The sequence below is a fragment of the Brachyhypopomus gauderio genome, chromosome 9 (genome assembly GCF_052324685.1).
Source record: "Brachyhypopomus gauderio isolate BG-103 chromosome 9, BGAUD_0.2, whole genome shotgun sequence".
NCBI lineage: Eukaryota > Metazoa > Chordata > Actinopteri > Gymnotiformes > Hypopomidae > Brachyhypopomus > Brachyhypopomus gauderio.
This window is the reverse complement of record NC_135219.1, coordinates 24,304,238-24,376,326: the sequence shown is the minus strand read 5'-3', so window position 1 is coordinate 24,376,326 and position 72,089 is coordinate 24,304,238. Positions and strand designations below refer to the sequence as shown.

At 42.4% G+C, this 72,089-nt stretch overlaps 3 protein-coding genes across 4 annotated transcripts; all 3 read left to right on the top strand.

Annotated features, from left to right (window-relative positions):
* The first annotated feature begins 20,676 nt into the window (after positions 1-20,676).
* Positions 20,677-39,148, top strand: kcnk13b (potassium channel, subfamily K, member 13b). The gene is made up of 2 exons (XM_077018085.1): positions 20,677-21,128; positions 37,370-39,148. The coding sequence occupies exons 1-2, from the start codon at positions 20,792-20,794 to the stop codon at positions 38,269-38,271; spliced, it is 1,239 nt and encodes a 412-aa protein (XP_076874200.1). The 5' UTR covers positions 20,677-20,791; the 3' UTR covers positions 38,272-39,148.
* A 2,413-nt stretch (positions 39,149-41,561) lies between these two features.
* On the top strand, positions 41,562-47,252 carry LOC143523554 (26S proteasome regulatory subunit 4). Of its 2 annotated transcripts, XM_077018083.1 has the most exons (11): positions 41,562-41,630; positions 42,329-42,382; positions 42,566-42,662; positions 42,883-43,007; positions 43,133-43,318; positions 44,117-44,245; positions 44,382-44,478; positions 44,683-44,872; positions 45,174-45,325; positions 46,338-46,492; positions 46,631-47,252. In XM_077018083.1, the coding sequence occupies exons 1-11, from the start codon at positions 41,628-41,630 to the stop codon at positions 46,763-46,765; spliced, it is 1,323 nt and encodes a 440-aa protein (XP_076874198.1). In that variant the 5' UTR covers positions 41,562-41,627; the 3' UTR covers positions 46,766-47,252. The 2 variants fall into 2 exon arrangements, with proteins under 2 accessions (XP_076874198.1, XP_076874199.1); XM_077018084.1 differs by lacking the exon at positions 46,631-47,252 and having other exon boundaries at positions 46,228-46,348.
* Positions 47,253-52,152: 4,900 nt separating this feature from the next.
* Positions 52,153-62,339, top strand: LOC143523553 (calmodulin-1). The gene is made up of 6 exons (XM_077018082.1): positions 52,153-52,290; positions 56,394-56,424; positions 58,578-58,721; positions 60,386-60,492; positions 61,673-61,808; positions 62,107-62,339. Exons 1-6 carry the CDS (start codon positions 52,288-52,290, stop codon positions 62,133-62,135), a joined length of 450 nt encoding a protein of 149 aa, XP_076874197.1. The 5' UTR covers positions 52,153-52,287; the 3' UTR covers positions 62,136-62,339.
* Positions 62,340-72,089: the final 9,750 nt, after the last annotated feature.

Below are 72,089 nucleotides of genomic sequence, written 5' to 3'. Positions count from 1 at the left end.
CAATATAGACACTTTGAAAGTGTTGAATTTAACACCCTAGGAGTTGAATTAACACTTCCAAATTTGCTGTGCATTTGCATAATGCTGTTGGAACTTCATTGGTAAGAATGTTTCTTCTTTCTAAATGCCAGACTTACATGAACTTGAGTCTGAATCCCATCTCTACTGTTTATTATACCACAGTTAGTTCCGACCCTACAATGTGATTGGCTGAGAGGCGATCTAGGAGTGCCAATATTACACGTTATAGCACTGTAACCGAAGCTCTCCATGTATTACTCCACCACATACAGGTAACCTAGCAACGAAGCAGCGTTTACAAGCCAAACAGCCCAACTACAAACAAGCAGCAACATTATCAAAATGAATTACAGGGAGTTTGTTAAATCTAGAGGATATAATGTGCTGGTCTACGACACTCGGCCTGCGGCCTCGTGCCTACGACCGCAGCACAGCAGTGCCAATATTACACATTATAGCACGAACCTCGAGTGTATTATTGCTTAAATAATCATCAACATCCAGTACTCCACAGGATTGTATTGAACCTAGAGCACTTTATATCCTCTACATCTAGTAGTCAGACAGCATCACAGCAACTTTTCAAAAAGAGCAACTCACCCCAATATTCCCCAACTCACCCCAATATTCCCTAACTCACCCCAATATTCCCCAACTCACCCTAATATTGCCCAACTCACCCCAATATTGCCCAACTCACCCCAATATTCCCCAACTCACCCCAATATTCCCCAACTCACCCCAATATTCCCTAACTCACCCCAATATTCCCCAACTCACCCCAATATTCTTCTGTGGTTTAAATGTGATTTTTCTTTTCACTTTTTGTTGTTTTATATTCTTTCTGAGCAGTCAGCCCAGCCTGCTTGAATTCTAAACACATCCATCTTCCTCTGTCAGTTTACATAAAAGAAGGCATCTCTTTCTTCTTCACTGTAAGGCAAGGCTAATATCAGGGCAATACAGAATATATCACGTTCTGTTTAATCATGACAAATTGGTGTCTTTCTCTTCAACGGTCAATAACTGGTGCCAGAATTACTGGTGTCTGTCTCCTCATTATCACTGAAGCCATTACAGTGAAGAAGTGCAGGCGGGATAGTTCTAGAGGCTGTCAGACTGAACTGTGTATCTCACTTCTAGAGCTGAGATTTTGTTGACGTTCTGTCATCCAGTCTGACAGGGGTGGGCATTTGTATAAGCTACGATAGAGATGAGAACTACCCAACTTTCTAAATATAATTTCTAGTGCATGAAGGTGGGTGATGGCCCTCTGACCCCTGACCTGATACAGCCCAACACAGCGGCTGTTTCTGTGTGATGATCATCATCTTTGCATTAATGTGAACAAACATATCACAGTGGAGCCCCCGAGTTCATCAAAGGACACACACTGCTTTGCCATGGTCAGAACCTATGACCCGCCTCAGACCCACCTCAGACCTGGCCCGTTCAGACCCACCTCAGACCTGGCCCGTTCAGACCCGCCTCAGACCTGGCCCGCCTCAGACCTGGCCCGCCTCAGACCCACCTCAGACCTGGCCCGTTCAAACCTGGCCCGTTCAAACCTGGCCCGTTCAGACCTGGCCTGTTCCTCAGACCCGCCTCGTTCCTCAGACCTGGCCCGTTCAGACCTGGCCTGTTCCTCAGACCCGCCTCGTTCCTCAGACCTGGCCCGTTCAGACATGGCCTGTTCCGGTTCTGGTGGGATATAATTAGACTGAATTTTTTTTTTAAGTTACTTAGAGCTAAATCCCCTTGTGGATTTCATTGCTATAAATGTCTCACAAAATGCCAGTGGATGTGTCACCATAGCAACAACCTTCTCCTGCACTGTTTCCAGGCACGTGGGAAGAGAAGAGTAACAAAAAAAGGAGAAAAAATGCAAACACAGCCATTTTAGTGCTGAAGAGATCCATAATTCAAACAGTGAGAAAGACCTGCTGAAGAGGAGGGGCAGGGTGGGGGGGGTGGGGGGTGTGGCCCGCCTGTGTGGGGGGGTGGGGGGTGTGGGCCGCCTGTATGGGGGGGTGGGGGGTGTGGCCCGCCTGTGTGGGGGGATGGGGGGTGTGGCCCGCCTGTATGGGGGGGTGGGGGGTGTGGCCCGCCTGTATGGGGGGGTGGGGGGTGTGGCCCCGCCTGTATGGGGGGGTGGGGGGTGTGGCCCGCCTGTGTGGGGGGGGTGGGGGGTGTGGCCCCGCCTGTATGGGGGGGTGGGGGGTGTGGCCCGCCTGTGTGGGGGGGTGGGGGGTGTGGTGGCCTGTGCCCCGCCTGTATGGGGGGGGTGGGGGGTGTGGCGGCGTGTGCCTCGCCTGTGTGTGTGTGTGTGTGTGGGGGGGGGGGGCTGTCCACCCTGCTGCAGGCTCTGTGAGGCACCATTTCTCTTCCTGCTGTCAAAGGTCACATTAGCATCAGCGGTCCTTCTTGGCGCTATAAGAACATGAGAGGAAAGTGCTGCAGTGAAGACAGAGAGGGGATCTCTGCAGGACACGGATCCACTGATTCATTCTTCTGACAAAACCTGTCTGCTGTATTCATGTTGTAACCCTCTGGATCTAATCAAAATGACTCACAAACGCCTACTATTACTTAGGTTAGTGACAACATAAAAATAATTATTTTCTTTTTAATTTTTTAAAGTTTCTTTTTAAAGTCTTTTATCCTTTGTTAGCAGTTCTAAGCAACGTCTAATGATCCATTTGTATGACATGACATCTTGTCATGTCACGTGTTACTACATATCGCAAAGTCACAAGCACTATTCTCAAAATATTCAGAAGTTTGTTATTCTTTCTTTATCAACCAAAAAAGGTGAAGTGGAATATATCTACAAGGGAGGGATGATTAAATGGGATCTTCTCATCCAGTCTCATATCTTCTAGCCAGTTTTGCTAAGTGGCTAAATGTAATCATGTTAAGTGGATGTACATGTGCAGTGTAAACATAACATGAGAAAATATTGTTTTCCATGAGAATGCTTTATTAAACCACAGCATATCAGGTAGACAGACTGCTCAACACAAATTAGTGCTCATAAACAGTAGTGGTAAAAATATTAGCACATACGTAGCTTACACTGTATACACTTTGAGTTTTGTATCTCACATGTCTTCTGAATATATAGCTGCGTGCTAGCCTCCCACTGCTGTGTGCTAGCCTCCCACTGCTGTGTGGCACTTTGCGTGGCACAAGGTGTGAAATGAGAATAAAGCACTCTGCCTGGTTCTGAATATAACATGCAGCGCTACAGCTCAAGATGGAGGGACAGTGTTTGTGTGAGCACAAAAACAGGCCCCATAAACTACGGTTTCTATCATAACAGCTGCTTCCAAAGGAGCTCTGAAGAAACACTTAAAAAAAATAATACTTCAAATATTCAATATATGTTAAATATCCCAAATATACAAATTCTCAGAGTGTGAACAACAAACATGATGCACAACAAATGGCTTCACTGCACTTTAATTACACTTTATAACAATACGCTACTTTAAGAATAGCTCTCGTCACTCACTAGCAAAAAGTAAAAATAAGTAAATTAAAAAAGTAAAAATAAGAGATGTATGTCAAGCATATAATAATACTCATTTAGCTACAGTGTACTGTGAGGAGACAGTTATGTACTGACAGTAACTGTCAGTAAATAACAATGTGCTTCCCAGCTAGATTATGATGCCCACTGTTACGTCCACTGTTATCAACATCAGCCATGTGTTCTGCTTCATAAAAGATTCAACGTTTTCTTTTATCTGTTAGTTACATCTCTTTTGGCAAACTACCTTATTTCAGCCATGATTCTAGCTTGAAGCTTAGTTAATACATTAAAGTGTGGTTACTGTAAAAACTGCTTTTCAACTAAATAGCAACCATTTTGCAGTGTAAGAAAATTAATGATCACTCACACTTTTCTAACAATCTTATAATGATTTCACATTGAAACACAATAAAAATTATATTAGTTTAGACCCATCTTTTTTTGTTTTGGTTGTCCACAAAACAAAATTTTCTCATATATGATGAAATCCATAATAAATGTTTAATTGAATTAGATAAAGTAGTGAGCACTATAGCCTGTAATAAACCATAAATCAAACCTTGATAATTTGATTTATATTGATCAATCAAAACTTGATAAGCTTGGTAATTAACTTGACAAATCCACTTTGGTTTTTTTAAAGTCAAAGTCAAATTTATTATTTATATATTATTATTATATAGCGCTTTTCACAACACATGTTGTCACAAAGCAGCTTTACAATCATAAGGGTCCAGATCCCTAATGAGCAAGCCAAAGGCGACAGTGGCGAGGAAAAACTCCCTAGACACAATAGCAACAATTCCCATCACAAATCACCAGTGAAGACAGTGAAGAGACGTGAGTGGAAGGAAGCAATAGATAGATAGATAGATAGATAGATAGATAGATAGATAGATAGATAGATAGATAGATAGATAGATAGATAGATAGATAGATAGATAGATAGATAGATAGATAGATAGATAGATAGATAAAAGTGGGTTAGCTGATTGTAATGCAATTGTTGTTGCTCTGAAGTAGATCCTTATTGCCCTCTGAAGCTCAAGGCTACAGAACAGATGTAGGATCTTCAAGCCCTCAACACAACAGTGATGTGCTGGTCCATTTGCACCTCGAAATTCCAGTTATACTAACGAAGTACATAAAAAACACAGTCAGACTCCAATTACTGGAATTACCATTTCCTACAGAGTAGGCAATAGAGTTCGATTGCTGCACTGAAAACAGTAATTGGTGAAATGGGCAGTCAAGGAGTCACACAGGGAAAGAACCCCATGCAGCCACTCTGGGTTACAGCACCACTCCACAGTCCCAGACCAGGGCACATCATCCACTAGAGGGTGATGTCTTCTCTCCTACGCCTGACCTCTCAGTACATCACATCAGTTACCTGATTACCTGAGGCCTGGCTGAGTTTGGGGGTACAAGCTGCTGTTAAATGTTTGTGAAGTCTAGAGATTTTAGGGCTCTGTGCTGCTCTGTGCTGCAGTCACACGTGTGTAACAGGGTAGTTATCTACCTGTTAATAGTTACATGTATATGTACACATTAATACATGTTTTCTTAATCTTAATTCTTATTTGTGTGCATTCTAGTGCAAATGATGTTGCAGTTATGTTCATGGTTATGAACATAGTATACATAGTAGTATTGAGTAGCTTCAGTTGGTTCCTTCAGTTTGATCCTGTTTACTTCAAGAGTTGTTTCTCTTGAAGAGATCTAAAGAGATCTTACAACTGAAGACCCTTGATTTTCCATGCAAGGCATATGTCAGATCTCTCTCCTGTTCACACACTTGACCTGACCCATGAAAACCTTGATAATTAAATCAGGAAAAGCACACAAAATTGCAGGACATGGGGTCACAAAATTTGGGTTTGGGATACAGTAGCTCAGAGACCACTAAGAACAGTTATACGTAGGCTGGCTTGTCCACTGCAGCTGAGTGAAAAGTACTTTCTGTGAACAAAGTGAAGAGTGTGGACAGCAGAGTGAGTTTCTCCACCTGACCTGCCACGCGAGCACCTGGCCAGCTGGTAGACGCCAGTGAAGATAGCAGTGTTTCTCAGAGAAGACATTGATGGATCTGCAGCACGTCTGGTGTCTCACTGTTTCTCAGTGAGGAGTGAAGGTTAAAAGGAAAAATATATGCATGCTGTTTTATCAGTGGCTGGAGATCATGACGTGTGCTGAGATTGGTTGCCCTGGATGTATGTAGTTTGTGTCCTACCTCAGTCTGTCCATGGGTCGGCACATAATAAACACATCTTTGACTCCATCAATCAAATCGAATTCGTTTTACCAGAAACATGACACCAAGGTACCATGGCAACACAGTGACAGCTACAGTTCTGGACATACTAGACAAGTCAGTGTAGATGAGTTTGGAGGCTGTTTATACAATTAACATGACAATGTGATACAAAATCAAATGATGAATAGTTTATTCCTTTCTTCAAGTATTATACTGTATATAAACATCATAATTCTGATGTTACAGACCACCATTCTCCAACAACCTTCACTCCAACTCACTTCAAACCACACCAATTCCTTAGACATAACTGCTGGCAAAAGGAAAATGTTTATCATTCATGGATGATGAATGATGCCTTTCCCCATTCACATAATACAGTAATCGTATCGGTCTTCCAAAGACACACAGAGATGTGTGTGTTCTCAGTTAATTTCACATCAGTTCAACTGCAATCAACACATACTCCAAATTCATTTTCTTGTATATTTTTGTCTTGCTTAATTAAACTTGTAATTAATTCATGAATCAGTCATGATTCATGAGTCATTCTCGTCAGCGGATCTAAACAGAAATAAAAATGTACACCAACCCTGCTTTTTCTAAAAAAGGGGTTTTTTTCTATTACAACGTGTCTATTTTTATCTAATACTACAAACTTTAGAATGGACCTTGTATTACAAAAACAGAGGGAGAGCTTGACAGCCAGTCATAAAACATGACATCACCTCTGACTGGTCAGTAAAACAAGCTGCTGGCTACTGGTCCCTGCTCCCTGATATTTCCCACCATGCCCTTTGTAACTTTGATGTAACTCTGTATCCCCATGACTCTAAACTTCTATAGAACTTTCTTCGCTTCACAAATCAGATTGAAACACCAAGATCTTTATACTTCCCACGTGCATGTAAATAGCTTGTGCAATATCCAACATATCATGTAAGCATTCCACTGAACCAGTTGTATATTTGGATCGTTCTATGTCATTGAGTGTATTTATTGTCTGTATTGTGTGTATTTATTGTCTGTATTGAGTGTATTTATTGTCCCAACAAGCACCTTGGAGTAGAAGCAAATTTCATTGTAATGCAAATTACAACGACAATAAAGGCGATTCTGATTCTGATTCTAAACTGTTCAAGGAAAATAATGACTTTGAATTATTTGCTAACTGAATTAATGACAGAGCTTACGATCCAAGACAATAGCTGGTTAAACATTTCCACTGTGAAACCTTAAGGATATAGCTCAATGCAAATTGTATTTTCATTGACACATTGTAGATTTTCGTCTATTGTGAGTAATGTTATAGTCAGTATGTTGTTACATTCTGGAGACAAGTGGCCAAAGGAATGAATTTATCTCACACCTGTGATGCTCAAAGCAGAAGGCACGACGAACGAAGAAGTAGTGAAACATACACACTTTAATGCACACGAAACGAAAAGTTCAGCACGTATAGCGCAAGCACGCAAAACACCGTCACTCACACTGGCATGAACTTTAGACAAAGACGAGCACGAGACATTGCGCGAACGCACATTAAATAGGTGAATCACCCTCGTGATCACGAGACAAGGCACAGGTGAGACTACGAACATGCTCACAGACGACCCACACCCACGGAACTACAAACATGGACATAACACGCAGACAACGTAACGACACGCCCACAAGGAGGGGTCCGGATCTGTCACCGTGACAACACCAATGACTCTAGACTCCAGATCTGGGTCCAGCCCTCAAGGACAGATTGAATCATGTTACCTCAGTATCACTGAACGTCACTCAGCAGGCTCGTCTGGTTTCATCACAGCCTTCTTCGACATAAAATCAATTCTACAAAATCCTATGCTTTCTTAGATCATAGCGCTTTTGCTGACAGTAGAGAGATGGTCCCCATAAAGGGGATCTGATTTGGTAATACTTTGATCTTATCTTTCCTTCAGCTTTGAAATCACTGGGGGTCTTATCAATACAAACCAAACGATTAAGAGAATGAATTCCTGAAAGTGAATATCTGTTTTATCTTTTTTTTTTTGCTACTTTGTTTTTGATAAACTACACCCTGAGCAGTGCAGTTCTTTTCACAAAGACGTATCAGTGATGATCAATCACATATGGTACATTTGTAGTGACAAAATGCCCTCTGACAGTAGTACACATCAGATGACAATGCAGTTTTCTTGTTTTTTAATGATGAAAAATTATGTTTGATCAACTACTAAAGGAGAAATTAACCTTAATCCATAGAAGCTATTACCCTTGGGGATTCTGGTCAAATAAATCTGTTATGAGACGTGAGACAGAAGTAACACACATATTCCTTATGTGTAAGAATGAAGCATGCATTGGCCCTGTAGTAAATACTTCATTCTTCCGCCTGTCAGCTGCATTAAGCAGCACAGAGACAAACTTTTGCCTGATTATTCAATACTTTGGCTGTGGCCTCAGGGTTTTCCATGTCACTCAGCAGGAGCATAATAAACCATGACAGACGAGTCCCTCGTGATGTGTATGGTGCGTCAGAGAGGTGAAGGCAGCGTGGCATCATCAGTACTGGGTCGGGGTCATGTTAGAAGGTGAAGTGCAGTCATCTCTTCCATATCGTGGCTGACTCATTGTCTTCTCACCCACTTCCTGGGTTGCGGGAGTCTGTGGCACTGAGCGTCCATCTGCTGTTCAGGTTAACAGACACAGGGATGTGCAGATGTGGTCCTGGGTGACCTGACGCCATGACTCAGGCAGACGGAGAAGAGCAGAGAGACTCAGAGCTATGCCACTCAAGTATTCAACTATCAAGCTTCCAGTGGGCATTTTTGACTTCTAACATCAAGACAGAATGTGAACAGTGGTTTCCTGATACATTTCTTTCCCTGCAAGTGTAGCTTATAGATCTAATTCCAGTGTAATTAATATAAATCCCATTGTTAGCTTTACAGAACAAAGCTGCCAGCTTTGGGATCAGGGCACTGCAGGATGGATACTAATCTCTCCTGAGTGGATGTTGGAGGAAATAACAAGGACTTTTTCAGTGTTAATCAAACCATAAGATACTGGACAGATTCAAACAGTTAGTCTATATTTATACAGCAGGATATGAGAAAGTTTGCAGATGTTTATTGATGTATTGTGAGTGCTGTTAAACTGGTGGCTCCAGTGGTGCGATCGGTCTGCGCGTGAAACAACAGTACAAGAAGCCGAGGTTGTGAGTTTGAGCCGCATGAGTTTTAAAGCCCCAATTGTGATTCTGGGCCAGTCGTCACTGATGCCTCGTGAAAATACACAAGAAAGCTGCAGTATAAATATCTGGAAGGTTTCACATGTTCAGGTCCTTGTTATAAATTCAAAGACTGCTGGCCAAAATTGGATGTGCTTCAAGAGCAAATAAAGTTCGGACACAATGTTAAAAACTCCCCGGTGGACCACTCTCAAATAGAAAATGCCACTGAAATGTTTCTGCCCCACAGTTTTCCCAATTGGATCTTTCACCACTTCCTGGGTTGAGGGAGTGGGTTTCACCGAGTTCCCATCTGTTGCTCCAGTTAACAGAGACACAGGGACATGCAGATGTGGTCCTGGGTGACCTGACACTGTGACTCAAACAGATGGAGAATTATGAAGGGACTCAGAGCTGCTGCACGTCAGCCAAGCATGCACAAGCTTTCAGTGGACAGTTTTACTGCTATACCAACTAGTGAACCAACTCATCATGAGAGATAGTGATTGCTCCAAGACTAGGAAGTTCCAGTGGTGACATTAGTCAGTTTGTGGGGTGTGTACAGCAGTACAGGAGATATTGAAGATCAAGTGACTTCAAGCCTCATTTGCAGCAACAGCAGCTTTCAAATGGACCCTAATTATGCATTTACTGTGCTAAATGGACCCATGAAAACTTAAGCAGCATAAAGTTGAGTCACTGTTCACTCTCATGTGCTACCAGTACTTCTATATTAGAACCCTGTGGTACGAGGGCATGATCACATCCAGTGTAATATCATGAACAACAGGACTTTAACAGCATATTCTGCAAAATGTCAAACTTGTTACCTTGTGCAATCAGTAATTGAGGTGCTGGTACCCTTTTGTCTGTGAAAAAACCTATCTGCAATCATGCCCATGTGTTCTGGTCCTCAAAAGTCCATGAATGAGACCTGACTCCTTCACCTGGAGCAGTAGGTTTAAGTGTTTTCAACTATTACATCAAACAAAACTTACATGGACCAGGCCATAGAGTTCATTTTGTTGTGCCATGATAGGTAACCTGTATGCCCCGGTGGTAAATTTGAAGGGTACTTGTGAGTTGAAATCTTACCTACAGCAGATGTATATAACTGCTTGTTCAATCCAGATATCTTTCCTATTACTACCATCCTATGACCTATTACTGCTGAGTTGTATTGCAATTTGTTCTGCCCTAAGAACTGCACCCTCAAGTAGCCCGTGTGTGGTACTTATACAACTATACGTATGAAGCTGTGGGATTGAGGGCTCAAGCATCAGATATAGCAGGATTTTCAGTTATGTTAGTGTCTGTTTAATCACATTTACTTTTAAACTACCTTTACATTCTGATAGCTATCACTAAAACAGAAGCTGTGGAAATGAAAAAACTCCTGTGTGATTGTAGACAAGATTGTAGATTGTGAGACAGTAGTCCAGTACTCCAGTACTCCAGAACTCCAGAACTCCAGTACTCCAGAACTCCAGTACTCCAGAACTCCAGAACTCCAGAACTCCAGTCCTCCAGAACTCCAGAACTCCAGTACTCCAGAACTCCAGAACTCCAGAACTCCAGTACTCCATACCTGTGAGATACTTTATATGTGCACACAACACACTGAAGGCTGGCCTGAACACACAAGTCTCTGTGTGTAGGGGTTTTGTTGAAAGGCGCAGATAGATGTCTTGGGACTGAACAACATACACTTCAATTATTTAAATTCAATTTACAGGTTAGCTAACTAGACAGCTAAACCAGTGTGTGGGGTGTGGGGCGTGTGGGGTGACTGGTGTGTGGGGTGTCTGGTGTGTGGGGTGACTGACGTGTGGGGTGACTGGCGTGTGGGGTGACTGGCGTGTCTGGTGTGTGGGGTGACTGGTGTGTGGGGTGTCTGGTGTGTGGGGTGACTGGTGTGTTGGGTGACTGGCGTGTGGGGTGACTGGCGTGTGGGGTGACTGGCGTGTCTGGTGTGTGGCGTGTCTGGTGTGTGGGGTGACTGGTGTGTGGGGTGTCTGGTGTGTGGGGTGACTGGCGTGTGGGGTGACTGGTGTGTGGGGTAACTGCTTCACGGTAACATCTAAAAAGAACAGTCACAAGAACCTGTCATGTTCTTTTAGATCATCACCCCCGTCACTGCCTCCAACACTCATCACTACACACCACAGACTTTATATACGCCTACAAACGACCTGTTACAGATGTTCATACTTCAAGAGAGAACTTTCACCTACAGTTAATAAGGGACTGTACATAATAAGAGCAAGAAGCTTCCGTTTATAGGTGATTATACAACCTGAATGAGAATTGTACTTAGACCTTTGCTTTGCTTACATAAATCCAATAGGTAATTAAAGTAATGGTTCCAACTCTTCACTCATTCACTGGGGCTTGTAATAGTTTATAAGATCATAAACTGAATTTCATCCACTGTGCAAGAGCTAAGTTCTTCTGAAGTTCTAGGAGATGGAACCTGTTCATATTAGAAAAAATGTTATTATTATTTACTTTGTAAAACATGAACTGCCTAAACTGCCACAATCAACTTGTATCACTTGTAACTGTCACCCAAAGACTGTTGATATAACAAATGACAAATACAATTCAATTCAATTCAAAGGTAAATTCAACCCAATTGTTTTCAATCTGTTTTGACAGTCCCAGTGATGACACAATATCAGGTTTTGTTACAGCATGAAAAACAAAGGCTTAAACACTAAAATACCCACATCTTTAAAGGCATTCATTTTTACCTTGCCTTTAGAAACTCGTCTCTTGCATCAGTCATGACGCTGTTTCGACACCTGCTACAATGCTTTAAACACGTAATTTTTAAAGTGATAAATAAATACGTTTCCTGAATAAGAGCAGCCCCTGTTGATTATTATGTGAACTGCAGCTAAATTTGAGAAACTTAAATGTGAATTTGTTATAATAACGTGAAATTTAAAATAGTATAAATGTCCTTGTGTCTATTTAAGTTGTGTTTTATTGTGATCATGCCATATGTGATGTAAGCTTAAACTGTTTAAAATGCACATTTCTATTTGTAATGGAAATGAATTCATAGTTCTGTCCATGCTCATTGAGTTTTCATAAGGCAAGAGGTTTCAAGTCAGCTTTTGGGAACCACTAAAAGCCTGTAATTTAATAATCATTGTATAATGCTAATTCCGTCTTTTTACTGCAGTTCATATTAACTGTATCTAGGTGGCAGTCTACGACCATCCAATCTGATCTCTTTCATCTTATGACTTGAGCATCAATAGTCCTAGTCAACTGGAATGGATAATATTAGAAATAGAATACAAAGCTTTCTGTTTTAAAGTGGTCATAGAGAAGAAATCTGCATATATATATATATATATATATATATATATATATATATATATATATATATATATATATAGTCTAAAATGGAGTGACATTGTAGAGTGACACACAACTCCCCAGCTTTGCTGTATTATATCATAACTTTATGGTTAGATAAATCACTTTGCAACATTACTGTTCTTGAAAACACATTAAAAATGAGAAGAAAGTCTCAAGTATAACTGTTGGAGCAGTATATTTGAAGGACCAGTAGTGTGATGAGTTTATTGTTTTGCATGGCCCACAGACTAAAGCTGAAGGCACTAAAACTCTTTTTTATGCCTCTCTGGACATCTGACTCAGTAAAAGAAACTGATTGGTTTGTCCTTTATACCAACCCCAAATTCCATCGCAACAGCAACGCTTTTTGATTTTTATGTCTTACAAGGAAATTGACACTGGATGTTCACTCAGAAAGGCTAAAATAAGGTTTTTATGGCAAATGGCTTTGCTATTTAAAAGACACCACTCAGTCACCTCAGGTCAGACCTGACCACATCTGAGCTGAGTCATGTTCCTGTGACATCACAGGTGCAAATGCAAAGTCCTGCCAAGATTTTGCACCACCCATTAGGTTTAACTAATTAATTTGACCTGTGTGCTTGCACTAATTAGAAAATCCAGACAGCTAGAACAAAACTTTTCATTTCTGATCCTCAAATGACCATTTCTGATTACTGCAATCCCATAAATTTGATAAGGTTAAGAAGAGAGATATGTGGGATTTAATTTGCCCTACAATTCACACAGAATTAACTTTTAAAGTTTAAATTACCTTTAAAATGAGGTAGACATGAAGTCTGAAATCTGCATGTTATCTGAGTCTTCTTCAGTAATCTAGGTGGTGATCCAAAAGCACAAGACATGATTATATTATAGCAGTGTCCTATCTCCTGTACGCCCTTGAGGGTCATTTAGAGATTTTTGGAGTAGGGGCCTAAAATAGCAGACTCCTCTTTGATTCTGTGTGTGTGTGTGTGTGTGTGTGTGTGTGTGTGTGTGTGTGTGTGTGTGTGTGTGTGTGTGTGTGTGTCCTTGTGCAATCAGCACCTCTCCAAGAAGTTCTCCAGGGTTCCAGAGAACTTGAGTGTTGATGAGTTGCTTCTCATTTATATCCACTTTAACATCTCACATTCCCCATGCTGTTTGGACAAGTATTGAAAGGTGTTTTTACTGTGCTTCACATGTTTGTGCTCTTCTGAATTGTCTCGTGCTCTGTCTTAGTCTATATGCATTTGAAAACACTTGTTGCCAGTGAGTTCCTAAGGCCTCATCTACAAGTGGCAAAGCTGATGTGAAGTCAGATCTCTCAGTCTTTCTCACTCCCTTGGTCTTTTACTCTTTCTTTCTTTTATGTCTATAAATCTCTTTTCATTTCCCTTCATATTTTTCCATCACTTTCAATATTGTTCTTTACTTTATTTTGTTTGATTCCATTTACATTTATTTGTTTATCATTCATTCATTCCTTCTCCCTTAATCTTTCACCCCCCTCCTCTATTATTCCCACATGAATCACATCACAAATGACTACATCAAACACAGCATATGAAACTTTCCATAGCACCTCTCCCTCTGCACTCAGCTGGGTGTCACGCGTGTGTAATCAGCCGCACTTACACAGCTCTGCGGTAAGATCTGTTACAGCTCATTACTGGCTACTGTCTCACGCGTTGTGCAATGTCAACACCAGCCCAGCACATCACACACAATGTCCAAGCTCACCACCCGCACTGTTGCCAGGGGATTCAGTATCAGGCACATTAGGTTGAAAGGAAACACAACACTTTCTGTCTCATTTGCTAAAGCGCTTAATATGTGCAGTCCTGTTACTCCAGAGCCCACAGATAGCATGTGTGCTGGTTCAGGGATTTGACATCCAGTAGTCAGTGAACATATGTAAAATGTACTGAATTCTGAAAATGCTTTGGTGCTTGGTGTTTCCAGCAAAAAATACTTTCTGTTCTTATTCTCTCAACAGCAGCACAACCAGCTAAGAACATGTAGCCAAATATTATTGTTATTGCACTTTTATCTGCGTTCCACTCGTCTAACTAGCAGTTCTTCTTCCAAAGGCTCAATGCCAAATCCCCCTCCACTACAGCTAGAATCAGATCAGTATCACATGAGAGGAAGAGTGGTGAAGATGTGCAAGACACTTAATACAAGTCCTGACACTCTGCTGTTTACTACTCATCATACAGCTCATAATATAGTCAGGCAAAACAGAACAGAACTAAAGGCCATGAAATGGCATTTGAAGGTGACATACCAGAGAATGACATACCAGAGAACGGGATGGCTAAGATCCATAAGACGCTATAGGAAGGTAGACTTCATAGATATGACATAGTGTGCTGGCCATTTTCTGTAGACAGTAAGACAATAATTCATCTTTCTAAAGTTCATTCAAAAAACACCTTGCAGTACTGATTATGTGTACATACACTAGTTCTGGAGCAGTGTAGTTGTGTGGATATTAGCTCTCAGTACTAGGATCTTGGACTCACGTCTCTGTGTGGGTGCGTGTGGATATTAGCTCTCAGTACTAGGATCTTGGACTCACGTCTCTGTGTGGGTGCGTGTGGATATTAGCTCTCAGTACTAGGATCTTGGACTCACGTCTCTGTGTGGGTGCAGTTTCCATATTCTCCCATATTCTGCAAATTGCCTTGTTGAGAGTGTGTGTGGATGAGTGTATGTGTGCCCAGTGATGGATGTACTCTGTCATGTCCTCCCTCCGTGTCCCTGTGTCTGATGCAGTGCCCCACGGTGCCGTGGTTTCCAGTTGAGTGTGTGCTGTGTGTGATTGGCTGCTGCTTCAACTGTTCAAATGTAAAAGCATTTGTAGAGAATTCTGACTGTACAACATCTTCAGAGAAAAGCACTGTATAAATATACTAACTAACTAAATACTAACTAAATATACTGTATAAATATACTAACTAACTAAATATAATGTATAAATATACTAACTAACTAAATACTAACTAAATATACTGTATAAATATACTAACTAACTAAATACTAACTAAATATACTGTATAAATATACTAACTAACTAAATACTAACTAAATATACTGTATAAATATACTAACTAACTAAATACTAACTAAATATAATGTATATGTGACGTGCGGGCAGGGCGAAGGACGAGACACGGGAATCCTTGCTTTCGTGGCAAAACGTCACTTTTAATGACAGATAACGGTTGCGCAATAGCGCACGGGCAACACAGTTTAATCACACAACGTGCAGACTTAGACAACGACGAGCACAGGACACTGCGCGAGCGCACATTAAATAGACAAACCACATGTGATCACGAGACGATTCACAGGTGAGACTTATTAATCACACGACATAACCCCAACCACGAATATACACTGACGCAGACAAAGCACGTGGACAACGTTGACACACGCCCAAAAGGGAGGGGCCGGGGTCCTCAACGTGACAGACGCCCCCTCCAAGGGCACTACCCGTCCCGGGGTGCCAACAGGACCGAGTGCCCCGAACCCACGACGATGGGCGGATCCGACACGCTCAGTCCTGCGTCTGGGCGGTGACTGCCCTTGGCGAAGCGTCCGTCACGAATCGCCTAGCACACCCTCCCTGGGAAGACGGGGGAAAAGACGTTAGACACACACAACGGAATGGACACGAATACACACACAGGCACGTTCACACATAGAGGAACAAGAGGGAAAAAGGGGTTTGGTACACAGACGGGAAGACTCACAAACATTGGGACTGACAAACACGTAACAGGCGCCAGGCTCCTCGCCAGGAGGAGAGCGAGCAGGGGAGAGAGGTCCGGAGCTGCTGGTACTGCGTTGGGCAGTCCCCCTCCTGCCTTTGCTGCGAACCCTTCACCAGGTGCAGGGCGGCGGGCAGACGTGCCCGGTGCAGCGCCGCGGCGGGCAGACGTGCCCGGTGCATCGCCGCGGCGGGCAGACGTGCCCGGTGCATCGCCGCGGCGGGCAGACGTGCCCGGTGCATCGTCGCGGCGGGCAGACGTGCCCGGTGCATCGTCGCGGCGGGCAGACGTGCCCGGTGCTCCTCCCTCGGTCTCCATACGCTCCTCTTCATCCTCCAGGATCCCCTCCATGGACTCTACCGGGCTCTCTCCCTGGGAATAGTCCATTGAGCTAGCCCTGGAGGGTCTGGAGGACGCAATCTCGCCGGGAATCCTCCGCCCCTTCACAGTTCCCACGGAGGAGGGAAGGCTCTCCTCCTCTTCCTCCGTGTAGGAGCCCTCCTCCTCCGTGTAGAGGTCGCTGTCCGCGAACTCGGACACTCCCGAGCCCACGGACGGAGGATAGCCGTCTTGCTCCTCCTCCTCCCCGCCTTCCTCTGCGGAGGGAGTGGGACCTACGGGCGGAGGGAAGTAGCCTTCTTCCTCCGACTCCTCCTCCTCCTCTTCCCCATAGTCGACGGTAGACGCGTCGCACTCGGACGGAGGGCAATCGTCTTGCTCCTCCTCACCGTAGTTTGCGGTAGACGCGTCGCATATCGAGGGGGGGTAACCCTCCTCGTCGTCCTCCTCCAGCTCCTCCTCCTCGGAATCTTCCGCCCCGAACTCACTCTCTGGGGTGGACTCGGTAGCACCGATGATGCAGGAGCCCACCCTCAGAGGCGAGAGGGCGCGGGAAGGAGACGGGTGTCTGGCTAGCCAGCCCTTCACTGCCTCCTGGCGGAAGACCACCGCCCACTCGGGACTGGAGGTTTCCCGAGCCAACCTCAGCAGGTCGGCACACAGCGGGTCCTGTTCCAGCTGTTCCGACGTCGGCGTGACGTCGCCGTGCAGGGGTGAGTCCTCCCTCCCCGCAAGCCCACCCTCTGGGGGCGTCCCTGGCTCGTAGAACTCAGGGACGCTTACCCGTATGGGCGAGAGTCCCCGGGAAGGCGTGGGGTGCCTTTCTCTCCATACCCGTACCGCTTCCTTGCGGTACTCCGCCGCCAACTCGGGAATTGCGGTCTCCTGCGCCGCGCACAACATGTAGGCGCAATCGGGGTCAGCCTTCAGTTGCGCCAGAGTCGGCGTGGAGTCACGGCGTGGGGAGAGCGATGCGCGGCGATGCCGCTTGCTGGGCTTCTTGCCCTTCTTCGGCTTGGTCTTGTAGCCCGGCATGTTGGTGTCTCAAACGGCTTGTCGTTATGTGACGTGCGGGCAGGGCGAAGGACGAGACACGGGAATCCTTGCTTTCGTGGCAAAACGTCACTTTTAATGACAGATAACGGTTGTGCAATAGCGCACGGGCAACACAGTTTAATCACACAACGTGCAGACTTAGACAAGGACGAGCACAGGACACTGCGCGAGCGCACATTAAATAGACAAACCACATTAGCCCCATGTGATCACGAGACTATTCACAGGTCAGACTTATTAATCACACGACATAACCCCAACCACGAATATACACTGACGCAGACAAAGCACGTGGACAACGTTGACACACGCCCAAAAGGGAGGGGCCGGGGTCCTCAACGTGACAATATAAATATACTAACTAACTAAATACTAACTAAATATAATGTGCATGTGTCTATGTAAAAGAAATTAACACATGAAAAAATGACAGCAAAAATATACTTGTGCCAGACACTTCTATACAAAGTTATATAGCTGTATGTAATGTAAATGTAAATGTACATTTTTCAATAATTAGTCAGCTGTATGGTGCTACAGCTCAGTTTGAGAAGATCAGAAAAGATCAGTTGCTCATCTGGACAGTCTTTGAATACATGGTAGTGTTATTATTATGAAGGCTTAAAGACTGAACTCACCTTTAGATGCAGCTGTTTAAACCCTTTAAAGGGACAGAGGGAGGCTCATCCGCACTAGAAAAAACAACTATTTTAGGAAGCAAACTAGCCCATGATGTACTCTTACCCCCATGTCCTACATCCTACAAGTGCTTATGCTCTTTTTTAAATACAGCTATTATATTTTGAGGATCAGCACTCCATTAAGGAAGTCAACTGCTATGTATGTCTAAAGAAATATAAGTGATTGCATAATTATCTTGCACAATGATATATAACTTTTCTGAAATATATTTTACTCTACTTGAGTCTTTCTGCTTGATTCCTGGTCACAATTCAGCATGAATTGGATAGTCTTCACGTAATTGCAGTATCCATGAGACCATTGAACAGCACAGTGGCAACACAGTTCTAATTCACAGGTCTTCATGGTCATTGCAGTAAGTCTTGTTTGATCTTAAATCACACATTTGGTTATTAAAGTGAGCCTGGGTTTTGAACTACTATAAGGAACTAAGGAATTGCAAGGAACATCAGAGCTAGAATTAGTGTATATTTCTAATATTTAGAAATGTAGCTGGTTTATATGATTACTGTATTTGCACACACATATTTTTCAGCATACATTTCAAATAATTATTCTGTTCATATTGGTTTTTAATTTAGGCTTTTATTCATTGTATAATCAAATTTGGAAGGAGAATAACATGTAATAATATTAAAATCTTTTCCATTGGGGGTGGAGGTCATTGTTGCAGCATATCTGCTGTCTAAGTGTTCCTGTAGCCTTCAGTGGTTCAGGGTCCATTTTCCATGCATCCCACACAGTCTAAGCAACAAACTTCAAAGCTTCAAAGCTTTGAGGGAAAGCAGTGATGTATGACCACATAAGCCTGCCCTACATCACCTTCTGTGGATGAAAGGTGAAGTTCATTTTCCATACCAGTGACCTCTGAACAAACAAATTTGATACTCATGACCTTAAACAAGAAAGTCAAATGTTAATTGGATTTTTGGTTAGGTAAGCTTGACTTCCATTCGTTAACAACAAGTCTCCACTCTCACCAACAGGATGTATAGCGTGGATATATTATGTTTGAGAATGAGCATCATAATAAAAGTGACAGGTTATTTACATTTTAAGGCTCTTTGCTTCATGGTAGAGTATTAAATTTCAGGATAGTATTTTAACTTTCTGCTTATCTAATGTATACTTTTAAATATATTTGTATGTTTATGAGGATGCAACTTGGGAAGCAGTTAATCTGCCATAAACAATTTGTACTAAATTGGTTATTAGCTATATTACTAGCATGTAAGAGTAAGAGTATTGTGATTTGTAAGACTGTGATCATAAATACACAAAAGTTGTAGTCTAATGAGGAATTGTCGACACGTCTTCTGTATAGAACAGACCATAAGTGTCAGTCACATTTTCAAAGTGTGTTTGTTCCTTTACGTTATTTAAGTAATTATTAGAAACTCCAGGTAAAGGCTCAGTGTTCACCAGCGTGGTCGTGAACTGCAGGTAAGGACAAATGACAAATTTTATGTTTCTGTATTTTCCTTGATGTGTTGTAAGGGATCGGAGGCGTCGTCTATTTCCACCCATCTTTCTCAGTACTTCATGACTTTAATAAGCAAATGAACTGGGTCCTGAAAGGCAGACTACTCTTTAAAGTTGTATTTGACCAAAATTTATCAGAGGACATGGAGGGGGGAAATAATCGATTGACCATTTTAAAACAGATTCTATAAATACCCAATTCCAGCCCCTCTACAATGCATAATGCATTTTCTCCTTCTGTGCTAAAAGTGACATTTGCAGAAGGCCCCTTAGAGCGTCCAAGAGCAAATGTTGAAATTCTCCAACCATAGTGGAAAGGTCAAATCATATTGAACATCCGACATCTAATGGTGCCTTTTCCCAACCACAGTAAATACAAGACACCGGCTATTAGACTCATGTCTGAAATTGTTGATTAAAGCACAACCATGTAGAAAACTGCTTGTACTTGACATCATGAATTTTGGAACAATAAATTCGTTTGTAGAAATACTGGCTTATGATTACTACAATTGCAGTGTGACAAATTCAATGCTCTATAAATTCTTTGTAGCAGATTATAATGTACTGCACATTGTAACAGTTTTACTGAGCCAGCTGGCATTAGGTCGAAATTCACTGAGAAGTTGAGCAAAGTCCATATAGAACAGCATGTAGTGAACTGCATTAAGTAGGCACGTGCAGCTGTGGGCGGATATTGTAATGTTATGGGGGGGGGGGGGGGGGGGGGGGGTCACGAGCTAGTGATACTCACCCACATCACTGAGGAGGTTGAGGTCAGACCATCGACCACAGCAGGGACAGGGTACATTAACACTGAGAAAGTAGGAAACGGGACTTTTTTTTCTTCACAAAAAAAATATTCTTGAAATGTGTTCGTCAACGGGGTTCCCAGGCGAGATTGAGCTGTTGTACACCTGTGCCAGTCACCTGTTGTGAAGCTCTTTTCTTCATGAGTAGCTCTGTTTTCGACACTGAACGATCAACCGTGGAGCTGTAATGATGCTGCTGCCTCTCCACGCCACCTGTTCAGCTGTAATAACATAATGGCTTGTCGGAGTGGCAGTTGTTGCGGTTTTGGTCCGCTAAATGAAGACAATGCAAGATTTCTTATGCTGGCGCTAGTAATAATGTTGTACCTTTTGTGCGGAGCTGCTGTGTTTTCAGCCCTGGAACAGCCTAAGGAGGAGGTGGCGAAGCAGCGGTGGGCGCTGCGGTTCGAGCAGTTCAGTCAGAAGTATAATCTCAGTGAGCAGGAGCTGAAGAACTTTCTTAGGAACTACGAGGAGGCGAATGTAGCAGGTATCCGCGTGGATAACACCAGACCTCGATGGGACTTCACGGGTGCTTTTTATTTTGTTGGAACCGTGGTTTCTACAATAGGTGAGGCATTTAACTCCACGGTTGCTTGTAGTTTCAGTTTGTGGAATGGCTGGACAGTCTAAACGGAATTAGTCTTATAATTCAGCTACTGAGTCCAGTAAATCCAGACGGAACAGGTTCAGTAAAGTCCAGTCTCTTGATATTCTGTCCTCTAACTTATACGTTATAATTAACTGCTTTTAACATAATGCTTTTTGTGTTTGACAAAGAAAGAAAGGGGCATCAGAGGTGTAATAGGTCAGAGCATGATAACTTGACATGATAACTTGGAAGTTCTAACAAAAAACTTGTTTTATATACTGGGACATAGAAATTAAATAGTAGCTAGAACAAACTCTGTTGTATTAGAGCAAAAGAAAGATTATTAGATATTATTTGACATATGAATGAATCTTATTTTACAGCCAAACCTTATAAATATGCCTATATAAGCCTATGTATCCTTAATTTAATCATTTTAAAAATAAAAAATGCAGTAATCTCTTCTTAGTGAGTGACCTGAATGGCAGGGGAGTTATGAAAACATACATAATTTTAACTTTTTTAACTATTCTTAAGATTGACCAACTAGAGCATATAATCCAATGCTTGGCCAACTAGAGCATATAATCCAAGGGTTTGGGGTGGGGGGGTAGGGGTGGGGGGTGAAGGGTTTGTGGTGGGGGGGTTGGGGTGGGGCTGTGTACACATGCTGCTCATTAGAGCACCTAAACACAGCACAGCTAATGAGCTCTGGGTCTACGTCCAGTAGCAGCATAACGAGACATCACAGCCGTGGGTGCTGAAAGAATCAAGGTCATTTATTGGGATGTCAATATTTGTTAATTTATTATTTTATATATTTTTAGGGGTCATGTGTCTGTGACTCATTTTTTAGTCAGAAACAAAGGTGTTGGTTATATTATGTTAGCTTATGGTCCGGTTTAAAACCTCCACAGGGAACAAATAGAAATAAAACAATTTTCTGCAAAAAACAAGTATTTACTGAAATAAACATATTGGGAAATGAAAATTTTAAACAAATTACAGCCTTAAAACATTTCGTGTAGTCAGCTAAATGTTCTTGCATTAGGACATTTTCCCTGCTTAGCCATGCAGAATGCTTTTACTTCAGAAATATTCTTATTAATTTTCACCAATTTCTAAGAACTCTTAAGTACAATTCAATTCCTTAGTTCCTTATAGTAGTTCAAGTTTTTGAAGTATGTTTTGGATCACTGTCTTGTAGCTACCCAATTTCTTTTTATCTTTAAAGGTCTTTGCTGACTTGGCTTGCGCCTAGTGATATGTAGAATGTACTCCTCCCTTTACCTACATAATGATTTGATGTCTGTGTGCCACAGGCTGCCAAACAGTCCCAAAGCATAATGGAAGCATCACAACACCTAACAGTCCTAATAGCCTCGTGATGCTTAACAGCACCACTAGAATTAACTGTTGAACTGCTCCTCCGTGTCTAACAGTTGGAACACCAGCCCAAGAGCTCTGACTCTGTATCGGATCACACAGCTCTGTCTCTGTATCGGATCACACAGCTCTGTCTCTGTATCGGATCACACAGCTCTGTCTCTGTATCGGATCACACAGTTCTGTCTCTGTATCGGATCACACAGCTCTGTCTCTGTATCGGATCACACAGCTCTGTCTCTGTATCGGATCACACAGCTCTGTCTCTGTATGATTTATAGTTGTTAGGTCTGGGCCTCTGGAACTGCTACATTTACATTCATGGAATTTAGCAGATGCTCTTATTCAGTGTGACTTAGAAAAGTGCATAAGTTGTGTGCGCTAAAGCACTCCTAACACCTTCACCTGAGGTACTGACTTTAGTGATGAAACACTAGGATTACTTCTGATGTATTTTACATTCTCTTGGACGCACCATGCAGGCAGTGCTACACTGATATTGCCTTGTCCAACAACCTTTTCTGCAGCTCCTTGGCTGTAATGAATGTAACTGTTTTGAAGTACTTTAGAAGTACTTTTGTAGGTCCTGCTTTGTCAGTGTCAGTTGTCTTTATTTTCAGCTTGGCAGCCCCTACCTGTGAAATGTAGCTATAACACCCAGATATGTTTGAAGTGTTATGGAATTGATGAATCTCTAGACATGACTTAGATAACCAACTTGGATTTAGGTCTACCAATTAAAATACATTTTGAGATCTTCAAATAAATAAATAACACTAGTCAACTAAACCTTTGATTCTGTAAAGTGTTATGTTTAGTTTATTTTAGATTCAGCCAATAAAGATAATTGCTATGTTAAAATGAGCAGGAATATGTTGTTACTAGGGGTGTGACGAGACACTCAGCTCACGAGACGAGACGAGACACGAGACTGGGTTCATGAGATTCGAGACGAGACGAGATTTTAAGAACACTAAAATTACAAATTATGTGACTGGACAACAGACTTTTATTTAAATTTTATTTAACTTTAAACATGCATTTTGAAATGTTTTATTATAACTCTTAACATGCATTATGTAAGAGACTGAAAAGTCCGTTGTAAAGCAGTTTTCGTCGTTAAGCGTGACCCTATATTTAGATACGCTTTGATCGTAAATACAGTATAGAAAAAACTAACAATGTTCTCGTGCGTACAGCGTGAGAAAGAGCGATCGCGTTACCGAGATGGGCTTATCGTACACAACACTCCACTACACTACACAACACTCCACTGCTCCTCCGCGCACCGTGCAAAATTAAATTAAAAGTCGTGGTAACTCCGGACCGTTGTTATCCAGACCCGTCATTAAGCGGGGACTCACTGTATTATGTACAAAACAAAAAGTTCTTCTCTGTCAATAGAGAGTGCAAATAGTGCAAACTGAGCCTGACCAAGTATGTCACTGAATTTGCTGCAACTACACTGCCATGTTCATTTGTAATAATATTAGCATCCCCACACTGCTCCCGATATCCTTTACTGTCTCAGCTTGCGCCGTTCTGTCCCTGCTACCTCTGTTCAAGTGAGATATGTTGATTTGAGTACTGAGCTGTGGTGCGTGCAGCTGTAAATGTCTCTGCATCCTGCTCGTATTAGTCGCGGTGTACGGCATTATTTTCATACAATGTTTGCATATGTAGTGTCTTATCAGTCACTCTCTTGCCATTTATCATTTCCGCCGGGTTCCCAAAATGATGCCAAACAAACGATTTGAAAGTGGCGGGGCATCTTCAATAGTAATACCTGTATTTTCCCACGTCATTGTGACGTCATCAAATCTCGCGAGACAGATTTTTAACACGACGAGAAATCTCGCGGAGTTGAGTCTCGCGAGATCACAAGACACGGAGATCTCGTCACACCCCTAGTTGTTACTCATGTAAATATATTTGGTACATGTGTGACGCTAGGCGGCGACAGACGGACGAGACACAGAATCCGTGTTTGCGACAGACGTCACGCTTTATTCCACGCACTGATATTGCGCAATAGCGCACATTGAACAGCAAAACACACACACACACACACACACACACACACACACACACACACACACACACACACACACACACACACACACACACACACACACACACACACACACACACACACACAGCAACGTGTAGACATAGACAACGATGAGCACAAGACACTGCGCGAACGCACATTAAATAGACAGACCACATCAACCCCACGTGATGACGAGACGAGCCACAGGTGAGACGGATAATGACAAGACGCACCCGCACCCACGGAGATACACTGACGCAGACGAATAGACGCAGACAACGTTAACACACGCCCCAAAGAAAGGGTTCGGGGACCGCAACGTGACAACATGCAAATGCTTACTTTAACAAAATTTACCATTTGACCAGGGATACCCAAATTTTTGAATCTACTATTAGGATCTTAGTTGAACTAAAGAAAAATGAAGAATTAACAATGGCTTACTGGAAAATGTTTTCACAAAGGTTATTATAGAAATATAAATCCAAAATTCTGTTGTCATGTTGTCCATGACAACAATTAAAAGAGAGAAAAACAAAGAGAATATGTGAGGGATAAATAAATTGCATCTTGGTGTGTATTTATATACATGAGTTCTTTATATAATTCCTGTTCAGTCCTAAACGTCTTGATGGTTGGTAATGTTAGTCATAGCAGAGGAGAAGTCAGGGCAGTGAGACGGCCCAGGGTAGTGGGTTTATCCATCATCCACACTGGTCAGGGCAGTGGGTTGATCCTCCATCATATCTGGTTAGTCAGGGCAGTGGGTTGATCCTCCATCATATCTGGTTAGTCAGGGCAGTGGGTTGATCCTCCATCATATCTGGTTAGTCAGGGCGGTGGGTTGATCCTCCATCATATCTGGTTAGTCAGGGCAGTGGGTTGATCCTCCATCATATCTGGTTAGGCAGGAGGTGGCCGGCCCAGGATGGATCTCTGGAAAGGCTCGTCTCTCCTCATCTCAGTGTTCCTCAGGTAGGCAGGCAGCCATGTAGAGAAGAAATTATTATAAACATTTCTGGAGTGTGGCAGCAACTCCGGCATCAAATTAAATTATTACAGTCTAGTTAGTTAGGGCAGTGGGTTGATCCTCCATCATATCTGGTTAGTCAGGGCAGTAGGTTGATCCTCCCTCATATCTGGTTAGGCAGGAGGTGGCCGGCCCAGGATGGATCTCTGTAAAGGCTCGTCTCTCCTCATCTCAGTGTTCCTTGAGTAGGCGGGCAGCCATGTGGAGAAAATAAAACAGGGGAAATTAGCTCTGTGTAAGAACATATACAGGACAGATGAGATTATAAACATTACTGGAGTGTGGCAGCAATTCCGGCATTAAATTAAATTATTACAGCTTAGCTTAAAAAGGCAGAACCAGAAGGTAACATAGACTTGGGAGCATTCTGAGACAATGGCATCCATCCACTGCACTGTCAACAAACTTGAGTGACCACGTGCAGTGACAGGACGACAGCACCTGCGCCCCAGTCTACCATAAAACCCTTCGCCTATGAACCCCTGGATCTGTACCTTTATCTAAGGGGGCACATTAATCACCAAACGCCAGGGGGCGATTTTAGGATCTGGTCTTTAGGGGTGCCCAGCCCCCAGTGCTCACAGAGGCACAATACCAAAGTATTGCGCAGGTGCAGAGCAAGTTTTTTGCATAATATATTTTAAAAATGTGTTGAGCCAGGGGGTGCTGAGCAACCTCACGGTGGTGCTCTAGCACCACTAAAAATACCCTAGCCTCGCCCCTGCCAAACGCTAAACTAAATAAGTAAGTTTTCAACCTAGACTTAAAAATTGAGACTGTGTCACAGTCCCAGACACATTCTGGAAGGTTATTCCATAGTTGGGGGGCCTTATAAGAAAAGGCTCTTCTATGGTGTGATTTTTGTTTCAATAGTTCCACAAAAGCAAAAGTAAATCCAAGAGCAGAAAGTATATGTTATGAATGCAAAACAGAAAAAATATATCAAAAGTATATATTTTTTATATAATTGGTTATTTGAAACTTATTTTCGTTTGCATTTTGACAAGTTTTTGGTTCCATCGTTTTTGTTTTTTTGGATTTTCCCAGTAAGGTCTTTTGCTTCTGGAATCTCTCTTTGCTTCTGCTTCGTTTTTTGCTTCTGACTTTTGGAACACATTTCACGTGTGGGAGGGTCTTAGATGAAGGCGTTCCTCTGCAATCTCCATTGGTCACTGATTCCGGACTGACACAGAGCTCTGAGACCGCCTCTGGAACCAAACCAAGCCACGCCCACCCCACCAGCCTCACCGCGTTTGAAAACGCGGTGGTTCTGTTTCACAGCAGCATGTAAACTGAGTTTTACCATTAAAGTTTATACGAAGTTTATAATTAATTGCTAAATGGTCTGTAGATATTGCAAATGTACACTGTATAATAACTACATTAAGCATGCTCACCAGCACGAGCTTTTTAAAATTTTAGTGAACTGGATGGAGAGAACATTGATGTGTGGAAGAAATATGAGTATTTGCAATATCTGGTATGGCGACGGACGGGGGTGGGGGGCAGCTGGTGTACGAGAGGTGATGCCAAATATAGTAAAATTCATAATAGTAAAAAATACCAAAATTAAAGCCAAATACCAAAATTAAAGCAATACTGAAAAGTGGCCACCCTATATACAACCAGCTTTGTTCACTCACAGTTTTTCAGTGTTCTGCAGGTACCACACACAAACACACATCACATGCATCTTGTGCTGTCCATATTTTATTAAGAAGTGAACAATATTCATTGAACCATTGAACATAGAGATACTAAACATAAAACATGTCAGACATGACATTCAGACACTGTCCGACTCAGAGATAAAAACAAAAATATTTTAACTTGGAGGGGTGGGAGTAAGAAGAGTAGTCCATTGAAACGCAGAGTGCGGATTAGTTTCCTTCTCACTTTAGACCCGCGGGGACGCTAGCGAATGATCCAGGAGGAGCGAGTAACTAGTCGCTACTATTGTGAATGTAGCAAAACGGTGACAGAAGCTACAGCAGCGATTAAATTAAAAATAATTTAAAGGCTAGCTTTAAACACGCTCTTCCCTGTTGACTTCTCTCACGGTAATGTCGCGCTGAAAAATATTGACCTGTCTTGTCAATATATGGAGCCAGATCCGTAAACGCGAGCCGCTTTCGCCATTCCAGATGGCTCAGTCAAAACCATTATATCTTAATGAACCAATAAATAACATCAGCGGCAAAAATGAGTGTAAAAAATACCAGGGTTCATCATTTAGAACTACAAAAAAATCTTGTTTCTTATTTTATTATCTACCTATTTTTCATAAGAGTTTGTTTTACCACAAAATATGAAAACTTCAAAACGGCGAATTTCGCCGCAAGGTGACAGATTTTCATGCCTGCATCCAGTTCACTAAAATTTTAAAAAGCTTGCGCTGGTGAAGTGTGCTAAATATTAACTGCCATGCTTAATGTAGTTATTATACAGTGTACATTTGCAATATCTACAGACCATTTACCAATTAATTATAACCTTTGTATAAACTTTTATGGTAAAACTTAGTTTACATGCTACTGTGAAACAGAACCACCGCGTTCCGCCATGTTTGAAAACGCTAGGGAGCTGGTGGGGTGGGCGTGGCTTGGTCCCAGAGGCGGTCTCAGAGCTCTGTGTCAGTCCGGAATCAGTGACCAATGGAGATTGCAGAGGAACGCCTTCATCTAAGACCCTCCCACACGTGAAATGTGTTCCAAAAGTCAGAAGCAAAAAACGAACCAGAAGCAAAGAGAGATTCCAGAAGCAAAAGACCTTACTGGGAAAATCCAAAAAAACAAAAACAATGGAACCAAAAACTTGTCAAAATGCAAACGAAAATAAGTTTCAAATAACCAATTATATAAAAAATATATACTTTTGATATATATTTTTCTGTTTTGCATTCATAACATATACTTTCTGCTCTTGGATTTACTTTTGCTTTTGTGGAACTATTGAAACAAAAATCACACCATACTCTTCCCCCTGCTGTTACCTTATTAATTGTTGGAACTAATAAGAGGCCAGCACCCTGTGATCTTAGTGGACGTCGGGGTTCATAATAGGAAATAAGTTCCTGGAGGTAATCAGGAGCAAACCTGTGCAGTGCTTTATAGGTCAATAGAAAATTTTTAAAATCAATAAGTAATTTAACTGGGAGCCAATGCAGGGCTGATAGGACTGGTTTGATATGATCAAATATTCTAGTTCTAGTCAGAACTCTGGCTGTGACATTTTGAACTATTTGAAGTTTATTTAGATTTGAGCCTCCTGATGTTACGGTGGGAGGAGTCAGGCATGACGAGCGTTTAATAGCAACAAACAAACGTTTATTGTCCAACACAACAAATAAAGTGCAGCGCGGGTAGCGCAAGCACTCTACATGTAACACTCACAAGGCACGAGCTTCAGACAAAGATGAGCACGAGACATTGCGCGAACACACATTAAATAGATGAACTACACAATCCCCAGTGATCACGAGACGAGGCACAGGTGAGACTGATGAACATATCCACGAACGACCCACACCCACGGAACTACAAACATGGACATAACCAGACGCAGATTACATAAACACACGCCCAAAAGGAGGGGTCCAGAGCTGTCCCGTGACACCTGACAGTAATGAGTTACAGTAGTCTAATCTGGAGCTAACAAAGGCGTGCACCAATTTTTCTGCATCATCCTGTGATAATGCATTTCTTAACTTGGCAATGTTGTGGAGATGTAGAAAAGCTATCCTAGTAGTATTATCTATGTATTTATCAAATGATAGGTCGGAGTCGAGTATGACGCCTAGGTTTTTGGCTACTGAGCCAGGTGTAATGGGGTAGTCTGCGAGATTAAGCATTAGATCTGGAATTTTATGTCTTGCGGCCTTAGGGCCCAGGAGGCGAACTTCTGTTTTGTCCTCATTAAGTTGGAGGAAGTTTAGAGACATCCAGCATTTAACATCTCTTACGCAGCCCTCATTTTTTCCTAAAAAAAAATTCAGATTTGGCTCAAATGTTAAGTTGAGTGTCATCTGCATAGCAGTGAAAGTTGACACCATATTTATTTATAACTGTGCCCAATGGTAGCATATATAATGTAAATAATAGTGGTCCTAAGATGGAGCCTTGTGGGACCCCATATTTCACTTTTGTATGTTTGGACAGAACATTATTGAGCTCTACAAACTGATAGGGATTAGTTAAGTAAGAATAAAACCATGAAGGGCTGTGCCTGAGATTCCAACCCAGCGTTCTAACCATTCTAGCAGGATCCTGTGATCTATTGTGTTGAAAGCTGCACTAAGATCAAGAAGCACTAACAGAGATACATAGCCTTGATCTGAAGCAAGGAGGAGATCATTTGTTACTTTAACTAGGGCTGTTTCAGCAGGGTTGCAACTACATACTTTCTGAGGTGTATGCAAACATACTATCGGCACCCCCCACACTCCACCCCCCACCCCCACCAACTCGGCAAATAATTTTCTGGCATCGATTTGGCGCCCCCTCTAGTGCAGCGCCCCTATGCGTCGCATACGCTGCATACCCCCTTTTTGCGCCACTGTGTTTCAGTACTGTGGTGGGGCCTGAATCCAGATTGGAACTTTTCAAATATGTGATTTCTATGCAGATATAAGCATAATTTCTGGACTACAGCTTTTTCTATGATCTTGGATATAAATCATAGGGTCTATAATTGGGTAAATAAATGTATAAATGGGTCTATAATTAGATAGTACAGTTGGATCAAGATTTGCTTTTTTGATCAGAGGTTTAATAACCGCTAATTTACAGGATTTGTGCATGTGACCTATTGTAATGGATGAGTTACTACTGTTAGAAGAGGTTCAGTCACAACTGGTAGCTGTAGTGGTGGGCGCAAAGCGACGGACGAGGCACAGATCTGGCGTTTCTTGCACACACGTAACTTTATTGAATTACACAAGTAGCGCAGACAGCGCACGAAGAACCCTCAACATGTAGCGTGACGAAACACAAACAAAGATGAGCACGGGACACTACGCGAACGCACATTAAATAGACAAACCACATAAGTCCCGAGTGATGAGGAGACAAGCCACAGGTGAGACGGATGAACACAAGACGTAACCGCACCCACTGAGCTCTACAGACGCAGACGACCAGACGTAGACAACGTAAACACATGCCCAAAAGGGAGGGGTCAGGGACCGTAACGTGACAGACTCCCCCACCAAGGGCACTACCCGTCCCGGGGTGCCAACAGGACTAAGTGCCCCGAACCCACACCGATGGGCGGATCCAAAGCGCTCAGTCCTGCGTCTGGGAGATGACCGCCCTTGGTGGAGAGTCCGCCACGAACTTACGCCCTCTTCCTTCCGAGGACCCCTTAGGGAACCTCCCCTCCTCCCAGGGATTGCCCTCCTGACCTGGCGGCGGGGACGGTTTCCTTAGTTTCCATCTCATCGCAGCCTAGGCTCCAGCTCATGGGCTCAACTGGGCTCTCACCCCAGGAGTAGTCCCTTGCACTTCCCTCGCAGTAAGCAGGAGAAACGCCCTCCTTTGGACCTTCCCTCCCCCTCACGGTCTCGGCGGAGTACTCAGTGGGTGGTGGACTCCCCTCCTCCTCCATGTAGGGCTCACTGTCCGAGTATTCTGAGAAACCAGTACACTCGGACGGAGAAGGGGTCACATCCTCTCCCTCAGACGCGGATGGATCTCCCGAGAACACGGAAGGAGGATGGTATTCCTCTTCTTCCTCTTCGCCCTCCGATTCCTCCCCCTCGAACTCGCTCTCGGGGGTCTTCTCGGTGGAGCAGAACTCAAGGGAACCTACCCTCAGTGGAGAGAGGTCTCTGGAGGGAGAGGGGTGTCGTTCCCTCCACAGCCGCACTGCGACCTCGCGGAAGTAGTCCGCCGTTTCAGCCGTCGTGGCTTCCTGAGCCTGACGCAGCATGATCTCGCATAAGGGGTCCTGCTGCATCACCTCGAGGGTTACTGGGGCTCCGCGGTGCTGTGCAGGGGAAGAGGCATGGTGGTGCCTGCTGGGCCTCTTCCCCTTCTTGACACGAGTGGTGTATCCTGGCATGTAGGTTGGCTCGTCTTTCTGTAGCGATGGGCGCAAGGCGACGGATGAGGCACAGATCCGGCGTTTCTTGCACACACGTAACTATATTGAATTACACAAGTAGCACAGACAGCTCACAAAGAACACTCAACATGTAGCGTGACGAGACACAAACAAAGACGAGCACGGGATACTGCGCGAACACACATTAAACAGACAAACCACATAAGTCCCGAGTGATGACGAGACGAGCCACAGATGAGACGGATGAACACAAGACGTAACCGCACCCACGGAGCTCTACAACGTAAACACACGCCCAAACGGGAGGGGTCGGGGACCGTAACGTGACAGTAGCCTAATACCTCTTTTAATAATTTTGAGGGAACCGAATCTAGTGGGCAAGTACAACAATTTAATGATGAAATTATTTTCTCCAATTCTGATTGTGGGAGTGGATGAAAAGCGTGTTTCTCCTAATGCAAAATTTAGATCAATATCGACCAAACCAGGTGACATACCAGTTGGATTACCTATAAAAGGTTTTATATTTTGTCTAATTGTGACGCGCCGGGGTGAGCAACATAAATGAAGCGATCACGCCAAGTCTCAGGGAAAAAGGATGGTTTAATAGAAAGTGTGCAAACCTAAAACCCGTGCAATAGATCCAAATTAAGGATATAATGACCAGCGGTCAACTGGTACAAAGACAAGACATATATAGACAAACAAACGACCCTCAGGTGAGACGGATCACTGGCTCTGCCCACTTGAGGGACGCACATGACGTCACCAGACAACAACAACAACAGCCGCTGTGGATGGAGGCGGCCGGTAGGGGGCCGCCTCACCGTGACAGACCCCCCCACCAAGACGCACTCCCCTCCACTGGGTGTGTGGCACACAGCGGCTGCACACAAAACATGAAGGGGCAGGAAGGCAGAGACAGGCAGGAACACACCTCCTGCCGTCCAGGAGCTGGAACATAAAACACAAAACATTAGGCAGCTCACCTCCCCGGGCGGGACCCTGGACCGACCGGGCCGTTAACAACACAAAACCACGCCCCAGTCGGTCACAGGGCCCTCACGCCCTAACCGGCGTTTAGCCAGAGAGCCCCAAGGGTGTGCGGACTCCTTTGTCGTCCTTAGTGTGTGTGTGGGTGCAGGTTACCTCCCCGAGGCGTGGCTACTTCTCCTCCTGGACTTACCTCCTCCCAGAGCTGACCCCGGCCCTTGGCTAGGGGTCACCCCAGCCTCCTGGGGAGCCAACCCCTCCCGGGGCCCCTCATCGCACGGTGGACTCCTCCACCCAACCCAGGAGAGCCAGAGACCGAGGCCCAGAGCACCCCCGATGCGGGCTAGGGAGCAGCCCCAAGGGCCTCCTGGTCACCCCGGGCAGGAGGGAGGATCTCCATCTCCAGCAGGAGCTTCTCAGACCGGAGCCCCATGGTCCCCAAACATCCGGGGGCCCCATCCCTCTAGGGAGGGGCTCTTCCTGACCAGGCTCCGGTCACCCCACAACACAAGGGGGCTCCTGCCAGGTGGAGACCCCCACAAGGTCCAGGAACACCACAACACCGCCAAGGGGAAGCACCTGTACAGAAAACACACACACACACACCCAAACACACACCAACATACAACACAAACACGCCCTACCCTATTCAGGGCCTCCCTCGGGAGCGACGCCCTCCGTGCCACACCCCATGGCACGGAACCACAGCCGGTCCCCCCCCAAACACACATTTAAGGGGAGGAGCATGCGTATAATTACACACAAACAGTTGACAACACGCTAGGACAAAACACACACGCAAAGACTAGACAAGCAAACAAAAACGGTGCACAGACAGACAGACGGGACCTACACATGCGCGCTCGACATAAACACACAGTGACGCGCGCCGCTCAGAGTCGCAGTCGCTCCCCACATTTAACACAAGACACACGAGGAGCGAGGCGACGGTGACGAGCGGCGACCGCGTCACACACAAAACACGCAACATTAAACATAACGAGCACGCACACTGATCCACACATCCGTCGACATAAACACACGTTTTAACAAACACAAAACATGAAGAGCCTTTCCAGGGAAGACACCAGTTCCTCGCCGTGCCACAAACACAGACATGGCGGAGCTCTTCAAACAAGCAAACAAACAACAGACACGAAGAGTTTTCCCAGGGCAGACAGCCCTGGTCCACGCCGTGCCACAAACACAACACAAAACACCACGCAGACAAACACTTAACACGAGACATGACCACGAACGAAGGAGAAAGAAAAAGAGACTCGGCGGCTTCCGAAGGGTGGCTGGTCATTCTGTGACGCGCGGGGGTGAGCAACAAAAAGGAAGCGATCACGCCAAGTCTCAGGGAAAAAGGATGGTTTAATAGAAAGTGTGCAAACCTAAAACCCGTGCAATAGATCCAAATTAAGGATATAATGACCAGTGGTCAACTGGTACAAAGACAAGACATATATAGACAAACAAACGACCCTCAGGTGAGACGGATCACGGGCTCTGCCCACCTGAGGGACGCACATGACGTCACCAGACAACAACAACAACAGCCGCTGTGGATGGAGGCGGCCGGTAGGGGGCCGCCTCACCGTGACACTAATATTCTCTATTTTATTATCAAAGAAATCTATAAATACATTACTAGTGAGGTTTAATGGAATCTGAGGTTCTGCGCCTGCTTGATCTTTTGTAAGTTTAGAAATAGTATTAAAAAAAATCCAGGATTGTTTTTATTATTCTCAATCAGTGAGGCTAAGTATTCCGAGCATGCTTTAGTAATGCTGTCCTTCCAGGCACAGTGGATTGCATCCAGCTTAGTGGATCGCCATTTCCGCTCTAATTTACGTGCTGTTTGTTACTATATCTAGAGTTGATCTGCAGGTATTCTCTATGCAGTCGGTTAGACTATCTAACTACTCTGGATCCAATGGCGAGTGGGCTAAAGCAGTTAAATCAGGGAGGGTTTGAATAAACTGTGTTGCTGTTGATGAATTTATGGAGCGCTTTATACACTGCCGAGGAGATGAGTGGGTATTTAGGTTAAGATGAAGCTTGAATTGGCCTAGATAGTGGGCGGAAATTGGCTTGGTTTTACTGTTGCACAGATGTGTACAGATGATTGTAGTTAATAGTTATGCAATACTGCACATCATTCTTGCTTCAGTATACAGTTGAACATGTAAATTGGAGCCTCTACAGTACATTGTGAGTACTGTAGTACTATAAAACCTTGCAGGACATTTGCAGGTCACTGTCATTTGGCATGTGCCTTACAGTTCAATTGGAGGATGCACTTGTGTCCTGTTCTTTTTCAGGTTTGGAAAGACCGTGGAGTTTTTGCCCCAAGTACCGGTGAATTGTGTGTTTACTGTAACAGCAACACAGACTTTCCACAAGTATTTTGCAATATTGAAATGACCTAAGAGACTAAAACCAAACCTTTCACAAAAAATGTAAACCAACCCAAACACAAAGTAAATATGTTTTGAAGTTTAATGGTGGAGTACATTTTTAAAAGTACGGTGTAATGAGCATCTAAAGCTCTGAAAAAGGGGGGGGTTATCTTTATTTAAAATTGTCTGTGTCACGGTACGGTGGCCCCCTACTGGTCGCCCCCGTCTACAGCAGCAGCTTGTCCTGTGGGTGTGGTGTTGTGTTCGTCCCTCAGGTGGGCGGAGCCCGCGATCCGTCTCACCTGAGGGTCGTTTGTTCATCTGTATATGTCTTGTCTTTGTACCAGTTGACTGCTGGTTATTATATCCTTAATTCGGATCAGTTCATGGGTTTTGGTTTGCGCACTTTACATATTAAACCATCCTATTTCCCTGAGATTTGGCGTGATCGCTTCCATTTATTTTCGCTCACCCTACCCGTCACAGAATAACCAGCCACTTTCGGAAGCCGCCAGTCTCCTTTACTTTCTCCTTCGTTCGTGGTCATGTCCCGTGGTAAGTGTTTGTCTGCGTGGTGTTTTGTGTGAAGAGCTCCGCCGTGCTTATGTGTTTTGTGTGTGTGTGTAGCATGGCGAGGACCGGGGCGTCTTCCCCGGGAAACTCTTCATGTTGTGTGAGTGTAAAGTGTGTACGTGTGAACGGGCGTCTGGATCAGTGTGCGTGCTCGTGGTGTTGAGTGTTTAATGTTTTGTGTAAAGCGCGGAAGCCGCTCCTCACTGTCGCCTCACTCCCCGTGTTGTCTTGTGTTTCATGTGGGGAGCGACTGCGAACACGAGTGGCGCGTCGCTGTTGTGTTTGAACCGAGCGCGCATGTGTGAGTCTCGTCCGTTCGTCGTTTGTACACCGTTTTTGTCTAGTCTTAGCGTGTGTGTGTTGTTCTCGCGTGCCTGTGAAATGTTGTATGTAATTCCACACATGCTCCTCCCCCTTGAGTGTGTGTTGGGGGTGGACCAGTGATGGTCCCGTGCCACGGGGAGTGCCACGGAGGGCGTCGCTCCTGAGGGAGGCCCTGACCAGGAACGTGGGGGGTTCTCCTGAGCTGGTGGAAGTCCCCTGCTGAGATGGAGACCCCTCCCGCATTGTAGGGGGGATCAGGGCAGTGCGCGTTTGTGTTTTGTGTTGGTGTGTGTGGGTGTGTGTGTGCATTTGTGTTTTATGTGCAGGTGCTTCTCCCTGGCGGTGGATCGTGGCATTCCTGCACCTTGTGGGGGTCTCCAGCTGGCAGGAGCCCCCTTATGTTGTGACGTGACCGGAGCCCGGTCGTAAAGAGCCCCTCCCTAGAGGGTTGGGGCCCCCGGATGTTTGGGGACCATGGGGCTCCGGTCTGAAGAGCTCCTGCTGAAGATGGAGATCCTCCCTCCTGCTCGGGGTGACCAGGAGGCCCTTGGGGGCTGTTCCCCAGCCCGCGATAAGGGTGCTCTGGGCCTTGGTCTCTGGCGCTCCTGGGTTGGGTGGAGGAGTCCACCTCGTAAAGGGAGGCCCCGGCTGGGGCTGACTCCCCAGGAGGCTGGGGTGGCCCCTAGCTGAAGGCAGGGGTCAGCTCCGGGAGGAGGTAGGTCCAGGAGGTGACGTAGCCACACCCCAGGGAGGTAACCTGCACACATACACCCCGGACGGACAAGGAGCCGTGGCCCGTCGTCCTCGCACCTGTGGGGCTAAGCGGCTTAATGCTGGTTAGGGTGTGAGGGCCCTGTGACCGACCGGGACGTGGTTTTGTCTTGTTGACGGCCCAGTCGGTCCAGGGTCCCGCCCAGGTAGGTGAGCTAACCTGTGTTTGTGTTGTGTGTTTCAGCTCCAGGACTACAGGGGGTGTCCCTTGTCCCTGCCTTCCTGCCCCTTTGTTTTGTGTGCTGCCGCTGTAGGCCGCACAGCCGGTGGAGGGGAGTGCGGCTTGGAGGGGGGATCTGTCACGGTACGGCGGCCCCCTACTGGTCGCCCCCGTCTACAGCAGCAGCTTGTCCTGTGGGTGTGGTGTGGTGTTGTGTTCGTCCCTCAGGTGGGCAGAGCCCACGATCCGTCTCACCTGAGGGTCTTTGTACCAGTTGACTGCTGGTTATTATATCCTTAATTCGGATCAGTTCACGGGTTTTGGTTTGCACACTTTACATATTAAATCATCCTATTTCCCTGAGACTTGGCGTGATCGCTTCCATTTATTTTCGCTCACCCTACCCGTCACAGTCTGTGTTTCTTAATTTCTTTCTTGTGTCTTTCTTCCTGGGTCCCACAGGTTTTGGCATGACTACACCTGCCACTACAGGAGGAAAAATGTTCCTGATCTTCTATGGGCTTATTGGATGTGCTGCCACCATTTTATTCTTCAACCTTTTCTTGGAACGCGTCATCACCGTGATTGCGTTCATACTCAAGTTCTGCCACGAGCATCAGCAACAGCGTAAAGTGGTTCTCCCTGAAAATGGCCGGCGCATGTCCGAAGATCATCCCAGAGACAGGCGGCGGGACAGCCTAGCGGGCTGGAAGCCCTCGGTCTACTGCGTCATGGCCATACTTGGAGCGGCCGCCATCTTGGTGTCCTGCTGTGCGTCTGCCATGTACTCGGTGGCAGAGGGATGGGACTACCTTGACTCTCTTTATTTTTGCTTTGTGGCGTTCAGCACAATCGGCTTCGGGGACATGGTGAGCAGTCAGCGGGAGTTCTACGAAGGCCAGGCGGCTTACAGGCTGGGCAACTTCCTCTTCATTCTGACTGGCGTCTGCTGCATCTACTCACTTTTCAACGTCATCTCAATTGTCATCAAGCAGGTCCTGAACTGGCTTCTGATGCAGGTGGAGGCCCCATGCCTTTGTCCAGGCCAGGGGAGGCATCAGAACCGCAGGAACATGGTTGTGCCGGGGCATCTGAGAGCTCAACGGGACCCCTCTGTTGACACAGACGCCATCAACGACAGTGAGGGAGATGGGCGGAGGATGTCAGGTGAGATGATCTCAATGAGGGATTTCCTGGCTGCCAACAAGGTTAGCCTGGCCATCATGCAGAAGCAGCTATCTGAAATGGCTAATGGAAACCCTCGTCAGTCCACATCCAACTCACGTCATAATGGTTTTTCTGGAGGAGTTGGAGCCCTGGGAATTATGAACAACCGTTTGGCTGAAACCAGTGTGGAAAGATAAGTGCAAAAACTAGCTCAAATACTGCCTATCTTCCATTTCCTATAACTACATGGCATCCACATGTCCTGAAAAGATTAGTACTTGTGCTGTTAGTCTTAATCTTTACAAATAATACTCAAAGTAAAATATTTAAAATATCAAAGTAAAATTAAAGAAAGAATCCATTGAACCCTATTTGAAAAATATATTGAAATGGTAATTCAACCTCATTTAAATGTATACCATAGAGAGTGCCTGGATAAATGTATGCCACTATCCTCAGCGCTGGTAAGCAGTTTACTACAGCCGAAAGCCATAACAGGCATTCTTGTGGTTAAACAGAGAATGTATTTCCATTTCCATTTTAATATATAACAAATGAATAGACATTTCATGAATATGGATAAGTGATATATGCAGTGATGTATGCAGTCATCCACAATCTCTGTTTCTCTCAGTGGTTCTTCTAGTAGCTGTATTCAGCTTCAAAATGTAAGCATGACATTTCCATTCTGAGGTAGGTTCCAGTATGGACTAGAAGAGGAAGGTACGGCAGTCAAAAAACCAAAATGAATCATAATGAACTGCACATTTGTTTTCAAGTTGTGATGACAATTTGGTTCTTATTTGGTGTTGAAAATGATAAGAACATAATAACATGGTGAATCCCGAAAATTATGTTACCAATTTCTGTGAACTTCACAGACCTTAAACTGGCTGTATCTTCCCCATTACCTCTGTAACTTGTTACAACAGCAAAGTGATTCAAATCTTATTGCTATATGCTTATTGCTATGTTACATATTGATTGTAATATATCCTATATTTTTGTATATAAAGGCAACACATGACATAGAAGGATATCTTCCATTATATATTCCATTATATTGTTAGATAATTACAGTAATAACACTACTGACAGCAACAGGATGGAACCACTAACCAATAAGTACAGAATTTTAAATAAATAAATCTGACTGTCAAATCCAAGCTATTTTGTCCAGTTTAATGTTGCATGAATACTGTGGAACTGTGCAGACTTCCCTGGCATATTAAATGAATGATCTTAATACCAACATGTTAATAGATTAGTAACAGCTTGAACTGGAGTTCTTTAGATTTCCACTGTTACTCTGACCCAAAGTGGCTGCCATGACTTCAACAACAAGACATCATAATAGGAAGTTGCTATGGAGATGTTTTATACTTGGAGTGGGGCAAGGCCCGCCTGTGGCCAGATGGTATGGTAGGAGTATACAATAGTAATAACGGGCTAATAACGAGGATGTGTGAATCATGCTGGCGTCACCACTCCCTTTCTTCCTTTGCTTTTCCAGTTGTCCTCCTACATGTCACACTACATAAGCATTTAGTGGAGTACAGTACCTGTATAAGTGTATTTTTTTTTAAGATTTTGTACCAAAGGTATAAAGCCTTGTCTAAAATTACCCTATATTGACAAAAAAGGCAAAGTCAAATCTACTAAGTGATCTCTGAAATACTAAACGACAATCGGTGAAAACTAAACTACAATCAGAAATGTTTAAAATAACAAATACTGAGTTTTAAAAAATATATAGCATATAGCATAAGTTGTGTTCTAATTTAGTGTATTTTGGGCTAGCATACATATAGGTTTTAACAACTTATAAGCCCTAAGACCTATGTATTTTCACCTAGGCCTAAATATTCCTAGATTTCATAAAGAGAGGGTCAGGGTTATAGCACATGCAGGAAAAATGAGAAAGCAAACGCAAGATTTTAATGAAAGTAATGAAAACAGATGGAGGCTACCGGAAGATGGCGCCGTCACAGAGGGTTCACCTTATCAGGCAGCACAAAGCATCTAAACTGATGAGCACGTGTTAGAAGTGTGTCTTTCCACAGCGCGGACGTTTTTCCACATTTTGGTGTAGCTTTCTTACTTTCCCAAACAACCACTTCAGATAGTCACACCACTACACTGTTCAGGTGGCACAATTACCTGAAGCAACGGCTGCACAAATATCAATGTCCCTCATTAGCCTAACGGAGTGTAGAAAACAAGACACTGTGTTTTATTTTTCATATCTGGAGCTGATGAACCTGTTAGAAACACTTATACTTAAGCTATAGGCTGTTTTCTATAGCTTCCAATTAGGACAAAAACAAACCCATATGTCTGCAGGAAATTGGCTACACCGCTGCTCTGGCTGCTATTACAGTTGACTATTCTGTGGTATATCAAATGAAACGATACGTGTTACACACAAAATACAAACTTACACAGAACACAAAGTTACACAAGATTGTGTGTGAGACTGACAGCAAGAAACTGGACTGGAACCAAATTTTTACAGTAATATTTTGACTGTATTGTTCGCACTGCAATTTGTTGACAAAAACAAATTGATTGAAATTCAGAAAAATTTTAAACTTACTCTACACATTCAAAATAACCTCAGACAACAATATAAGGGATTATAGTGCTTTCTGTTCTATACATCATAACACTACCCTATGTTGGGCCACATGTTGTCATCCATGTCACACTGGATATCTTCCTGGAAGATCTTCTTGGAACGTTGTACAGCTTGTTTCATGGTCATCTGGTGTCGTTTCAGAACCCGGTCAATAGTGGAGATGCTTACAGATTGATTCTTTTTGATAAACACTGTGGTCCTCTATAATGGCTTGCTGGATTTCCCTCAATCTTAAGGCATTATTTGATATGACCATAGCACGTACAACCTCCTCTTGTTGAGGTGTAAAAATGGGACCTCTGCCCTCCCCCTATGAGCTGGTCTTGAGAGTAAATTTCTGAATAACATACATGTTTTCTTGAAGACACAGTTGTTCTTCCAAGATAATTGTAATGTAACAAAAAATAAATAAAAATGTACAAATGATGTCTGAGAGATTATGGCATGTTCAGCATTTTGGCATATAATGACCTAGACAATGACCTAAAGCATGAATGTTTTGGAGGGTAAGACAATACAACAGACAATCAGTAGAACACATTTTGATAAACATGACATAAGCAATTGAAAATGCAGAAAATAACAGACAATTGTCCATAACCATTTGCAAAATGTGAAACACAATGAGATATGCTATTATGATGTGCACAAGTGACAAGGAGATGTGGAGATTGAATGAGCAGTTTTGAGAATTAACCAAATCAACTGAGGAAAACTGTAAGCACAATTACTAATTACATTAGACTACAAAACAATTTACCTGTGCAGAAAAATCGCGGTCAGTAATCATCAGTAGTCATATTCTGTGATTCTGAAACATCACTGTCAAACGTGCTATTGTTATGATTGAAGTAATTTGTCCCACAATGGTATCCGTAGTGTGACGTGTTTTGTAAGCGACAAGCACCGGCAGAAATGGTAAGTGAGCCAGCAATTTCTTTACGAACCAAATGTGTTATTGAGAAAATTATGTAAACGTGCCCTATTTTCATTTTATTAACCTAGTAGTTTCATTGTGATTCGTTTAATCTAGATAGGGACAAGCACAAATTGATAAAGGCTGGCAGATATTTATGACTGGTGGCAGTAACCTTCTTCATCTTCACTGTTAAAGCGCTAGCAGCTAATGCTAATGTTAATGTAATTGAATGAAGCGATTGGCGATACTGAGAGGCCGAAATAATCATATTGATACCAGTGATTATTTTACTGACTCGGTATTTATTAGATCGGTAAATAAAGTGAAATTGTATTTAACTGGTTTGTATGTCTTAAGACTACTTGTAAAAGCCAAGCTAAGAGTACAACTTAACCTACTTTAGCTGAATAGTTAGTGTCTGTTTTCATATTTGCTTAAAGTCTAAACCCAGGACATCAAGAAATGTAAGAAAGAGTTGAACAAACCATGATGAGAGAGACATTTGTCTTTGTGTCTCAGCAGTATTCATTTTCCCCTTTAAAACCAGATGTATTGCTCGTGTAACACAATTGTTTTTGCTTTAATTACTTTGATCCCTAGTTGTTTTATTTGTATTGGTATTTTAGGTAGATAGATCTTTTAGATGCCTATTTGCTGTTAGGTGTAGCCCTATATTTCTTCATCTACGTGATTACAGGGGCAGAACCAGAGCGGGGGCCATGGCCCTGGGGGAGGCAAGAAGGACGACAAGGTGATGCCACTGATGGCAGTTTCTGACATTATCATCTGAAATACTGTATTTCAGGGAGTTTATTTCCTATATGAATCAAGATATTATGTACATTTCATAAAATAGCCATAAAATAGTTTTTTTATTAGGTCATTAGGACTTTGCTTCTTGCCTTAACCCAATACTCATCTTCATTTGAAAAAGGACAAGAAGAAGAAATATGAGCCGCCCATCCCTACCAGAGTGGGCAAGAAGAAGAAAAGGACAAAGGGACCTGATGCTGCAAGCAAACTACCTTTAGGTATTGGGCTCCTGTGCACTCTTGTGAACTGGACCAATGGTCTCTCTGTTTTTGCAGAAATTGTCTCATGCTGCTTTATAGAACAATAATACAAGTAATAATAGTTGGAGATTAGTGCCCTTTGCAGTCAGGCGTTAGAAGAGTAGTGATTTGTTCAGTACAGTGGAGACGAGGCTGTTATTCAGGTCCATGCGTGTCATGCGTGTCTGTCCTGCTGCAGTGACCCCACACACGCAGTGCAGACTGAAGCTGTTGAAGCAGGAGCGCATTAAGGACTACCTGCTGATGGAGGAGGAGTTCATCAGGAACCAGGAGCAGATGAAACCACTGGAGGAAAAACAGGAGGTGAACAACCCACCCAGCTACAACTGCACTGAATTTCTGCATCTGTCTCTTGCTGGCCCTCCCTCTCTCCCTCCCTCCTTCCACAAAACAGTTAAACTCAAGAAAATCTTTTTCCCCTGATGTAGGAGGAAAGGTCAAAGGTTGATGACCTGAGGGGGACCCCAATGTCTGTGGGGACGCTGGAAGAGATTATTGATGACAACCATGCCATTGTGTCCACCTCTGTTGGGTCAGAGCACTACGTCAGCATCTTGTCTTTTGTGGACAAAGACTTGCTGGAGCCCGGCTGCTCTGTCCTGCTCAACCACAAGGTAACGCACAAAAGAACAATACTCACGATGGCCAACACACCATAGAACAATACTCATGATGGCCAACGTACAATAGAACAATACTCATGATGGCCAACGCACAATAGAACAATACTCATGATAGCCAACACACAATAGAACAATACTCATGATAGCCAATGCACAATAGATCAATACTCATGATAGCCAATGCACAATAGAACAATACTCATGATAGCCAACCCACAATAGAACAATACTCATGATAGCCAACCCACAATAGAACAATACTCATGATGGCCAACACACAATAGAACAATACTCATGATAGCCAACGCACAATAGAACAATACTCATGATAGCCAATGCACAATAGAACAATACTCATGATAGCCAACCCACAATAGAACAATACTCATGATAGCCTACGCACAATAGAACAATACTCATGATAGCCAATGCACAATAGAACAATACTCATGATAGCCAACGCACAATAGATCAATACCCGTGATAGCAAGCCAACGCACAATAGAACAATACTCGTGATAGCTGCCAAATGTATCCAGTGATATACTATCTTCATGGTATTGACTGCAATAAAGCTATTAAAAAACAATAAAAGTCTATTATGGGTGGATTACCCATACCTGCAGTTTTACCCATACTTCCACTTTTAGTATTATTTATTTCTGTCCAGAGAAATAATGCTGTAGTGACAAAACGTTTACATACAGCTGTGTAGACTAATGAATGGTTTTCTCACGGAAATATGTGGAGCACATTTTAAGTGCTGTGTATGCGGCTGCGTCTGTGCAGGTCCATGCAGTCATCGGTGTGCTAATGGATGACACAGACCCACTGGTGACGGTGATGAAAGTGGAAAAGGCTCCCCAGGAGACATATGCTGACATTGGAGGACTGGACAGTCAAATTCAGGAGATTAAGGCAATACATTCTATCACACAATGAACAAATATAAACAGTTTTGAGAATAAAGAGAGATATGTTTCAGTTACTGAACTGAAAGGCTTTATAAAGTGATGTTTTAGACCAGCTCATTTATTGTTCTTCTGACACACAGGAGTCGGTGGAGCTGCCTCTCACCCACCCAGAGTATTATGAGGAAATGGGAATCAAGCCTCCCAAAGGAGTCATTCTGTATGGCCCCCCAGGAACAGGTCAGTCCTCACGTCCTGTGAATGACCCAGGAATTGATTGGTTCTAACACTGATCCTCTCTTCTAGTCTTCTTTATACATGGCACATTTATAAAACCCCTGTTTCAACACTCTGTGTGTCTGACCTGACAGAGTTAAGTGGCTTTTTTGTCATATTTGCTACCAGAGGCAGTTTGCCTAACGTCTGATTGATTTTTGATTCCAGGTAAGACCCTCCTGGCTAAAGCAGTGGCCAATCAGACATCAGCAACGTTCTTACGAGTTGTGGGCTCGGAGCTCATCCAGAAGTACCTTGGCGATGGCCCCAAACTGGTGCGTGAGCTCTTCAGGGTGGCGGAGGAACACGCACCATCCATTGTGTTCATTGATGAGATCGATGCCATTGGAACCAAGAGGTACACCAGTAGCCTGTATATCTCCACAGAACATCCCCATCCACATGAACAGGCATGAACATCCACAGAACAGGCCCCGCAGGCCTGCAGTCAGTAGCCACGTTGTCAGAACTGGGAAGCATATATTTTTATATATAATAGAAAATAGCCAAGTGGTATTCTTGAAAGTCCAGCTTTATTTTTTAAAAAGGTCAGAAATACAAATCAGATTTTGTAGAACAGTGTACATTAGCAGCGTGGATCTATGTATAAGTCAGGTTGGTTAGGGTGCGTGATGTGAGCGTGATTTCTCCTCGTGCAGGTATGACTCAAACTCCGGAGGCGAGCGGGAGATCCAGAGGACCATGCTGGAGCTTCTCAACCAGCTGGATGGCTTTGACTCACGTGGAGATGTTAAAGTCATCATGGCCACCAACAGGATAGAGACCCTGGACCCTGCTCTCATCAGACCAGGTATGTGGTGGTTTGGAGCCCAGGTTTAGTACATGAAGATTTTTGTCAGATTTCCTTGTCTTCCTTTTTGTGTGGATATGAACACAGGGTTGGGCTATAATGCAGAAATAACAAGTAGGGTTAAAGTTCAAATGTGAAAGTAAGGCTTACTCTTATTTGGAACATGGTAAATTATACAAAGACATGGGTGACTTCTGAGTCTTTAGTCCTCAAAAAAGATTTATCTTGGATTTTGAAGACTTAAATAATTAGCCCAACAGTATGTGCTTAAACCCAGGAAGAAACTTTAGTGGAAGGTTACATGTTGAAAAACAGCTAATGTCAAGGTGATTTCAGTTTCTAAAGTTCAGAGTGAATGTGATCCTAAATGTGCTACATTTCAGCAAATCCCACATAAAGAGTTATGTTTATGCACACATGTGTCCGTGTGCATTTATGTATGTGCACATGTGTGAGCATATATGCTTTCATTGCATGGTCCTTTTTTTGGGCTGATGGAAATATCATATTTTGTGCATTGTAATTTTTGCCCTATACCAGGTATCACCAAATGGCGGACCGCGGTCCGGATCCGGACCCGAACGCCGTCCTGTCCGGACCCAATCACATTCCTGATTAACTGGATACGGACCCAAATGCCAAAAATTTTTTAACGGGAGACTATATTTTAAACCGGAGAATTTATTTTTAGACGAGTGTTACGTACGTTCACCACCCATTTGAGTGTTACGTTCGCCCCCGCTCAACAACTTTCGTTCGCCACCGCGGACCCGGACCTAAGGTCTGAGCTATCTGCCAAAAATGGACCGCGGAAAGATTTAATTGATTACCCCTGCCCTATACCATACAACTTAAAATGATATTGGATTGTCACAAAGTTTTGTACCCCTGTTTCAATGTAGTGATTGGAAATACCTGTAAGAATATCTTAGGAATCCAGTAAGTCGATGGAGAAGGGCGGGCAGTAGGACAGGACGTAGCGTGTCTCATCTCCCCGGTGTGAACCCCCCAGGGCGGATCGACCGTAAGATAGAGTTCCCCCTGCCGGATGAGAAAACCAAGAAAAGAATATTCCAGATTCACACCAGCAGGATGACGCTAGCGGAGGATGTGACACTGGACGACCTTATCATGGCCAAGGATGATCTCTCCGGAGCGGACATCAAGGTCTGTATCTCTCTCTCTCTCTCTCTCTCTCTCTCTCTCTAATATATATATACACACACACACCATTTGTAGTTGCCTGTTGCTGGTTTGTGTTCATTGGTATCCTGTGTGTGTGCGTGCGTGCGTGTGTGTGTGCAGGCTATCTGTACTGAAGCTGGGCTCATGGCCCTTAGAGAGCGAAGGATGAAGGTCACCAATGAAGACTTCAAGAAGTCCAAAGAGAATGTGTTGTATAAAAAGCAGGAAGGCACTCCTGAAGGGCTGTACCTTTAAGACAACTCACGTGTGTGTGTGTGTGTGTGTGTGTGTGTGTGTGTATTTTGTGCATGTAAGGATTTGTGTCTTACTTTTCTGTGTTATAAGAGAAAACATTAAATGTTTCTGCTTTTTTAATGAAAGACTTTTGAACATCATCTGGCATATGAAAATGAGTTGGTCTGCTTTTCTTGACCTAATATTTAGTTTACTTCTAAAATGGTTACTGGATTTGCTTACATATTTCCCTGAAGTAATAACCAAGCCATAATTTGGAAAATCTTTGCACATTTCCTATCTGGTCCATGATGAGAGTCCCAAAAATATTCATACATCAGCCTTGCCCTCCATCACATGCTGAAATATACACTAATAGTCTTAAATTGGAACAACTTTCATTAACATTAATGAATATCATGGCATTGTGATTTTATTTCACATAGCTGTTACAGAAGATAGAGAATTTGATCTTGTGGATGCATTTAGACCATGGGTTAAAGTTCTCCGTCACTACGACGGATTTCCGTCATTTGAATTTTTTGGGGAAAAAATCCGTCAAATCATAATAAACCACACAGGCGTGCTATCTGTTTTGTGTCCGAAATATGATCCTCTCACTGGATCGTCAGCGCTGGATGGATGACGGCGGTGTCATTTGATTGACTTCCCGCCTTCTGATTTTCGGACATTACGTAGAAAAGTTGCCTCCCTCCTGCCTGGGTGATTATACTTTCGCGAGTGACCGTAGCGCGCGACTCCGCACACCTGAGCAAACGGCGGAGGCTACTTGGCGCGTCGCATTCTTTGCAGTGTTGTCCGAAACGATATGTGGTAGTATAAAGAAAAAGCCCTCAAAAACTGGGGAGGGAACATTCACCTGACCAATTTTAATGTTGCTTTGTGTTTCAGGAAAAAAAGTGCTGGAATTTAGGCTAAATGAACATGCTTGAAATTGTATCTACTTCGTTTCACAACAAATAGCTATCTGACTGAACAATTCTCTTGTATTACGTTAACAAATACGAGCCTCTTGTAATTCCAGGACGAAACATGAGAGAAGACGTTAAGATCGGGCGTTTTGAAAATAAACAACCCCTAAATAATGTGAATAAAACGCGAATTATTTCGAATCGTTTTGAGTATATGTATAAATATTTAACTTTATTAAGTTTAACGTGCTGGGAAATATTGAAATGGACCTTGAAAGTGACGTACAAGTGTTTTAATTCCACCTTGTATAGGTGTATGAACCCTGCAAACATGACTTAGTTCATTGCGCTGAAGCGCGGCGCGGGCGAAGTGAAGTTACAAAATTCGAGAGGTGCACGACCTCGCGAATCGCCAGCGCGCGAGGCTCTCGCGCACGGGTGGAGCCACCGCGATTACGCCATTTTCGGCGCGAGGGCGACTCGTCAAGTATACAGGCTTTACTTTGCGTAGTGTGGGTGTTTGCTTTAACCAGGCTTTGTCGGAACAAAGGTACATACTGTACGCGAATAACGTACTGCACGCAGTTATCCTATCCTGACGCCGTCCTCCTCGGTCTCGAGCCGCATAACTGTGTATTCTTCCGCCGCGCACACCAAACACCAAGTTCCGTGTACGACGCACGACGTCGTAATAACCCGGGGACCGCCTGTATTTCAGACATCCGAAGAGCTTCAGAGGTAGATGTAAGATAAATTCAGTATTTTATCCTTATTCTGATAAAGTTAAATTTTTATCAGAAATATAAGAGTGTTTTTTTTTTGAGCCGGTACAGGTGGTCAGACTGTAAGGCGTAATACAAAATCACATAATTTATGTCCTAATAAACCAACACGAAATATTTATAAAATATTTTATATATTTAAACTAACTATAATCATAATAGTTGCAATACTTTTAAACTTTATTGACATAATTTCTTTGAGTTGTCTTGTATCAGATAATTTTAATAACAGTAATAAATAAATAAATAATGAATTAATCATGCCTACACGCCTGTTTTTATCATATTGTGTCTTAATTGTGTTAACAGAATCTTTAGGTTACCGCGTTTTCTCAGAATATTAATAGAAATGTAGTTTTTTTTATTTCACCATAATGATTACCTGACTTATTTATTAATTAATTTAAAGATTAATCATTAAATATTCATTTGTTCATTCATTTTGAATATTATACTGTCATGTCCATACTATAAAGTGACTACATTTCAAATTTTATTTGAATTTGTAGTGAAATATAGAAGTTATGGTTATTTATACTGAAGAATCTCTCCACCGATCACAGACTTTTCTTCGTTTAGCTTTAATAGTCGAAGAAAAAAGGCGCATTTCTTCCATTTGAAATGTCAACTTTTTTATTTCTAAGCCAGTTTAACATGGATGGTGTTGTTCTGTTTGTATTTAAAAGCTCCATCCAGTGGTGCGATTTAATTTGCTATTTTTGGACATTAAATTTTTTTGTAAGATAAACCAGGTAATCTTACTGCTTATGTTTTTGCGATAGTGAATCTGATAAAAACAAGAGAGCTTCATACCATTTTAAAACTCACCAGGATTCATTAAATTTGACTTGATCTTTAAACAATGTTCTGGAAGAGGACCCCCAGATAACTCCATTATAAAAACATTTATGTACATTTATAGCTCAGGTGTTGCATTTTGTCGCTTCATAGATTCTCTCTTCTCTCCTTACACAGGCTGTTTAGATAAATATACTTTATAAATGTGTTTATTGTGTAGAATTAGACAAAAGAGGCTACACCACATTTTCAGTAATTGCTGGCATTGTCTTTTGCCAGGAAAAATTTTCAGTCAAATGAAAATTTCTTGCTTTAACCCATGATTTAGACCCAGATTGTTTTTGCTAAAATCTGGACAAAGAAAATGTATCTCAAACAATAAAATATGTTGACTGAGGTTTGGCTATGTTCCAACGCAGGAGGACTGAATGTAACTGAATGAATGTGACAATTCTCTGAATCTGCCAAAAATATCTGAATATTAAGAGTGGGAACCATGCAAGCACAGTACGGAGGTCCGAGGTTCTACAGTTCCACAAAGTTCTTCATTATCTGTTGTCACAGGAGCATATCAATTACCCAACTGAAGATGGATCTCTGTAATCTATAACACTAATAACAGTATACAATAATAATAGTTATGTAGAAACCGTAAGAACCTTCTAAACATTACTGAACATTACTCAAGATTGTAAATGCAAGTTAAACACAGTAGGATGCTTTCAGTAATTAAATGTAGATGATCATTAATATTGATTGAGATGCTTGGGCTATATGAACAATATTTGTTTTGTGCTTGTGTGTAATGTCTAACGTATGTATTACATTTCATAATCTTTTCAGTCCTATTTACTGACACTAGGTGACGCCTGTGACCACTTGGTATGACCCCAAGGTAGCTGTTCTGTAAAGATCAATCCTGAGTTCCTGACACGTTTGTGTGTATGATATGTGTGTATATATATATATATATATATATATATATATATATATATATATATATATATATATATATATATATATATATACATACACACACATACACTTCAACCTGACTTAAATTTTTATCTGTCGCATCTTAAAGCCGTTCAACATACATGACAGGCATAAAAGTGTATATCTGACTTATAGTAAAAGTTATATTTTTTAAACCCGTTATGTCTAGCTAGTTACCCCGCTAACATAATGAGGATTTTCAGGATTGTAGTAGGTGAAGGGGGTCATTCACATAGCCATAGACGTTTCACAGCCAAACTTTTAGAGACCGTTAGGGGGACATTAGCACGTTAGTCATTAGAAAGAGCCGAAAGGTCTAGTGAAACCTTTCAACCAAAAACAATTAAAGGTTTAAAAAAAGAATTTTAAAAGGTTTATTCTAAAAACGGAAAGTAGATGAAAAAGTTTTATTTTGAAGAGGTATCCATCACGTACTATCGCATGGTGCAATGCAGGTCCGAGCTGTCCAATCACAAGCCGCTTGTCATCGTTTATAATATTGCAGGTCCAGCACAGCCAATAAGATCGGGGCGGAAAATCCACCTGTATCCCTCCGCTTTAGAGACGTTAGTACTGCAAACACATGACGGAGTAATCCGCTGTTGTAGAAGTAGCGCGTCTTGTCTGTTCAGGTGCGACGAAAAAGAAAAGTCAAATTAAAGTCAAAAGTGAAGAAAAAATCTATTTCATTAATAACTGTTGTACTCTGATATGGGATTTTATTTTGATTTGAGATATTTAGCTTCTCGTATATTCAACAAATAATAGGCCTATATTACTTATCCTGTAGATAAAGACTGAGCAATTCATTAGAAAATCAGTTGGACCCTAAGCTTTCAAATGTAGAGTCAAACCTGTCCAACTCGTTTTGTGATCAGCAGATATATCCTGAGTTTGCCTTCAAAATGTATACATAAACTGTTGACAGGTTGAGACGTGGAGTAATTAAATATGCAGCTTTATTTAGATATATTTTATAGCACAACAACTGGGTATTTAAAAACATTTTGAACTAAAGACGTAAACGTTGCGTACAATATAACATAGGCTGTATAAACAGACACCGATAGCCTATTTATTCATTAATGGTATAACAGTATTAACATTTTAAAAGTTAAGTGCTAGTCTTTTAAAATCATTGAAACATGTTAACACAAAATTAAACAAACTACAATCTATGTAAAGAAACAGCTCAATTCACTGCTGTAGTCATTGCTGTTGATTGTGTAGTCTACACGATATCCAGGCCTTCAGTCAGGTGTGAGCAGGCTGACACCTGTGACAATTCAAAGTATTCAAAGACCTCACTAAATTCTGCTGTCAGTGTTGTTGTTCTTTTTATGGTATACACAAACAGTTACTGGCTTTTCTGTGGCTTTAGAGGCTCAAATGTATATAATTGAAACTTTAAAATCGTAATTGTCTTCATTTGGGTTTAAGTGTGTTACTGGGACTAATTACAACTGGTCTGTAGATCGTCTAAGTATTAATAAAGTAAAAAAAAAAAACTAAATGAAGTAAATATTTGGGTTTCCACCAGTTCGCCTATATCCTAACTGCCACAACCAAACTATCAGTCAATAAATACACGTGAATAAATGGTCTATCATTACTCTATTACATGATTTCAAATCACCATTTGTAAAAATAGATAGTAGAACACACAAACATTATCCAAAAACACTGACTATTTGCCAACATTGGCGTATATGATCTTACCATCTGCAGTTATAGTCTAATCAATTTACGAGTCAGTTATTTTATCCGATGGAACATTTCCCGCATAAGATAATTATGGAGAAACTGAATGGTGCGCAGTTATGCTGAGTGACGTGTCTCGCAGGCCTAGCGCCTGATTGGTGGAGCTGCGGGAGGGCGGGCCGGTTTGTTCCGGAAGTGAGTGAGCGCAGGGCGTGAGTGGCGGATGGATACATATCACACAGCCCACAGCGGAGAGAGAAACGACGCCAGTGGGTCTGCAGCCAGGGAACATCTCTCACTTACACTGGTGTGACTGCGCTCACGTTCAACTAATATGGTACGTATCTTGCTTTCTGTTGCATTTTTACTATTTCCCGTTTAACAAGGTGAAACATTTATATAAAACATTAGAGACAAAAGAAAAATTGGGCTTAGCCCATCAATCCATGTGAATGCCGGATTCATTAAAACATGAACGTGCTGTTAAATGATATTACATGGCAAGATTAAGTATTAAAGGTGGTGGTGTAGGCTGCATAAAACATTGACATTAATTGTGTTAACAGGTAGGCTGTTGGTGTAGACTAGTTAAACCGAGGGTCTAGTGGGTTATATCTCATCCCAATGATGCAGCAGTCAAAATGTAGCGGGAATCCGCCACAACTGCGCAGATATGGGCTTAGAGGTTACAAAGTAGCAGTGCATATGGCAGAAATGTGCAGTTCATATGGCAGAAATGTGCAGTTCATATGACAGAAATGTGCAGTTCATATAGCAGAAATGTGCAGTTAATATGGCAGAAATGTGCAGTTCATATAGCAGAAATGTGCAGTTAATATGGCAGAAATGTGCAGTTCATATAGCAGAAATGTGCAGTTCATATGGCAGAAATGAAATGTTCATATAGCAGAAATGTGCAGTTAATATGGCAGAAATGTGCAGTTAATATAACAGAAATGTGCAGTTAATATAACAGAAATGTGCAGTTAATATAACAGAAATGTGCAGTTAATATGGCAGAAATGAAATGTTCCCTTGTCCTGAACAACCAGCCTGTCACACCTTTACCGTAAACCTGCAGATGTAGTTTGTGGGTAACATGTCAATAGAAGCAGCGCACCGCGGTGTGGGACGGGCTACACCTCATGTAGAGGGTGGGGGTCCCAGGTTTGCACATAGGACATCTGTGTTTATTCGCTTGTACCTGTTGTATAAATATCTGTTGTCGTGTAGCCACAGGCAGATTGTCAAAGGAGTGACACTCGTTTGTCCACTTTGTTTTTCGACATGGATGTTGGGTTGGCTAATTCTGTCGATAAACGCCGTCTTACATGTTGCATCATGTAAGAGTTGTTGACTTGGACATGAAGTTCAGATTATTTGTTGTGGTTTTTAAGTCAATTGGCCCCACAGCCCTTGTTTCCAGGACAGACATCTGCAGATGCGGTTATATTTTAACATGAGCTACAGGATGCCTAGATATTAGTTTCTCTCACTGAACACATAGTGTAAATATTATTGGACACACACACAAACACACATTCTTGGAATTATTTATATATATATATATATGTATTCTCAGAATCCCTTGAAACTCAAGTTTCATTGTCTGTCAATCATTTGAAGTTTGATGTGGCCATCGGATAGCATTCATTATTGCAAAAGAGTAGATGGCGTGTTTCATCCCAGTGGGCATACAGCATCTGTCAGAGGACAGCTGTTCTGTAGGCAATGTGATAGGAGACCGTGGTGTAATAGGTCTATGCAACAAATGGTCTGGGTGTCTTGTGGATTAGGGTGGGTGTTGACCTACATGAATATTTGTCTACACCTAAACAACTTCTCAGAGTCAGCCACTTACGGCCAGCAAGGTTTCAGCAGTGTTCACATTCAACCTTGCTAGCTTTTACATGTCAAGGAGCTGTAGAAGCAGCTGACATAGACTGTTAATATTACACCTAGTCAGAGATGCATCCAATCAATTATGCTTAACCAACTTACTATTTTCTCAGACTCAGAGAATATAATGTGATTATGCACAATGCGGTATTCATATCTGTATGCTGGCCTGTATGTTTGTCCCCGTGGCATCATATTTCCTTAAATGCACATTGTCTATTAGATAGGATAGTCTCGTTATAGCAGCCTACAGTACCTAAGCAGCTGCCCATGACTGTGTAATGGACCTCTACACCAGTGTGGGTGAGGGTGTGGGTGAGGGTGTGGGTACTGGGCGTGGGTACTGGGCGTGGGTACTGGGTGTGGGTACGCCCTGAATGGGTGTAGACGTGAAGTCATGTTGGCAGCAGTATGGGACATCAACCTACTCTAAGACCCCTCCACTCTGACCGCTCACATGCAACTAGCCATAACAGGCCGTGTGGGCTAAACATTTTACAGTAGAGATTTAAGTGTTTGAACATTAGAACTGTTTATGCCAAGAAGAACATTGAGTGTGCTTCCAGTTATATGTAGTTATAAATCTCACATGAGGCTCAGAAGCAATTAGTACGCCTGAAGATATACTCAGTTATGAACCTGAAAGGCCCGTATGTGACCTGCAGAAGTTGAATCCATTGGCTTAAGCCCAGTACGTAGGTGGCAGCGCCCAGTTTAGCTCATGGCTATTAGAATTGGTTTTTAATGCCATTCACAGCTGCAAACTATTTTCAGTTTTTTGTTCTATGTAAGCTAGCATGGGTGGAGTTCAAACAGGCATCTCAGGATTTGATCTTATCATGGCTATCAGCAGTCTCTCTATATTTGATATATTGGGATAATCTTTTAGTTCATCTGACTTTTGCTATTTAGCTATTTTCAGTAAGGATAGATCTCTGACTTACAGACTTTATGTTTGTCCCATAATGTTTACTGAGCCAATGAATAATTAGTAAGTACTACAGGGAAAAGTAGTTATGAACACAATTCATATATATAATTATTATATATATATATATATATATATATATATATATATATATATATATATATATATATATATATATATATATATATATATATATAATGGGGAAAATAATTGAGCCTCAATCACTTTATTTACTGTGTGTATAAAAGATCATGTGAAACGAGCTGTCTGTGGAAATACACCAACATTTAAAGGCAACGTTCAGCAAATTCTCAACAACACTTTGATAGCTTCTGAAATTGTATCCCAAAATCTGACAATCATACCTGTATGAATAAAAATGACGTTCATGATATCTATTTTAGTTTAAATCTGTCCAAATATTACTTTATTCAAAATGATCACCATTATAACATTGTATGTTTTGAACTTAAACAAGGGTCTAAATAAACTACTTTGACACCAGTTCCTGTTATTGTGCTCATGTTGTATTCTCTATATGTTGGTGTTGGTGCTGCTTTGCTATCACTAAGACAGCCAGCAAATTTAAAATAGCTTCAGTCAACATAAAAAAATACAGAGAAACCAAAAACTGCCATGAAATAAAGAAGCAGAAACTAAAGCCAGCTCTTAAAAATGGTGCAGTGGCCACAAGGCCATCTTAAAACACAGGAAGGAAATAACATGGTGAATGTGTCGTATTTTTGTTCTTATTCTCTTTAGGTTTAGCATGAATTGTTAAAAAAAAAAAACAACTTGCTGCCATTTTTTATCCGATTGGTCGAAAATGTGACTGTTGGCCCATTATTATGTAATTTAAATTTGTTGAATTAATTACAGCAGAAATTCTAGTCATGTTTGTATATAGTTGCAGTACATAATTACTGCTTCCTTGCTTTTATTATTGAAGGACTTTCAACTGCAACACTTTTACAGAACCTTTCTTGCACCAGCATAGAAGACAATACTACATGCACTCTTTACTTCTGACAGACATTTACTGATTACATGGACATCAAACATCGCTGTTCATCACAGACTGACATCTGTGAGGTCAGGGATTAATCAGGGTTATACAACAATGATAAAACATATATATTAGTTTCCATTATTGGTTAATAAATGTATATTAGTTTCCATCACCATCATTTCCACTGTTTCAGCAATAGAGGTATGGCGTATTGCAGTCATTTCAGATATGTTGCTGATCTACACAGCTTCATAATTCAAGGTTTATCAACCTACTACAGCTTCTTGAGTTCTCCCCCTGCTCACAGTAAATGTCAGACCTGCTGTGTAAGGACCTGCACAAACCTGACATGTGTCACTCAAGTGTTCAGACAGCTGATCTCAGTACAGAACACTGAGGAAGGACGTTTCTTCTGTTCTTCCAGTCGTTTGGTTCATTTTACCAGGATTAATAACAAAAATATATCTAAAACTGAAATTAAAACGACACCCCTACATTTGGCCATATCGATATGTGATATAGGACTAGCACAGCAGTGAGTGTGAAGAATTTCTTTTTCATTGTTAGTAACTGCAATTTCTTTCCTCTTTGTTTTGCAATTTAGGCTGACCAGTTAACAGAGGAGCAAATTGCAGGTGAGAAACAAAAACCGTATCCTGTCTATACAGTATCAGTTGTCTGTCAGTCAGTACACAACAGTAGTTAATAAGTCAATAATTGTCATTTCCTGTGCGCTCACTCCTTACTAGGGGTGCACGATATGGACTAGAATTGCGATGTGCGATAACGTTGTTGGATATCCCGATATCGATGTGAACCACGATAAATTAAGATTAAAATACAGAAATGTAGTGTCTCTCTGAACAGCAGCACGTTAATTTGTTTTGTTTTTTACTGTGTAATGAATCCAGAATAATTCCAAATATTTTGCAGGTTTATTCAACAATAGATTCAATCTAGGTTTATACTTTCACGAGTGAGCGACTCCGCACACCTCGTTAACCTCCGCGAACGGCGGAAGCGTTTAATCTTGCCGTGTCACATTCTTTGCAGTGTTGTCCGAAACGATATGTAGGCCTAGTAGTATAAAAAAAACACCCCTCAAATACAGGGGAATGAACTTTTACCTGACCAATTTTAATGTTGCTTTGTGTTTCAGGTTTGAAAAGTGCTGGAATTTAGGCTAAAGTATTTGAAAAGGCTTGAAATTGTAACTACTTCGTTTCACAACAAATATCTGTCTGACTGAACAATTCTCTTGTATTACGTTAACAAATACGAGCCTCTTGTAATTCCAGGACGAAACATGAGAAAACGTGAAGACGTTAAGATTGGGCGTTTTGAAAATAAATATCCATTAAATAATGTGATAAAAAAAGCGAATTATTTCGAATCATTTAGAGTATATGTATAAATATTTAATTCAATAACGTGCTGGGAATTATTGAAATGGACCTTGAAAGTGACATACAAGTGCTTGAATTCCACCTTGTATAGGTGTATGAACCCTGCAAACATGACTGTTCTCATATCGCCGAGACGCAGCGCGCGCGAACTTTAAATAAATAATAACATTAAATAATGTGATAAAAAGCGAATTATTTCGAATCATTAGAGTATATGTATAAATATTTAATTCAATAACGTGCTGGGAATTATTGAAATGGACCTTGAAAGTGACATACAAGTGCTTGAATTCCACCTTGTATAGGTGTATGAACCCTGCAAACATGACTGTTCTCATTGCGCCGAGACGCGGCGCGCGCGAACTTTAAATAAATAATAACATTAAATAATGTGATAAAAAAGCGAATTATTTCGAATCATTAGAGTATATGTATAAATATTTAATTCAATAACGTGCTGGGAATTATTGAAATGGACCTTGAAAGTGACATACAAGTGCTTGAATTTCACCTTGTATAGGTGTATGAACCCTGCAAACATGACTGTTCTCATTGCGCCGAGACGTGGCGCGCGCGAACGTACAAAATTCGAGAGGTGCACGACCTCGTGAATCGACAGCGCGCGAGGCAATTGCACACGGGCGAAGCCACCGCGATTACGTTATTTTCGCCTCCCGGACCCTCGCGCCGCATCAAGTGTAAACCAGGCTTAAACCAAATCGCGTGTCTGATGAGCGTGTTCACCCCACTCCAGGGTTGCCAGGTCCTACAAAAGTTTTCCGCACAAAATCTGCGAGTGTAAGTTGTCGGCGGGGGGGGTGTTGCGAGTGTGAACTGGAGACAAATTAAGTATTATATCGCGATCGATTCTTAGTGTTGACTTGTAACTTCCGCAGTAGCCCAACTCAAAAGTAGCCCAAAAAACCGCACCCCGCGGCCCCAGAATTTTTACCCGCGGCTGGATTTTCAAACAAGCCCAATTTGGCGTGAAAACCGCGAACCTGGCAACTCTGCCTCACTCTGCCTCTTGCCTACTTACGTCACGTGATCATAGTCTGCAGCGCGAATAGCTCCCTCTATTGCTGGACGAGGATAACGCAATTAGAGTTTGCTGTTATTCAAGGAGTTATCGTGGCTCTTTCGATGTGTTTATCGTGAAACTTCACATCGCGATAACGATAAAAATACGATTAATCGTGCAGCCCTACTCCTTACACTGTTTATTCATTTCACACAAGCAAACATGATATTCAAATCTTGATTGATAAGAGACGTGTAATATATTCAACTCTGACCTAGATGTAGACCAAGACCTAGATGTCATCATTGTCTTATGTATTTTCTAAACTGCATTCTTAAAGTGCTTTTCTTGGCTGTTGTAGAGTTCAAGGAGGCTTTTTCCTTATTCGACAAGGATGGAGATGGTACCATCACGACCAAAGAGCTGGGGACAGTCATGAGATCACTGGGGCAGAACCCCACAGAGGCAGAGCTGCAAGATATGATCAATGAAGTCGATGCTGATGGTGAGTAATTTCTTCTTCATCTGCTGAAAGATTTTCTCTTCTGGTTAGTCAGAGAAAGTCCGAAGAGGGCTTGGCTTGTCTTTATTGTCTTTATTGTTAACAGAAGAGTCTGAAAAGAGATTATAGTTATTATACAGAGACCTTATGTTTGAACAAAGAGGTCACCTGATGATCAGATAAAGTTGAATTCTTTATTGATATCTGGTTATGTCTGCATAAGTTAAAGTACAGTTTCAGAACATATAGTTCTGGAAAGGTTATTATAGACAGACAGGTTGTTGAGCAGCTTGCGAATGGCTGTCAGTTGAGTGAGAGACAGGCTCTTCTCCCAAACTGCTGCAGCTGCTAAACTCTGTGAACAGACTGAGAACAAGACTGAGAACTTAATCTTTGAGGCTTCTGTGCAGAATGTGTAATGGGACACTTACCGGAGATCTGTCTTATAAAGCTCCTGTGTCTTTCTTAATCTTCCTCTTCATGTCATGCTAGACAGCCATTCCATGGAGTCTCAATTAATATTGTGTGTATGATGGATCTTTGTACTCTGTGATGATTTTTTCGCCATATCTATTGGTCTTAAGTGGTCATTAAATCACTAAATCATCCGTGGGATGGCTGCGTTCGATCGTTTCAGTGTGCCGCACTGATGTTATGTAGGTCAGACACCAATAAGGAAAGTAATGGGAAATATAAGTGATTACATAATCCACTCTGCGTACTTCGCACATCCAGTGCCCACACACTCGTTGGAGGAGCTGCTGGGGAAAGATTAAGATTATTTAGGGAACCGACACTGGAAATACAGCCTGGAAGTGACAAACTGCTCTCTCCATACGTGTGATGGCAGCATCTCGTCCAGGATGGATGGGTTTGAGACACTGCATGTTTTCTTCCTGGTAGTGATGTGTGTCTCCTCCATCTCCACTGCAGTCTCCAGACTCTTTCAGCTCACATCTTTCATCAGCTTTTGCTGGAATGCCCACATTGTTGTGGACTGTAATCTGCTTTTACAGTAGCCATCATTTTGTGTATAGCCTTGAGCAGCGTTGCTATATTAGATTACAGACCATTAGATCTACTCCCCTTGTCCCCCAGGCCATTCGACTGCCATCTGCTCTGACTCAAACGCACCATGAGTTTTAGATAGGAGTCTTTCTAGTATTACTGACACCAGCAGGCCTACACATCTAGTCAGTAGTTCAGCCGTGTGCCTTCCACATTACTACCGTGTTAATTCATCAGTTTGGAGTCTCCTGTTTCATTGGCCTCCTTCTGCTAGAATCAAAGACCAACATCTCTTTTCTTATTGATCTCCTTCTGTTGATTCCACCTCGTACCTTGTGGGTTGTTAGTGTTAATAAAACACCTGTACACCGGCCACTCCCTACCAGTGTGGAGCACTTGGGTAAGCCAGAGTTTGCATAATGCAAAGTTAGGCTTACCTTCAGCTGAAGCTTACTGTGTTTCATGCCAAAGATTACCCCAACGCAGAGTGGGGATAAGAAACTATCATTCCACACATTTTTTCCAAGAATATCAAGTCTTTCACTGTTTAAAATGGGCTCTCAAAATGTGGTTTTATATTCATGTTGATTTCTTTTTTAACCACACACTGGTTTATTGTTTGTTGCTGATATTTTCTATCACTTCCTGTTCTCTCTCAGGCAATGGAACTATTGACTTCCCAGAGTTCCTTACCATGATGGCCAGAAAGATGAAGGATACAGACAGTGAAGAGGAGATCCGAGAGGCCTTCAGGGTGTTTGACAAGGTTCGTCCAGCCGCTCGCACACACCTCACTAGAGGTCTTCATAGCTCCAGACCTTCATATTTCAAACTGAGAGTAGCATCTTAACTGTGAATATCTGTTGCATTGCATAACAGTACCCAACAGCTGCCTGCTTTGACCTACATGAAATTTCAGTATTATACAAAATGTCAGACATTTTTTCCTAATTATTATGTTTATGTGAGTTTTCATGCATATGTGTGTGAGGTAGGCAGGGCTTTTAACCACTGTGTAGGCTGGAGCAGTCTGCACACTTTTCTATGCTAGACTACATTTCATCTGTTGCTTTTGCATGTAGCCAGCCCATAAAGTAGGTATGAACTGATGGTACGTAAAAGGACTGTATCTATCAGCCATTTTTAAATATTTCTTCCATTTTTAAGAAACCAAATTTAAGCAATTGGATGATTGTCTCAGTTGATTCCAGATTAGATATTTGGCTCATTTGATTCTAGCATTTGTATCCATTGTGTGTTAATTGTTCTCAACATGAGTGACCAAACTGGAAATGCCAGAAAACAGGCCATTGGCTGAATAGTTTGGATAATCAGGATAAATAATAAACATTCCCAAGATATTAAGTTCCAACAGTCTGGAGCATGTGAGTCACAAGTGTGAGTGACCCAACGGACCACAGTACCATAAACAAGGAAAACTTTAAAAAGACTTTAGAGTGTACATTGTGGAGTGGAACGTTTCCAACTTAACTCCACTGTGCAGGCATTTCAGTTACAAGAATGAAATCGGTAAAGATCCTGACCTATAACTGTGTAACTGTAAATGGCTACATTATAGACCTGAAAGAAACGTCACTATGGAAAATACCCAGCATCTGGTGACGTCTAAGGGTAGCCTCGTTCATGCAGATATCAAATGCACAATCACAAAGGATTTACTTCCTATCTGCTTTATCCAGTATAGACATAAATACCTTCAAATATCTTTCAAAATGGAAAATAAATACAAATATTTAAGATGAATAACTTAATAGAAGATCTGGAGTTTAAAGCTGTAAATGTATTTGCACACTTTTACCTCATATTCATTGTTTATAGACGTTAGTGCAGAAACATGAATAACTAACTAATAAGTCTGGGATGAAGCCTGGAGTCTTCTTTGAGATGTCTGGACTGTACTAACACCTCTACTACCCAACCCTTAGGATGGTAATGGCTACATCAGCGCTGCAGAATTGCGTCATGTCATGACAAATCTTGGGGAAAAGCTCACAGATGAAGAGGTGGATGAGATGATTAGAGAAGCAGACATTGATGGAGACGGTCAGGTGAACTATGAAGGTACGGTGGTCCACAATCAAGCCTTCAATGTTTCTTGTGATGCAGTGTTCCCAAAATGCATTGTATACTTCTTAGGACACAATCATATTTGGGTAATGCATTGCTTGGGTAACAATGGAGTAGGTTAATTATATGAATATGAAAGCCATTTGGAAGTCAGACACCAATTACTAAGTGAGTTCTATCATCACAGAGGGATAAAAGGAATTAAAACACCATTATAAGAGCTTAGTGGCTGGTTGGCATTTGGCCAAAAGCAACTTCTTAATCACATTTTATTTCTTCTTTCTTTCTTCAGAATTTGTACAGATGATGACCGCAAAGTGAAGTGCTCTATCCTTCCTCGCCCTCTTAGAAGAAAACAAATCAGTCAAATGTTTTACTTACCTCTTGGGGAAAATATACATTTATTCATAATGTTTCTGTACAGAAAATAATTGAATGTTGAAATAAAATATCCTTCTGTCCACACAGAAAAAAAATCTAATATCTGCATGAAATGGTTAGTGATCCTCTCCCCACAGAACAATCTAGTATCAGTTAATAAGACTTAAATAACTACCTAAAAATGGAAGAAAAGCATTTGGTGAACTCCTTCAGTTCCACTTGCTCTTGGCAATGTTTGGGCTGGCCATTTTTCCTTTCTTGTCTGTTTTCTGTCCTTCATGCATGCACATTGAGACTGGACCTCCTGGATCCGCCGGTCTGAGAGTGCTTTCCGATGAAGTGTCGTCATGTCTGTTCTGGGATTTTTTGTATCTTGAGAGGAACCTCAGAAAAAAACAGGTTCTCACAAGCAGAAGGTGGAATGGAATTTTTATTGTAAGGTGGGATAAAAAAATAAATAGAAAAAAAATAAAAAGGAAAAAAATACAAAAAATACAAAAATCTTACACATTTGGCATGAGTTAAGATTCTCGTGGTTTTGTTCATTTCGTTTCTTTTTTCCTCGGATGGCCATCTGGGTCCAGCCTCCCGTTCTGGTTGAGGGTAAGCAGGTAATTTACGGAGGGCTGGAAAAAGCTGCGTGGATCTTCATCTTTCTCCTCTGTTCTGATTTTGACTGATTTTGGCATCGTGCTCCCTGAGCCCACAGAGCAGACTGCATTAGTCTCAGCTCAGGAGTCTTTGCCACTGTTCGTTTAACTTGATTCAGTTTGCATTCATTCCAAATTGTACATGCTACCCTTTTTTTTTTCAAATAAAAGAAAATCCATGAACTTAAACATAGTGTCTTATTTATTTCATTTATTCATAAAATCTGGACAAAAAGTTTAGAAAATGTAAGAAATTAATAGTATTTTAAATAATTAGTATATAATTTTGATGTAATTTAATGTGATTCATTACAGTATAATGAATTTAATTAGGTGTTAATCTTGGACTAGTTAACAGGTTTATTCATAATCAGATTGAAAAAATAAGTGCATTTAAACTCATTATAAACAAGTTCATTCAAAAACTAAATAACACGTTGGCTGTGTTGGAGAGTTTTTAGCTTGCCTGGCCTTCTTGGGCTTTCTCTAAATATCTGAAAGGACTGTTTATTTTGGGCAGCAGAAAGGTGCAAGGGTATTAAAACAAAGAATGACTGAATATATATTAAAACTCGGTTACATGAAAGGTCTAGCAATGCCTTTGTCTCAAACCTAAGGTATTGATTAACAGTATTTTGTCTAACTGAAGCTCCTTAGGCAAGAATCAAGATAGCAAATGTGCGACTATATTCACATATCTGCCAGTTAGTCAGTGTAACGATTAGATATGGATATGATACTCTAGTTAAAAACAACCCATGCTGTTTGGTGCAGTTTGAGAGCTACTCTGGACCAACGGGCCTTTACAGTGTGACACTTGAGCTGGCCAGGGATTAAATTAAGCACATCAATATTTCACATGTAAATGAACCACCATGCTGCACTGTTTGTAAGAGGAGAGGGTTTACCATCACCACCACCCATCCCAACGCTCCTGTCCAGCCAGGTGCAATACACGGAGACTAATACCATATCACATAACACAGTAGCTAAGCACACACGTACACACATCATCGCAAATACACACATGCACACACAAATACATGTACAAAATACAAAAGCATTCCTCAGTCCGCTTAATACAAAGATAGTTTTAATAGTTGATGAATAATTTCAGCTGGTTATTGAAATGCCAACTGTTCAAAAGGCTGTTGAGTCCTGAGTGTACTGAAGGCTCTCAGCACCGCTGCAGGGCAGGTGACGGAGGTGAGCAGACACACAGCTGGGGATACGCAGAGCACGAGGCGAGTCTGGCATGAGGCGGCCCACACTGGGAGCATGACAAGGTGTTCGCACACCTGCGCTTTCATTTCATCGCACGTTTCTTTATGCAAGCCATAGAAAGAGTCGCCAAAGCTGTGGTGGTCTGGGAAGCGAATGAAAGCTAACGTCACAATGACATCACTCTTGATGCCCTGCTTCATCCTAATCCAACAATCTACTCGTCTGAAACGAAGGTGGAAGAAGTAGAAGTGTAATGATGTCCTAAACGTATCCCAGCAAAATCATGGCAAGCCCAGAAATAAGGGACGATTCACTGAAGTGCAGAAACATGAATGGCATCAGAATCTTAGTAGATGTTTAACCTTTCTGATTGAAATATAAACCCTGATTCCAGTGGACCGCACATATGGTCCTGTGCAAAGGGGAGGCTGTTGATCAACCACTTTCTAATTCATCAACTGTGTGATGGTGACATCATCCTGATTTGACCATCAGTACCAAGGGTTCCTTGTTGTACAGTAATACAGCTCTCTAGACTCCTGGTTCACCAGAGCACGAGTGTGCAGTGCTGTGGGGTCTGTTACACATTCACACTGAACCTGATGCTTCAAGATGGTTGGCCATATTACAAATGTAGAGGTCCCTTTGTAAAAAAAAAAAAAGCTGACATTAGACAATTAGAGTATTTTAAGCTTTTCAAAGTTTATGTCTTGCCCTTAGGACAGAACAGTAATTCTCAAAAAAAATTAATTCCCACCTCTAAATAGGACCCTGGCATATGATAGCAACATAAATATCTTGGATGACTTTGTGGTTTGGCTAAAAACTAATGCCACTGTTATTATATTGAGCTAAAAGAATCTAAGAGGTACAGAGGAAAAACAAACAGGTAAGTGTGTTCTTTACCAGAAGTTCACAGCAAGATAAACTATATTTATCGTTCTGGCACTATTTGATTCAAAGTAAACTCATATGTTGTACTCTTTGTGTTTGTTTGCACTACACCTTCATCCAGCGCCACCCACTTCATGCAGCACCACCCACTTCATCCAGCGCCACCCACTTCATGCAGCACCACCCACTTCATCCAGCGCCACCCACTTCATCCAGCGCCACCCACTTCATCCAGCGCCACCCACTTCATCCAGCACCACCCACTTCATCCAGCGCCACCCACTTCATGCAGCGCCACCCACTTCATCCAGCACCACCCACTTCATGCAGCGCCACCCACTTCATCCAGCACCACCCACTTCATCCAGCACCATGCACTTCATCCAGCGCCACCCACTTCATCCAGCGCCACCCACTTCATCCAGCGCCACCCACTTCATCCAGCGCCACCCACTTCATCCAGCGCCACCCACTTCATCCAGCACCACCCACTTCATGCAGCGCCACCCACTTCATGCAGCGCCACCCACTTCATCCAGCGCCACCCACTTCATGCAGCGCCACCCACTTCATCCAGCGCCACCCACTTCATCCAGCACCACCCACTTCATCCAGCACCACCCACTTCATCCAGCGCCACCCACTTCATGCAGCGCCACCCACTTCATGCAGCGCCACCCACTTCATCCAGCACCACCCACTTCATCCAGCACCACCCACTTCATCCAGCACCACCCACTTCATCCAGCACTACCTACTTCATCCAGCACCACCCACTTCATGCAGCGCCACCCACTTCATCCAGCGCCACCCACTTCATCCAGCACCACCCACTTCATGCAGCGCCACCCACTTCATCCAGCACCATGCACTTCATCCAGCTCCACCCACTTCATCCAGCACCACCCACTTCATCCAGCACCACCCACTTCATGCAGCTCCACCCACTTCATCCAGCACCACGCACTTCATCCAGCTCCACCCACTTCATGCAGCACCACCCACTTCATCCAGCACTACCTACTTCATCCAGCGCCACCCACTTCATCCAGCACCACCTACTTCATCCAGCACCACCCACTTCATCCAGCTCCACCCACTTCATCCAGCACCACGCACTTCATCCAGCTCCACCCACTTCATCCAGCGCCACCCACTTCATCCAGCGCCACCCACTTCATCCAGCACCACCCACTTCATCCAGCGCCACCCACTTCATCCAGCACCACCTACTTCATCCAGCACCACCCACTTCATCCAGCTCCACCCACTTCATCCAGCACCACCCACTTCATCCAGCACCACCCACTTCATCCAGCTCCACCCACTTCATCCAGCGCCACCCACTTCATCCAGCGCCACCCACTTCATGCATGACACACACTGCAGTCTCTGATCTTGTGCACATTTGTTAATTACAGTAATACAGTTTAGTTTATATATGTAACTGTGTTCTGTGTTTATTATTGGGCAGTACTTCACTAGACACTTCAGTCATATGTACACTACCGTTCAAAAGTTTGGGGTCACCTAGACAATTTTGTGTTTTCCCTGAAATCTCATACTTTTATTTATCAAATGAGTTGCAAAATGAATAGAAATATAGTCCAGACATTGACAAGGTAGAAATAATGTTTTTTTTTTTTTTTTGAAATAATTTTCTACTTTAAACTTGCTTTTGTCAAAGAATGTTCCCTTAGCAGCAATTACAGCATTGTAGACCTTTGGCATTCTAGCTGTTAATTTGCTGAGGTAATCTGGAGAAATTTCACCCCATGCTTCCAGAAGCCGCTCCCACAAGTTTGATTGGGTTAATGGGCACTTTTTTCGTACCATACAGTCAAGCTGCTCCCACAACAGCTCAATGGGGTTGAGATCTGGTGACTGCGCTGGCCACTCCATTACCGATAAAACACCAGCTGCCTGCTTCTTCTCTAAATAGTTTGTGCATAATTTGGAGGTGTGCTTTGGGTCATTGTTCTGTTGCAGGATGAAATTGGCTCCAATCAAGCGCTGTCCACAGGGTATGGCATGGTGTTGCAAAATGGAGTTATAGCCTTCCTTATTTAAAATCCCTTTTACCTTGTACAAATCTCCCACTTTACCAGCACCAAAGCAACCCCAGACCATCACATTACCTCCACCATGTTTGACAGATGGTGTCTGTCAGCATCTTTTCAGTTGTTCTGCGTCTCACAAATGTTCGTCTGTGTGATCCAAACACCTCAAACTTTGATTCGTCTGTCCATAACACTTTTTTCCAATCTTCCTCTGTCCAATGTCTGTGTTCTTTTGCCCATATTAATCTTTTTCTTTTATTAGCCAGATATGGCTTTTTCTTTGCCACTCTGCCCTGAAGGCCAGCATCCCGGAGTCGCCTCTTCACTGTAGATGTTGACACTGGCGTTTTGCGGGTACTATTTAATGAAACTGCCAGTTGAGGACCTGTGAGGCGTCGATTTCTCAACCTGGAGACTCTAATGTATTGTCTTCTTGCTCAGTTGTGCAGCGGGGCCTTCCACTTCTCCTTCTACTCTGGTTAGAGCCTGTCTGTGCTCTCCTCTGAAGGGAGTAGTACACACCATTGTAGGAAATCTTCAGTTTCTTGGCAATGTCTCGCATGGAATAGACTTCATTTCTCAGAACAAGAATAGACTGTCGAGTTTCAATTGAAAGTTGTTTTTTCTGGCCATTTTGTGAGTTTAATCGAACCAACAATTATAATGCTCCAGATTCTCAACTAGTTCAAAGGAAGGTCAGTTTTATAGCTTCTCTAATCAGCAAAACTGTTTTCAGCTGTGCTAACCTACTTGCACAAGGGTTTTCAATGGTTTTCTAAATATCCAATAGCCTTCTTACAGAGTTAGCAAACACAATGTACCATTAGAACACTGGAGAGATGGTTGTTGGAAATGGGTCTCCATACATCTATGTAGATATTGCGTTAAAAACCAGATGTTTACAGCTAGAATAGTCATTTACCACATTAATAATGTATAGGGTGTATTTTTGATGCATTTAATGTTAGCTAAATTGAAAAAAAAACTGCTTTTCTTTCAAAAATAAGAACATTTCTAAGTGACCCCAAACTTTTGAACGGTAGTGTATGTTTGCTTTCTTTTATTTTATTTTATTTGGAGGGGTGTATTTATTAGTGCTGGTCACTCTACACTGTAGATGTGGGTATATATCTCTACTGTGACCATCACTGAGACCAAGACGTGCTACAGTAACCAGATGGACATCATCAAGAAGCCGTATCCTCTGGTTGCAACACTGAGAGTTAACCAGCCATCAGAACTGCAGAAAGGCAAGATGAAGGTACCTGAGAATTACAACAAGCTGTACATACATGAACCTCTCTGACTGCTTGGAGATGAACATTACCTGCTTGCCTACAGAGGTACACAAGAGAAATAAAGGCTTAGAGAATAACCAAGATATTCTACTATAAACCATACAAAGGGTGCCCTTGGTGGCAAGGTAACAGCGTGAGAACAGACCCACTAATGCTGGAGACTGAATAATACTGGAACGGCATAAGGGGGGTGGAGGCAACATACAAGAACAATGCCCAATGGTTATTGAATGTGACAGCAGACCACAGCAAGCTCCTTGAACGTGGTCCAGTCACCATCACACTAGCAGACGTCCAAGAAAGGGCCTCAAGTATGAATGGCTGTATACATCCAGGCCCTATCATAGTCCACACCTACTGGCTAATGAAGCTAATTGCATTCCATGTGGGCCTGGCATTGCAAGTCAACCAGCTGCTAAAAAACGTAACCCATCCTAAATGATGAACTGAAGACTGGACAGCTCTGATCCTGAAGGAGACCCAGAGAGGGGCTGCTCCATCCAACTACCGGGTGATAACTTGTCTCTGCAGGAAGCTCCTGTCAGGTATCATTGTGGCCAAGATGAGTAGATACATGGCTCAACACAAGAGCAGGGCCCAGGCATTGACAACATAAACAGAGGAAGCAAGCACTAGCTAGCTCTACCAAGGAGACATATGGTCATTAGCTCTGGGTAGTGACTGAAAGAATGAAATTGCGAAAACAAGCTGCTGACTTGAGGGTGGCCAGGCTCTCCCTTAGAGATAGGCTGAGTGGAGTCGCCGCTTCTCCATGTAGAGAGGACCCAGTCGAGGTGGCTTGGCATCTGGTCCAGATGCCCCCTGGGTGTCTCCCTGGCAGGGACGGACTGGCCATCGGGCATACCGGGCATTTTCCCGGTGGGCCGACGTGCTATTTGGGCCGACAGTCCTGACACTTTTTTATCTATTTATATATTGGTCTGACCGGCCCATAAAACAAGTAGATCAGTGGGCCGATTCAGATGGAGGCAGGCTGATTGACACTTGTCTGGCGAATCACATTAACACACCTTTCGCGATGCTCCTGCTGCCTGCATAATGCATTTGGCAAAAAAAAAGTCAGCGCGAGAGTTTACCGGTCCTTAAACACGCTGGTATGCAGCCCATTGGTTATTTTCTTTACTGACACAGAGCTGTACCAATCATATCATCAAACACCCCCTCCTCCATGCGCCGGTGCGTAGTGCAATCTAACATTGATTAACATAACGTATGTGAGTATCTGAGATGGAGAAAAAGCGCAAAGGAGGTGCAGAGAAACTACGACAAAAAAGAAGCTTGAACTTCAAGTAAACGCTGCCAAATGTAAAAAATTACTCAAATGTTTGCCACAGCAGGGCCTTCATCTACGGTGGCCCCGTGGCCGATGACAGTGGTGGCGGTGGCCAGTGGACAGAAACATGTACTGAACGTGCGGTAAGCCTGACTCCTTTCAGAGCAGCTATAAATGAGTAGGGTTAAGCAACCAAACCCTTTGCCAAATCTGATAAATTGATAAAACATCAATAAAATCATTTTGGCTAATGTTCTATGGCCGAGTTAGTTTGTATTGTAAATGCAAAAGGTAAAATAAGTGAATAACGTCCTTACCTCTATTATAAGACTTTGTGTACACTGACTGTATGAGAAAATAAGCCTATTTTAGTACTTTTATGTCTTCCATTCTGAACTAAATAGTCTTAAATGTGAGAACACTTTTAAAACCTCCATTCACCAACAAAAACAGTACTAAGTCACTCAGCAGGCAGCATTCTATTTTCATTATTATACTATTAATATTTGTGGGGTGAGTAGTAGGCTAGGCTAAGGCTATGCTTGGTAGGAAGGGGAAATGTTTGGTAGCTTTTATGGAGGTGTTTAGGGACAATGTACAGAAATTAAAGGAAATTACACTTTTTAAAATGGTAATTTTGTTTATTGCCTGTGCCATATGCCAATGCTCAGAGGCATTTCATCCCTGCATAGTTTTAAGAGCAGTCTCAAAACATTCCTGTTTAGATCCGCTTTTAGTTAAAACTATTAAGATAGTTTCTTATCTTATTTACTTTACTTTTATTATCTTACTTACTTCACTTTTTACTTTTTATGTTATTTTAATATTTTTATCTTTAATTTCTTTTAACATTTTCTTCTGTCTTTTTGTCTTTGTCTTATCTCCTTTTAATGTTTCTTTTATTTATACTGTAAAGCACTTTGAGTTACATGTATGTATGAAAGGTGCTATACAAATAAAGATTATTATTATTATTATTATAATGCTGCAGTGTGCCTCTTCACAAATCTTCATAAATCCAGTATTTCTAGGTGTATTTTTAAAGCCACCATTCGATTAAACTGAGTTACTGGGCAGTTTTCTGATTTTGTTATTAGGCCATTGATTGTTTAACTTGTAAGCCTAGGTTTAGCTACTTTTTCGCCTGGATGTGTTTGGGGGCATTTAGCCTAGCTGGCTAAAGAAAATGTAGGCTCTAATTAAAGAAAATCTTATTTTTTACAATGACAATTTTTTTGCCAGTATTATGCCAATGCAGCTGTGTGTCTGTTTTTCTGATAAAACAACAATAATTAATTCCTTATGTTGAGATAAAAAAAAAAAAACATACATTCATTCTTTTGACTGGGTAAGTTCACAATTTATTGAGTACTACTCTTGGAAGAGTTAGCATCTGATCCTTTATTTTTCATCTCTATTCTTTCTTTCTCTTGTCTTCCTCCCTGAAACACATAGGCACACCCAGTTGGATGAATGCTGCATTCATTACTGTGATGGAGTGGTTCAATATGCATTTTCATACTGTTAATAGACAAAACTTTTTGAAAGTATTTAATGATTTAAAAATTATTTAATTTCACTCTCACTAATTCCTGTAAACTCATGGCATGGCTTAGGGTACATGGTTTTAAAGAGTGTAAACTCTTGGTATACACATTCAAAAAACTGAAAAGTGTGAAAAGCGTTATCGAGTGTGAGTGGGCCGGTCTGGTCCAAAAATGCCAGGGCCGATTTTTTGTCCCAGTCCGCCCCTGCTCCCTGGTGATACGTTTTGGGCATGTCCAATTGTGAGGAGACCCCGGGGAAGATCCAGCACACACAGAGATTAAATGTCTCGGCTGTCCAGGGAATGCTTCGATATTCCCCCAGAAGAGCTGGAAGAGGTGGGGAGACCTGGGCCTCTTTGATTAGGCTGCTGCCCCCGTGACCTGGACCCAGTGAAGTGAATGTGGATGGATGGATGGATGGATGGATGGATGGATGGATGGATGGATGGATGGATGGATGGATGGATGGGTGGGTGGATGGATGGATGGATGGATGGATGGATGGATGGATGGATGGATGGGTGGATGGATGGATGGATGGATGGATGGATGGAAGGATGGATGGATGGATGGGAAGGTAGTATAACTGAGGGGATTGTACTACCAGAAGATAGCATAACATATGTTGGATGGCTGCTTGGAATCCCACAGGCAAATGGAAATCATTAAGAGGCCAGAAGGAAAGCTACAGCCAAATACCTACAAAGACTGTGGCAACTCCTGAGAAGTCAGATATAATAAGCTGGACAAAGGAGGAGATTATCAATGACATCAATTCAAAATATCTTGAGTTTCATCTCAAATCCAGCACTCTGAGCCAAGTGCTAAGCAGAAGGAGTAAGCACCAGAGCAACTAGCCTGGATGAAACGACCAGGATCTAGGAGTACAAAAGAAAAATTACAACAAGGGATAAAGTACTCAGACCT

Bases quoted from the DNA above. Each gene is read 5' to 3' on its own strand.
- kcnk13b (XM_077018085.1), top strand. From the start codon at position 20,792: ATGGCTTGTCGGAGTGGCAGTTGTTGCGGTTTTGGTCCGCTAAATGAA. The intron at 21,129-37,369 runs GTGAGGCATTTA...TGGGTCCCACAG, and splicing joins AACCGTGGTTTCTACAATAG to GTTTTGGCATGACTACACCT.
- LOC143523554 (XM_077018083.1), top strand. The intron at 42,383-42,565 runs GTGATGCCACTG...CATTTGAAAAAG, and splicing joins GAGGCAAGAAGGACGACAAG to GACAAGAAGAAGAAATATGA. The intron at 46,493-46,630 runs GTCTGTATCTCT...GTGTGTGTGCAG, and splicing joins TCTCCGGAGCGGACATCAAG to GCTATCTGTACTGAAGCTGG.
- LOC143523553 (XM_077018082.1), top strand. The intron at 58,722-60,385 runs GTGAGTAATTTC...GTTCTCTCTCAG, and splicing joins CAATGAAGTCGATGCTGATG to GCAATGGAACTATTGACTTC. The intron at 60,493-61,672 runs GTTCGTCCAGCC...CCCAACCCTTAG, and splicing joins CCTTCAGGGTGTTTGACAAG to GATGGTAATGGCTACATCAG.